Source organism: Pseudophryne corroboree, chromosome 4 (genome assembly GCF_028390025.1).
Source record: "Pseudophryne corroboree isolate aPseCor3 chromosome 4, aPseCor3.hap2, whole genome shotgun sequence".
Taxonomy (NCBI): Eukaryota; Metazoa; Chordata; class Amphibia; order Anura; family Myobatrachidae; genus Pseudophryne; species Pseudophryne corroboree.
In genome coordinates, this window is record NC_086447.1 from 904,100,463 (window position 1) to 904,172,551 (window position 72,089).

The window sequence follows — 72,089 nt, forward strand, 5'->3', positions numbered from 1 at the left end:
CGCACCGGAGACGCCCCCCCGGTTCGGGAGCGGTATCGGCCGATACCGCCCCGGTTGTACCAAGAAGTAAAGAGCATGTTGCGTCAGATGCTGGACAACCACGTGATCCAGGAGAGCAAGAGTCCATGGGCTGCACCCATTGTCCTAGTCCGGAAGAAGGACGGGACTATCCGTTTCTGTGTGGATTACCGGAAGTTGAATAGTTGCACCGTCCGGGACGCTTACCCTCTCCCTGGGATTGAGGAGTCCCTAGCTGCACTGGGCAGTGCAAAATTCTTTTCGACCCTGGACCTGGCCAGTGGGTACTGGCAAGTGCCGGTAGCTCCCCAGGATAGGGAGAAGACCGCATTCGTTACTCCCATGGGGTTGTTCGAATTTTGCCGCATGCCGTTCGGGTTGAACAATGCGCCCGCCACATTCCAGCGGATGATGGAGAGGTGCTTGGGAGACTTGAATTTTGAGGCCTTGCTGATTTACCTGGACGACATCATCGTGTTCGCCGCGACCTTGGAGGAACACTTTGCTCGACTCGACAGGGTTCTTCAACGGTTGGAGGAGTACGGCCTGAAGCTCAAGCCCCGGAAGTGCCACCTGTTGAAATCCAGTTTGGAGTACCTCGGGCACGTGGTGTCACGCGATGGGGTGTACCCAACCCCCAGCAAGGTGGCGGCCGTCCAGGAATGGAAGGTGCCCACCACTGTCACGGAATTGCGGGCATTCCTGGGTTTGGTGGGGTACTACCGACGCTTCATCAAGGATTTCGCCCGGATTGCGGAACCCCTACATGCCTTGCTTCGAGGGATTGCGACCACGAAGAGAGCTGCCCTGGAGACTTGGGGAGAAGCGCAGAACCTGGCCTTTGACCGACTGAAGGCAAGTCTCACTGAGGCTCCGGTGCTGGGGTACGCAGATTTTGAGAAGCCCTTCGTTCTATACACGGATGGAAGTCTGCAGGGGTTGGGCGCGGTCTTGGCTCAGGTTCAGGATGGGCAGGAGCGGGTGATTGCTTACGGCAGTCGTAGCCTGCGAGAGACCGAAAGGAACCCCGACAACTACAGTTCCTTCAATTTGGAATTGCTGGCGGTGGTGTGGGCTGTGACCGAGAAATTGACCGCCGCTCACGTGGATATTTTTACAGACAACAACCCCCTGGCGTACCTGGAGACCGCCAAGTTAGGCGCCTTGGAGCAACGGTGGGTGGCCAGGTTGGCCAAGTTCTCCTACAAGATTCGCTATCGATCGGGGAAGAGCAATACCAACACGGATGCCCTGTCTCGCTTTCCAGTGGAAACCCCCGAACCTGGTGGAGAAGAAGATGACTGCGGAGAAGAAATGCCGGATCTCACTCATGTGCATGGGCGGAGAGTTGTGTCGACAGGACGCCCAGACTGCCTTACTTAGGTACACGGAGACGGACTGGGCACAGGATCAGCAGGCCGACGAAGGTTTGGACCTCATTCGACAGTGGGTACAGAGGGGTCATATGCCATCTCGCCGGGAGCAGGATGGGCTGACCGGGTTCTGTAGGAAGGTGGTGCGTCGTTGGGACCAATTGCGGGTCTGCGCTGGTACCCTACGGAGACAATGCTACTTGGAACAGGAAATGCGTACTGTTGAGCAGGTGGTCGTGCCAGAAGCCCGGGTGCGGTCAGTGGTGGAAGAGGCGCACGAGCAGGGGGCCCATTTGGGACCCTATAAAACATACCATTGGTTGAGACGCCAATATTTCGCCCCCCGGCTGCAAGCGGTCGTGGACCAGGTATGTCGTGAGTGCAGGAGGTGTGCGGTAGTTAAGCCGCAGGAACAGCATGTGCCCATCCAGACGATCCGGACCAGTCGGCCGCTGGAAATGCTGATGATCGACTACGTGTTGATCGGGGAGTCAGTAAGTGGACACCAGTATGCCCTGGTAATGACTGACCACTTCACTAAATTCACGGTAGTGGTCCCCACCCGGAACCAGACTGCGGAGTCAGCAACACGAGCGATCGTCGAACATTTCATTCGGCAGTACGGTTGCCCCGAGCGGATCCATTCGGATCAAGGGGCCTGTTTCCAGGGGCAGCTGATGGAACGCCTCTGCCAGCTTTATGGCGTTCAAAAGTCCCGCACAACACCTTACCACCCGCAGGGGAATGGCGCCTGCGAGAGATTTAACCGGACTCTGCTGCAGATGCTCCGCGTGTTGGAACGAGCTGAGAAGCAGCGATTGCCCGAACATGTTCAGGAACTGGTCTGGACTTATAACAACAGAGTCCATCACACCACGGGATTTTCCCCTTTTTTTTTTGCTGTTCGGTCGACCAGGACGGGAGGCACACGATTTACAACTGTCCGGGACTGAGGAGGGAACGCCCCTCGCCCCTGCCGAATGGGTCGAGGACCACCGCCTGCGGCTGAAGGCGGCGCACGAGTTGGCTGGGAGGCTGATCGCAGACCACCAGCATCCACCTGTGAGGTCCCACGAGCCTGGGTCGCTGCCCGTGGGCCAGCGAGTGTTGGTGCGAGAGGTTCGCCCGGGGGGGAAACTGTCAGAACGGTGGGAAGTTACCCCGTACCTTGTGCGCCGTCGCTTGGCCCCAGGTGGGCCTGTGTATCAAGTGGAGTCTACTGATGGGACGGGACGCCTGCGCACGTTACATCGGAGTAAGCTGCGACCTTGTCCGTTCCTGGATCCGGTGAGCGGGGCTGAGTCCCCTGTAGCGGAGGACGGGGTGGGGGCCCCTGCCTGGGAAGCTCCGGCCCCTCTGTCAGACGAGGAATGGTGGTCGCCGGTCGAGGAGAATCGGCCGGAGGAGGCATCGGAGCCTCAACCCCCAGCTGATGTGGTTGCCTCCCCCCTGCCAAGACGCTCTCTGCGTTCAAATAGGGGCGTCCCGGGCCCTCGCTACGCGGACCCGAACTTTGTGTGGTCGGATTCTTGCTTTGTGGGGACCACAAAGGACAAAGGGGGGGGAAATGTGAAGGGGATTGCCCCCTTCTCCCCGGCGGCGCGACGGGCAGGTCCCAGTCTGGAGGGGCTTGCATCCGAAAGGATTCAAGCCCCTCCAATCACAGCGGCGCATTTCAAACGGCGCGCCAAGCGCGAGCCAATCAGGGCTCGCGCCTTGGCCACCAATTGGAGCTCGCCGCGGCGAGCCAATCGGAGCTCGCCGCGTCATAGCTCCGCCCGCTCCCAGCGCCATATAAGAGGCGCTGCGGAGCGGGAGCAGCCAGTCGAGCGGCGGACGGCGACGGGAGAAGAGCTCCAGCGGAAGACAGCGGGTCCGGCGGCGGCGGCAGAGCAGCGGAAGAAGACGTCGGCGGAGCAGAAGAAGACATCGGCGGTGCGGGAGAAGACGTCGGCGGAGCCAAGCAGGAAGGCAGAAGACGGCGACCAGCGACGGAAGTCCGGCGGAGAGTGCTGCAGCGTGTGGAGAGCAAAAGAGCTAACGAAGCTCCCCGCTGCAGCCTCTCCCTCCGCGACAAGTAGGCGGCCCTGGGCCACCTCCACTTATTTATAAACCCTCCCTAGAGCACCAGGGACAGGCACTAGGCCTGCGGGGAGAGTCAGGCCCTGTCGGCCTGTGCGCCCAGTAGGCAGGCTCCGGCCTGTGCCCACACCAGGCCTCCGGCCTGTGCCCACACCAGGCCTCCGGCCTGGGCCCCTCACCCAGGCCTCCGGCCTGCGCCCCTCACCCAGGCCTCCGGCCTGCGCCCCTCACCCAGGCCTCAGGCCTGCGCCCCTCACCCAGGCCTCCGGCCTGCGCCCCTCATTCAGGCTCCTGCCTGCGCCCCCTCCGGCTGGAAGTGGGCTGTGCAGCAGCTCTTGAGGGATCAGTGGCTGTTGTTTGAAGCCGACCGGCCTCACGCGGTGTATGGTCCAGGGGATTGGAAGTGTGGAGTAACGTTCCCGTCCCACACGTCGCCATCCCCCGGCCGTCGGGAGTGGGCCACCGTCTGCTCCAGACCCCCGTCCTTCATTGCGAGGTAGTGAACGTGATTAATTAGTCCGGTCTCTGTTTGATTGGGGTAGAACCAGTAGCCTCCAGTTTAAGTTAGTTTGTTTAGGCAGGCGTAGTTGGCTGTATCGTTGTTAGCCGTAGAGTAGCCTGCAGGTAGGGAGGCTGTTCTTCTTGCCCCAACAGGAGCGGAGAGGTGCGACAATCAAGGTGACCCGCAAGTTGGAAGTGAGTATCACCCTGTGCCTGTTTGTCTGTCATTCCCCCCCTGTATACCGGTCGGGAGGGTTTGCTCGCGGACGCGAGGACCCCCCTCTCACCACACAACGTGCGAGAGTGCGAGTACGTGAGAGTTGGGTAGCTGAGGCCTATTGGCCAGTGATGACCTTCCGCCCAGCCGGTGAAGGTCGCGGCTACCCCTGACGTGTCCCGCACTCTAGGCGGAGGTCGGGCGTACGTCTCAACCGGCATATCCCTCTCTTTCCAGACCCCCGTCGTCCGCGGTGAGGTGGTGTTCGCGCTGGTGCCTGGTCCGGAGAGCGGAGTCCCTACGCATCTGGATATCGTCTGTGACGGCGTTGCACAGGTGGGTGAAGTGACGACACCTGCACAGCGGCAGGCAGTACATCCTTGTTAGGCCGCTCACACTGACACTGATACCGACTCTGATACAGGGAACGGTGATGGGGATATGCAGGGGGGGGGGGGATGCATCCCTTGCTAAAGGGGTGCAACTAATGATTGAAGCTGTTAGGGATGTGTTGCATATTAATGAGAAGGTACCTGAGCAGGAAGAGGAGACTTATTTTACTGAAAATAAGAAATCCTTGCTTACATTCCCTGCTTCTAAGGAGTTAAACTCCTTGTTTGAAAAATCCTGGGAAACCCCAGAGAATAAATTCCAGATCCCTAAAAGAATTCCCATTGCTTACCCTTTCCCTGAAGAGGACAGAAAGAAGTGGGAAAATCCACCCATAGTGGACGCTTCTGTATCTAGGTTGTCCAAAAAGGTGGTTTTCCCTGTGCCTGGCTCAACCTCCTTAAAAGAGCCGGCTGACCTCAAAATTGAGACTACGCTCAAATCACTATACACTGCTACAGGTGTAGCCCTGAGACCCACTATTGCTTGTGCATGGATTTCTAGAGCCATAGTGAAGCGGTCAGGTGCATTGCTGGAGGAATTTGACACTATGGATAGGAGTGACATTGACTTGTTTTTACGTCACATACAGGATTCTGCTGACTTCATGGTGGAGGCCATGAAGGACATTGGTCTGCTTAATGCAAGGGATACATCCATGGCAGTCTCGGCACGCAGAGGTCTCTGGCTACGCCAATGGATGGCGGATGCAGAATCCAAGAAAAGTGTGGAGAACCTACCCTTCACAGGTCAGGCCCTGTTTGGGGACACACTGTATACGTGGATATCCACGACAACTGCGGGTAAGTCGACATTTCTTCCCTCCGCAGCTGCACCAGCTAGGAAATCTGGTCCTTTCGGACCGCAAAATTTAAAATATCCAAAGGTCCCACCACCTTCTTTAGAGGAGGTCGAGGAAAATCCAGAAAACCTGCACCAACAGGTTCCCAGGAACAGAAACCAGGTTCTGCTTCCTCAAAATTTTCAGCATGACGGTGGACCTCCCAGCCTGGAGTTCGGGCAGGTGGGAGCGAGATTAAAAGACTTCAGTCACATCTGGGCGTCATCATGCCTAGACTCCTGGGTAAAAGATATGGTTGCCCAGGGGTACAGACTGGAGTTCAGGAACTCTCGCTTCACAGATTCTTCAAATCAAGCTTACCAGCTTCGCTGACAAAAAGTGCTATCCTACAGGAAGCCATTCAAAAATTGGTACAAACCAATGTCATTGTTCCAGTTCCACCTCACCTAAAGAACAAAGGTTATTACTCAAACCTGTTTGTGGTACCGAAACCAGACGGTTCGGTAAGACCAATATTGAACCTAAAGTCATTAAACCCCTACTTGAAGGTGTTCAAGTTCAAGATGGAGTCTCTGAGAGCGGTGATCTCAGGTCTGGAGGAGGGGGAATTCCTAGTATCACTGGATATCAAGTATGCGTACCTTCACATTCTGATCTGGCTGCCTCACCAGGCCGATCTACGGTTTGCACTGCAGGACTGTCACTATCAGTTCCAGACATTGCCATTTGGCCTCTCCACAGCACCGAGGGTGTTCACCAAGGTTATGGCAGAGATGATGCTCCTCCTCCGCAAGCAGGGAGTGAACATAATTCCATACCTGGACTATCTACTGATAAAGGCATCTTCCATGGAGAGGCTGTTGCAGAGTATTGCTCTCTCAACTCAACTGCTCCAGGATCATGGGTGGATCTTGAACCTTCCAAAGTCACATTTGGAACCGACAGAAGCCAGCCTGGGTATCGGTTCATCAGTGCATTTGCCTTCTGGGAAAAATGGTAGCCTCCTACGAGGCTCTGCAGTACGGAAGATTCCATGCGAGGTTCTTCCAGCTGGATCTCCTAGACAAGTGGTCCGGATCACATGTTCACATGCACCAGTGTATACGCCTGTCGCCAAAAGCCAGAATTTCACTCCTTTGGTGTCTGCAAACTTCTCACCTACTCGAGGGACGCAGGTTCGGGATTCAGAATTGGATCCTTCTAACCACGGATGCAAGTCTCAGTGGTTGGGGAGCAGTCACTTGGGCGGAAAACTTCCAAGGAAAGTGGTCAAGTCAGGAAACCATCCTTCCAATAAACAGTCTGGAACTAAGGGCCATATACAATGCCCTTCTACAAGCGGCACATATTCTGCAAGATCAGGTTCAGTCGGACAATGTAACAGCAGTGTCCTACATAAACCGACAGGGCGGAACGAAGAGCAGAGCTGCAATGTCAGAGGTAACAAGAATCCTCCTCTGGGCAGAAAGACATGCGGTGACGCTGTCGGCGATCTTCATTCCGGGAGTGGACAACAGGGAAGCAGACTTCCTCAGCAGACACGATCTCCATCCAGGAGAATGAGGCCTCCACCCGGAGGTGTTCACAGAGGTAACAAGCCGATGGGGTGTACTTCCGATAGACATGATGGCCTCTCGTCTCAACAAGAAGCTTCGGAGGTACTGTTCCAGGTCCAAGGACCCACAAGCAGTGCCAGTGGACGCCCTGGTAACTCTGTGGGTGTTCCAGTCAGTGTATTTGTTCCCTTCACTTCCACTCATCCCAAGGATTCTCAAACTAATGAAAAGATAAGAGTTCTGGCGATCCTCATTGCTCCGGACTGGCCAAGAAGGGCTTGGTACGCGGATCTTCTGGAATTACTGCTGGAGGATCCGAGGCCTCTTCCTCTTCGTGAGGACCTTCTACAACAGGGGCCGTTCGCCTATCAAGACTTACCTTGGCTACGTTTGACGGCATAGAAGTTGAACGCTAGATCTTAGCTCGAAAGGGCATTCTGAATAAGGTCATTCCTACTCTGACCCAGGCTAGGAAGGGAGTAACGTCTAAGAATTACTATCAGATTTGGAAAAAGTATGTGTCTTGGTGTGAATCCAAGAAGTTTCCTATGGTGGAGATTCAACTTGGACGTTTTCTCCTCTTTCTGCAAGCTAGTGTGGATGTGGGCCTATGTTTGGGCTCCATAAAGGTCCAGATTTTGGCCTTGTCCATTTTCTTCCAGAAAATATTGGCTGCTCTCCCTGAGGTTTAGACATTCTTGAAGGGGTTCTGCACATCCAACCACCCTTTGTGCCTCCTACGGCACCTTGGGATCTTAATGTGGTGTTGCAGTTCCTACAATCGGATTGGTTTGAACCTTTACAGGAGGTGGACGTAAAGTTTCTTACTTGGAAGGCTGTCACACTGCTGGCATTGGCATCTGCAAGACATGTCAGAATTGGGGGCGTTGTCACACATGAGCCCCTACTTGATTTTCCATGAGGATAGAGCTGAGATTAGAACGCGTCAGCAATTTCTTCCTAAGGTTGTGTCGGCTTTTCATATCAACCAACCTATTGTGGTGCCAGTGGCTACTGAAACCTCGATTACCTCAAAGTCCTTGGATGTTGTGAGGGCTTTGAAGATATATGTGAAGAGAACTACTCGTCACAGGAAGTCTGACGCACTGTTTGTCCTTTATGGTCCCACCAAGATTGGGTGTCCTGCTTCTAAGCAGACGATTTCTCGCTGATTATCCAGCATGCTTAGTCTACGGCAGGTTTGCCGATTCCAAAATCCGTTCAGGCCCACTCTACCCGTAAAGTGGGTTCTTCCTGGGTGGCTGCCCAGGGTGTCTCGGCTCTACAACTTTGCCGAGCAACTACTTGGTCAGGATCGAACACGTTTGCTAAGTTCTACAAGTTCGATACTTTGGCCTCTGAGGACCTAAAGTTTGGTCAATCTGCTCTGCAGGAACCTCAGCACTCTCCCTCTCGTACTGGAAGCTTTGGTACATCCGCATGGTACTAAATGGAACCCCAGCATCCTCTAGGACGTAATAGAAAACAGGAATTTATATACCTACCGGTAAATCCTTTTCTCGTAGTCTGTAGAGGATGCTGGGCGCCCGCCCAGTGCTTTGTTACTTGGTTAAGTATTGTTGGTTCAGTTGTTGCTGAATCGTTTCAAGTTGGTTAGCTTGGCTTTCCTTTTTGCTATGTGTGAGCTGGTTTGAATCTCACCACTATCTGTGTATTTCCTTCTCTCGAAGTATGTCCGTCTCCTCTGGCACAGTTTCTAGACTGAGTCTGCTAGGAGGGGCATAGAGGGAGGAGCCAGCCCACACTCTTAAACTCTTAAAGTGCCAGTGGCTCCCAAAGGACCTGTCTATACCCCACGGTACTAAATGGAACCCCAGCATCCTCTACGGACTACGAGAAAAGGATTAACCGGTAGGTATATAAAATCCTATTATATATTCCGGATAGTGCACCAATGAGATCATTCCTGACAAACTTTAATATTTAGGTTTATTGGGGCCCCAGTAGTATGAATATTTTAAATGTGATTGTTTCGAACTTTGTAATTTAAGTGTATTAAAATTGTTAAATGTTAATATAAATGACTTCCGGTTCCGGCTTGATGCTGTGAGGAACGCTCTCAGCATCGCTCCGTGCAGCGGGACACTACATAGCTTTTAAAAGCCGTTTTTACGGCTTCCAAACAGAGACCCCCACACTGTGTCACCAGCGGGCACTATAATATGGAGAAATACTTAGCTCCCGGAGCCGCGCCGAAGTCCTCTGGCCTCCCGCAGCCGCCCAGACAGGAGAAGAAGCGCGCCAATCCCAATATGGCGCCGAGTAACAGCACCCCGCCGGCATCTCCCGCGGCTAAGAAGACGGCCACTGAATTATTTCAGAAGGACCCTCATCAGGTCAGTCGCCCACCAGACGCCCCTATCACACATTCTGATCTGGTCACAGCAATTACAAACGCGATGGGCCCCTTGCTGTCTAAAGCTGTAGCTGACATCACACAGCAGCTGCAGCACCTCACTCACAAGGTTGTCTGTACACGATAATCAGATTGGCGTTTTAAGCCATGATATGGCATCAGCTCAGTGCTCCATTCTTCGCTTACAGAAAGAGAACCACCAATTATGGAACCGTCTAGAGGACGCAGAAAATCGCTCGCGGCGGAACAATATTAGATTAGTGGGCCTGCCTGAGTCTATTAAAGGTGCTGATCTAGCTACATTTGTACAGACCACCCTGCCGTCCCTTTTAGATATCTCTGACACCTGCAAGGATCTCGTAATTGAGAGGGTACACAGAGTGGGCCCCCCCCCACGCACCCCCGACAGCCGTCCGCGGGTCACGCTATTTCGCTGTCTTAATTATCTGCACAAGACTGCTTTCTGGACAGCCTCCCGTAAGCAGAGGTCTGTGATGTGGGAAAACTCTCGTTTGTTTATATTCCAGGATTTCTCTGCTGAGCTGACCAGGGCTAGAAAAGCTTTTAATCCAGTGTGCTCTAAATTAGTTCAGGACAAACGTAAATTTTCATTGATGTACCCTGCAAAGCTCAGAATTTATGGGGGAGATAAACCAATGGATTTTACCTCTCCTGATGATGCCATGGCCTATCTTCATGATGAAGCCTCAGGAATTCAAGAGGACATCTCAGACACTCCTCCCCTAACTTCTTCTACATAAATCTACTTTCCCTGACGAAGTTCATGATAGATGGTCGATTTGAGATTTCCCAATTGCACGACTCACTGCAGGACAGATTTTCCACTGCGATGTGGCAAGCGCTAGTTGCCCACGACGCAGTTCTATTGTCACATTTTTCCTTTTTTTTTTTTTGTATTGCAGGACTATATCTAGAAGGAATCTGTCTGCCTTAATGATAATATAACATACCTGCATTTTGCCCCTATTATAGTTGGCTGCTGCTTTATGTTTATACACACAAGCCTGACATAAATGTTCTTTTATAATTTCGATGTTATGGCCACGGCCCTTTAATTATTGGTCTCTATTCATATAACTAATGATACATAGTGGTGTTGCCGGCAGGAGCACTATGTCGACACTCCACAGTACTAGTGATTAATGTTATTAACAATTTGTTTACCGGATTTCGGTCTGTATTATACAGACATCATTCATTGCCTGTTTTGGTTTGCCTTCATTTTGTTTTGTTTTACCTATGTCCCTCCCCCTCCTCTCCCCATTCCATGTAGATATGCATGTACTAGTTTTTCGATTACTGATTGCTCTCAACTACTCATTATTACTAAGTTTTATATCCTGAATGACTGAAATCACAATAGGCTCCCTTAATGTTGGGGGTATAAATTCTCCGCAGAAGAGACGTAAAATCCTTCACTATTTGAACAAACAAAATATAGATATTATCTTCCTACAAGAATCACATCTCACTCATATAGAAACGCTTAAACTTCAAATGCTTCAGTGGTCCCTGATTGCGGACGCACCATTTACCTCCAAAGCACGTGGAGTAGTCATACTTGCTAAACGCAATATACCAGTTGAGGTGACACGAGTTGATGCAGACCCTGATGGTAGATTTCTCCTTGTCGAACTCACTTTATATAATATCCCATACACCTTTTGCAATGTATACGCACCCAACGCTTACAGCAAAGCATTTTTCCAACAGTTGATTTCTAAACTCATTCCTCATGCCCATAATAACCTAGTAATGTGTGGGGATTTCAACTTGATCACTTCTCCCCATTTAGACCGCTCATATTCCTCTGGAGCCCCCCCTCACCCCCCCAAAATAGGTATCTCGCACCTATGTTCGTCTCTAACTTTAGTAGATATTTGGAGAGCCCTGCACCCGACGGATAAGAATTATACCTGCCTTTCCGCTGCACACGGTACTCTGTCACGTATTGATTACACTTTTATTTCCCACCAATTGTTCCCAAATGTCACGGACTCAGATATTGAATCAATAGCGATTTCTGACCATGCCCTGATTTGGTTCTCATTACTCATAAGACCTGCATACAGAACTCCCCCCCAATGGAGATTTCCATCTCACTTGATGACGTCCTCCAGGTTTGGTGATATGTTGGATGCTGCCTGGGATAATTACTCTCATAATAATGAGTCTCATGCAGAATCTGACCCGTCCCTCTTTTGGTTGGCCTCTAAGGCGGTGTTACGTGGGGAAATTCTCTCTTATACCTCAGCACTTAAAAGAAAATATGCACAGTCCTATATATCTGCTCAACAAGCCCTTACAAATGCATACCAGTCCTATACTCTGACTCCATCCCCTGCTAATAAACACGTTTATCTCACACAAAAATTGCACTTTAATGAACTATTAACATCTATGGGCGATAAATACAAATTTAAAATTGACTATAAATTCCACAAATTTGGCAATAAAACGGGCAAAATGCTCACGAATCTCTTAAAAGGCACTTTCACTCCCATGACAGTACACCCGCTATTGACGGCTGAAGGAACATTTACCACAGACCCTCAACAAATATCAGATATAATGAAAGTATACTATGAAAAACTGTATTCTCCCCATCCTACCTTAACCTCTTCTCCTTTCGCCACTCAATCCCTATCTTCGGCTTGGGAATTCCCAGATCTCCCACAATTTTCAACAGATGATTTTCCATCTTTGATGTCCCCGATTACTTGTGAAGAAGTTCAACAGGTGATTTCTAAATTAAAACCCTCCAAGGCCCCTGGTCCCGACGGATTGTCAGGAGAATTTTATAAACACCTAGCCCCAAGAATAGCCACATATCTGACTGCCTTCTACAATCATATAATAGCCACTAATACGATTCCTCTTCACTTTAATTCGGCCATCATCAAGGTACTCCCAAAACAAGGTAAAGACCTTTCTAGCCCCGCATCATACCGTCCCATTTCCCTCCTAAATTTAGATTACAAAATTTTAACAAAAATCCTGGCCGACAGATTGAAGTTCTCTCTACCACATGTCATACACCCTGATCAAACTGGTTTCATTTGTGGACGTCACTCTGTCCGGAATGTTAGACGGGTGTTGGCTACAATTCAACATTTGTTGGTTACTGACACTCGAGATTCCCCTCACAATGTAGTTTTAACACTAGATGCAGAAAAGGCCTTTGACCTTATAACATGGCCTCATCTATTTTTGACTCTAGAGAAATTTGGTTACCCTCCCTCATTTATCTTGCTACTAAAAACCTTATATACCTCCCCAAAATCCCAACTCATATGTAATGGTTACTCCTCTACTCCGTTCACCATACATAAAGGCACAAGGCAGGGATGTCCACTCTCTCCCTTGCTGTTTGCGCTGGCAATTGAACCCCTGGTGGTTTCTATCCGCAACTCTTCACTGATTGAAGGCGTTCGAATTGGTGATGTTGTTTTAAAGACGGCTCTTTTCGCCGATGATATGTTACTATTTCTGTCCCGACCTGAAACCACAATCCCCAACGTAATGTCTCTGATACATTCTTTTGGGAGTGTGGCGGGCTTCAGAATTAACATTGCCAAGTCTGAACTACTTACTTTATCTAGTCCCCGACTGACCAACCCTCCCTCTTTCTTAAAGCAATCCCATTTTACTAAAGTTGACAGTATTAAATACCTGGGTGTCCACATTCCCTCTGACCTCTCTTCCTTATATAAACTGAACTTTTCCCCAATCCTAACGAAGATATCGACCCTATATGAGTCCTGGATGAACCTTCCCCTTTCCCTCCTTGGCCGTCTAGCAATTGTTAAAAGTATTATTTTTCCGAAAATTTTCTATGCCCTGCAAATGCTCCCTATTGGACTCTCCAAATCAGACTTCTCTAAATTTGACAGTCTTACTTCTCGCTTCTTATGGAAGCAAAAACGCTCTAGAATTGCTCTAGACAAACTTCAATCTCCCCGCTCCAAAGGAGGAATGAATGCTCCCAATCTCCATAGATACTTTCTCTCGGTCCAATTCAGGGTTATTAATGATTGGTTATTGAATTCTTCCACTTACACTGACCTAGCATTGGATTGCGCCATCTTCTCTCCATTTGCTCCCAGTGCCTTACTTCACTCTAAACAAGGAGATATCCCACCCACCATCTTACAGAACATAATGTTTCACGATGTTTATTTGGCATGGAAGTCCATTAACAAAAAATTACTCAGAAATCACCTCTCATCTCCTTATGTCCCACTATGGGGAAACCCCTCATTCCCTCCCTCACTGACAAATGCTGAATATCTGAACTGGAAACAGAAAGGTCTATTTTTAACTTCACAAATCTTTGACCCAGGAGGCCTCCTGCTCCCCTATTCAGAACTAAAACTTACATACCAACTTTCTGATCGGAACTTCTTTATGTATTTACAATCTAGACACTATGCATTGTCCCTGACTCCCTCCACGCGCTTTGTTCTTTCTACGGATCCTCTAAACAGTTTATTTAAGGCTCTAAAATCTAGGCCTTACCATATTAAAATGCTTTATTCTCTTCTTTCCCCTGATTCTACATCATTGGCATGGTCTAAGCTTTTGAAAGCATGGCAATCTGATATAGGGACAATACACACTTCCGATGATATTGTAATTCATTTCGAAACCACGCTGAAGCATTTGAAATCCTCATATTTACAAGAAGTACATTTAAAAACTCTACACAGAGCATATGTTTCTCCGTTTCAGAGGGCTCGCATGTTCCCTGAAAATGATGGCTCCTGTCTTAAATGCTGCGCCTCTAAAGCAGATTTCTTCCATTGTATGTGGACTTGTGGGAAGATCAAACGCTTCTGGTGCAAATTAATTAATTACATAAACTCTCTGTTCAATCTCCACCTCCTACCAAATCCCTCTGCTTGTCTTTTAGCTGATTTTAGGGGTTGGACCCTAGGTACTCGTAAACCATTCATTTTGCCTTTACTATCGATTATAGTCACAGTAGCCAAGAAGATCATCTTGGTTCATTGGATATCCAAGACTGCTCCATCCATATTGGAAGTCAGACAAAAATTGCTTCAATTAATGTATTTTGATAGGAGAGATACCTTCCCAGATTTAAATAAGAATGTAGAGAAATTTCATTCGAAATGGGAATCTTTTATCTCTTCTTTAGATCTCTCCACTCAAAACACCATTATGGCAATTTTCGAAAACACAGAATGGCAACTCTTACGTAACCTCACTTAGATACAGCCACGTGACCTAATCCTTCAATCCCCCGACGGATGCTACCCAATATGATAATATGTTTGGTATCGGTCTAGGTTCAGGTCTAACAGAGAGCTCTCTTAAAGATAACTACCTGATGTCGCGAATATCTACTCCCCCCTACCCCCCTTCCAACCCCTCCCCATATCCTGGTTTGTAATTTTACTCTGATAATAATTTATCTGTTACTAGCTCTTACTCTTATTTTGCTTTATTTATTTTATTTTATTTTTATTTTACTTCTCTATGTGTTTTCTTTTTTTTGGGGCTGGGAACAGCGATGTGGGCTTTTATAACTAAGCTCAGTTAGACACGGTTATTTACAAAGGGATATGTTTCCAGACTTCTACACGTTCGTTAGTTTTACTACGAATGATGGGTCCATTCTGGTCAAATATCCCTTCCACATAGGAAAAGTTTTACCATATATTGATGGATATGTTTAGTTACTATACTTCCTCTGTCTTTTACCTTTGACTCCCTTAGGTGGGATCTACACTTCTTCCCTGTCAAAACTGATATATTGTTATACCTATTTACTTGCAATGTCTTCATCGGTGTACCCTTTGTACTTGTATACGCTGTCATGCCAATTTCTTAAAATAATAAAGAAATCGTTGTTTTTTAAAAAAAATGTTAATATAAATTCTTGAACTTTGTTGTTCTATGCAAGCATTTAATGTAAGTTGCCATTGAATATTCTCAAGCGCAGGAAAGTTTTACTGAAGCTTCAGTTAAATAAAATCTTACTTTACGTAGAATTGTGGAATTATTGTCTGTGTGTAATATACCTTGAATTGCATTGTATTGCGAGTTGTCGTTCAAACCTTTTCCTGTAAAATTGTGTGATACTTTCCTCAGAGTGTCATATATAAATTTATATAATGCTGCAAAGTAAGAATGCTTTCAAAAATAGAATAGTTTATTTTTTATAAATTAACAAATTGCAAAGTGAATGAACAGAAGAGAAATATAAATCAAAATTTGGTGTGACCGTCCTTTACCTTTAGAACAGCATCAATTTTTCTAGGTACAGTTGCGCACAGTTTTTGAAGGCCGTGAGGTTGTTCCAAACATCTTGGAGAACTAACCACAGATCTTCTGTGGATGTAGCCTTGCTCAAATCCAATAAGTACTTGCTGTAGAGATGCAGCATGGAGCACTGGCATCCAGGGCAAGCCCATGCAGTGTCGGACTGGCCCACAGGGGTACAGGCAGAGGCGGAACTACCGGCAGTGCAGGCAGTGCACTGCACTGGGGCCCGCCTCTGTCCAGGGGCCCAAGCATGTAATGAGTCAAACTGACTCATTACATGCCGCTGTGCGCTGCAGGCAACCGCTGCCCGCAGCGCACAGCCGCCCGGAGATAGGAGCTGAGCAGCGGTACAGACGGGGGAAGGAGGAGGGAGCCGGAGGACGGAGCCGCAGCAGCGCTTTGTTACTGGTGGAGGCGCTGCTGCTGCTGCTCCTCTGCTTCCCTATAGGCTGTCTTCCGAGAACAGCCTATAGGGAAGCAGAGGGGCAGCAGCAGCAGCGCCTCCACCAGTAACAAAGCGCTGCTGCGGCTCCGTCCTCCGGCTCCCTCCTCCTCATTCTCTACTGCCCGGGAATCGTCGTCTGACGCAGCTGCACCGAGGAGCCTGAGGGTAAGTATAATTCTTCTTTCTTTCTTTCTTTCTTTCTTTCTTTCTTTCTTTCTTTCTTTCTTTCTTTCTTTCTTTCTTTCTTTTTCTTTCCTTCTTTCTTTCTTGTGCCTGCCTGCCGCAATGTGTAAAAAGGTGGGACTACCTGCCGCAATGTGTAAAAAGGGGGGACTGCCTGCCGCACTGTGTAAAAAGGGGGGACTACCTGCCGCAATGTGTAAAAAGGGGGGACTGCCTGCCACTATGTGTAAAAAGGGGAATCTGCCTGCCGTAATGTGTAAAAATGGGGACGCTGTCTGCCGTAATGTGTAACAAGGGCACGCTGTCTGCCATAATGTGTAAAAAGGGCACGCTGTCTGCCGTAATGTGTAACAAGGGCACGCGGTCTGCCGTTATGTGTAAAAAGGGCATGCTGTCTGCCGTAATGTGTAACAAGGGCACGCGGTCTGCCGTTATGTGTAAAAAGGGGTAATCTGCCCGACGCTATGTGTAAAAATGGGGAATCTGCCTGCCGTAATGTGTAAAAAAGGGGGGCTGCCTGACGCTATGTGTAAAAATGGGGAATCTGCCTGCTGCTATGTGTAAAAAGGAGGAATCTGCCTGCCGTAATGTGTAAAAATGGGGACGCTGTCTGCCGTAATGTGTAACAAGGGCACGCTGTCTGCCGTAATGTGTAACAAGGGCACGCTGTCTACCGTAATGTGTAAAAAGGGCACGCTGTCTGCCGTAATGTGTAACAAGGGCACGCGGTCTGCCGTTATGTGTAAAAAGGGCACGCTGTCTGCCGTTATGTGTAAAAAGGGCACGCTGTCTGCTGTAATGTGTAAAAAGAGGAATCTGTTCGCTGTAAGGTGTAAAAGGGTCTCTACCTGGTGTAGTGGTGCTACTGTGCGGCGTAATTTGAATAATGGAGACTACTGTGTTGGTGTTATTTTGTGGCCACACCCCTTCCCCACGAAGCCACGCCACTATGTATTTTTGCGCGCGCCTACGGCGCGCACTGCCCCCGGGGTTGACTTGGATGGGGGGGGGGGCCCAAAGCATTTTGTCGCACCTGGGCCCACCGCTTGCTTGTTCCGCCACTGGGTACAGGGGTAACCACCGGTGGGCCCCACTGCCTGGGGGCCCACTCCTTCCTCTTGGGATCAGGTTCCAGACTGTGCACTTGTATTATACATGGTAGATATGTTGCATTACACTGCACAAGTCTATTGTGTATTTCAAGCCTCTGTGGTGGTTGACCACACCCCCTTTGTAGGCTGACCACACCCCTAAGTATGGGCCCCTATCACTGCATTCCCCTGGTGGGCCATTCATGCCCCAGTCCGACACTGAGCCCATGCTATGATGCCCCACCACAGTACTAACACATGTGCCTCATGCCTCTTAGGCCTGTTCACGTTCTATCAGACAAACAAACAAACAAACAAACAAACACACAAACATAACACAGAAAAAAAAGATACAAAATAAATATTAAATAAAATGTGACGTGAGATAAAGTAAAAAAAATGATTAAGGGGGTCATTCCGAGTTGATCGTAGCTGTGCTAAATTTAGCACAGCTACGATCATTCACACTGACATGCGGGGGGACGCCCAGCACAGGGCTAGTCCGCCCCGCATTTCAGTCCGGCCCCCCCCGCAGATGTGCAAAGGCATTGCACAGCGGCGATGCCTTTGCACTTCAGGAGTAACTCCCGGCCAGCGCAGCTTTAGCGTGCTGGCCGGGAGCTACTCATCGCTCCCTGGCCCGCAGCGGCTGCATATGATGCCACGCAGCCGCTGCGGCCCACCCCCCGTTTGGTCCGTCCACGCCTGCGTTGGCCGGACCGCACCTACGAAATGGCGGCTAAACGCCGCCGTTTCGCCCCCTCCCGCCCATTGATCGCCTCTGCCTGTCAATCAAATCGGCCGTCCCACATGCGCAGGCGCACTGCGGCGCCGGCGCATGCGCACTGCGGCGCCAGCGCATGCGCAGCAGGGACCCGTTTGCTCTGATGCGTGAAAACGCAGCGAGCGAACGGGTCGGAATGACCCCCTAAATACACAAATTGTGCTTACCTGCAATCTGTACGTTCAGTTTTGTGGTGTTGAAGATGGTCTTACCTCCATTAGTCCTTGCTAATTCTGATTGGCAGCCACCAGCCGTGAGGAGAGGAGTCCAAGTCACAGATGGGGGTGGTGGCATGGTCAGAGATAGGGAAGGTAGTGGGGTTAGAGGTACACAAGGGGACGGAGGGGTCAGAGGCATACCTTGTTCCCCGGTGTTTCTTGCTCCTCGTCGTATGTGTGACCAATTTGTTTTCTCTTTCTTTAATTGCACATAGCAGACCTTTGCCTGACTCCCCAACTGCGCATGATATGTGAAAATATATAATGACCTTGGTGAAGATCAAGATTATTTTTTTTTAATGATGATTCCCTGTGTTAAACAGAGACATGCTGGACCTGTATTGATCCAAAAGTTCAATATGGGAAACCCCTATCCTATGTACACAAGCAAACAGACAGCAGTATTATAAAATGTTACTATGCCCCCTTGTGGTTATTAGATGAACTGTCAAGTACAATGAGATGCACACAAAGGCCTTAGGTGTCCCAAGTTTCAGAGAATGACTAAGGGGGTAATTCCAAGTTGATCGTAGCAGGAATTTTGTTAGCAGTTGGACAAAACCAGGGCCCTCATTCCGAGTTGATCGGTCGCAAGGCGAATTTAGCAGAGTTACACACGCTAAGCCGCCGCCTACTGGGAGTGAATCTTAGCTTCTTAAAATTGCGACCGATGTATTCGCAATATTGCGATTACTAACTACTTAGCAGTTTCAGAGTAGCTCCAGACTTACTCTGCCTGTGCGATCAGTTCAGTGCTTGTCGTTCCTGGTTGACGTCACAAACACACCCAGCGTTCGCCCAGGCACTCCCACCGTTTCTCCGGCCACTCCTGCGTTTTTTCCGGAAACGGTAGCGTTTTCAGCCACACGCCCCTGAAACGCCGTGTTTCCGCCCAGTAACACCCATTTCCTGTCAATCACATTACGATCGCCGGAGCGAAGAAAAAGCCGTGAGTAAAAATACTTTCTTCATAGTAAAGTTACTTGGCGCAGTCGCAGTGCGAACTTTGCGCATGCGTACTAAGCGGATTTTCACTGCGATGCGATGAAAAAGAACGAGCGAACAACTCGGAATGAGGGCCCATGTGCACTGCAGGGGGGGGGGCAGATTTAACATGTGCACAGAGAGTTAGATTTGGGTGTGGTGAGTTCAATCTGCAATCTAATTTGCAGTGTAAAAATAAAGCAGACAGTATTTACCCTGCACAAAAATAATATAACCCACCCAAATCTAACTCTCTCTGCACATGTTACATCTGCCCCCCCCCTGCAGTGCACATGGTTTTGCCCAACTGCTAACAAAATTCCTGCTGCGATCAACTTGGAATTACCCCCTATGAACTGGTCAAGGAGCACTCTCAGATTATGGACCCCACAGTTGCTGAAAAGACTGCACTGTGTGTAATTTTACATGTGGTCATAAAAGACAATAACATAATAGGTACAGACTAACAATAATAATAATATTAATAATAATAAATTATTATTATTATTATTATTATTATTTCTCTGACGTCCTAAGTGGATGCTGGGACTCCGTAAGGACCATGGGGAATAGCGGCTCCGCAGGAGACTGGGCACAACTAAAAGAAAGCTTTAGACTACTGGTGTGCACTGGCTCCTCCCACTATGACCCTCCTCCAGACTTCAGTTAGAATCTTGTGCCCGGCTGAGCTGGATGCACACTAGGGGCTCTCCTGAGCTCCTAGAAAGAAAGTATATTTTAGTTTTTTTATTTTACAGTGAGATCTGCTGGCAACAGACTCACTGCAGCGAGGGACTAAGGGGAGAAGAAGCGAACCTACCTAACTGGTGGTAGCTTGGGCTTCTTAGGCTACTGGACACCATTAGCTCCAGAGGGATCGACCACAGGACCCGACCTCGCTGTTCGGTCCCGGAGCCGCGCCGCCGGCCCCCTTACAGAGCCAGAAGCAAGAAGTGTTCCTGAAAATCGGCGGCAGAAGACTTCTGTCTTCAACAAGGTAGCGCACAGCACTGCAGCTGTGCGCCATTGCTCCTCATGCACACCTCACACTCCGGTCACTGATGGGTGCAGGGCGCTGGGGGGGGGGGGGCCCTGAGGGCAATATAAGACACCTTGGCTGGCAAATCTACACCATATATAGTCAGGAAGGCTATATAGGTGTAAAAATACCCCTGCCAGAATTCCAGAAAAAGCTGGAGAAGTCCGCCGGAAAAGGGGCGGGGCCATCTCCCTCAACACACTGGCGCCATTTTTCCCTCACAGCTCCGCTGGAAGGACGCTCCCTGGCTCTCCCCTGCAGTGTCAAGCTACATAAGGGTAAAAAAGAGAGGGGGGGGCACTAAATTTAGGCGCAGTATATATATAATATAAGCAGCTATAAGGGAAAAACACTCATTTATATAGTGGGATCCCTGTGTTATATAGCGCTCTGGTGTGTGCTGGCATACTCTCTCTCTGTCTCCCCAAAGGGCTTTGTGGGGTCCTGTCCTCTGTCAGAGCATTCCCTGTGTGTATGCGGTGTGTCGGTACGGCTGTGTCGACATGTTTGATGAGGAGGCTTATGTGGAGGCGGAACAGATGCCGATAAATGTGATGTCACACCCTGCGGGGTCGACACCTGAGTGGATGGTGCTGTGGAAGGAATTATGCGACAGTGTCGACTCCTTGCATAAAAGGTTTGACGACATACCAAATGTGGGACAGCCGGCTTCTCAGCCTGTGCCTGCCCAGGTGTCTCAAAAGCCATCAGGGGCTCTAAAACGCCCGCTACCTCAGATGGCAGACACAGATGTCGACACGGATACTGACTCCAGTGTCGACGACGATGAGACTAATGTAACTTCCAATAGGGCCACACGTTACATGATTGAGGCAATGAAAAATGTGTTACACATTTCTGATGTTACCCCGGGTACCACAAAAAAGGGTATTATGTTTGGAGAGAAAAAAACTACCAGTGGTTTTTCCTCCATCTGAGGAGTGTGTGAAGAAGTGTGGGCTTCCCCTGATAAGAAACTGGTAATTTCTAAGAGGTTACTAATGGCGTACCCTTTCCCGCCAGAGGATAGGTCACGTTGGGAAACATCCCCTAGGGTGGATAAAGCGCTCACACGCTTGTCAAAGAAGGTGGCACTACCGTCTCCGGATACGGCCGCCCTGAAGGAATCTGCTGATAGAAAGCAGGAGGCTATCCTGAAGTCTATATATACACACACAGGTGTTATACTGAGACCTGCTATTGCTTCAGCATGGATGTGCAGTGCTGCAGCTGCGTGGTCAGATTCCCTGTCGGAAAATATTGATACCCTAGACAGGGACACTATATTGCTAACCGTAGAGCATATTAAAGACGCACTCTTCTACATGAGGGATGCACAGAGGGATATTTGCCGGCTGGCATCTAAAATAAGTGCAATGTCCATTTCTGCCAGGAGAGGGTTATGGACTCGGCAGTGGACAGGAGATGCAGATTCTAAAAGGCACATGGAAGTTTTGCCTTATAAGGGTGAGGAGTTGTTCGGGGATGGTCTCTTGGACCTCATTTCCACAGCAACGGCTGGGAAGTCTACATTTTTACCCCATGTTCCCTCACAGCCAAAGAAAGCACCGTATTATCAGGTACAGTCCTTTCGGCCCAATAAGGGCAAGCGGGTTAGGGGCACGCCCTTTCTGCCCAGAGGCAGAGGGAAAAAGCTGCAGCATACAGCCAGTTCCCAGCAGCAAAAGTCCTCCCCCGCTTCCTCTAAGTCCACAGCATGACGCTGGGGCTCCACAGGTGGAGCCAGGTACGGTGGGGGCCCGTCTCAAAAATTTCAGCAATCAGTGGGCTCGCTCACGGGTGGATCCCTGGATCTTTCAAGTAGTATCTCAGGGGTACAAGCTGGAATTCGAGACGTCTCCCCCCCCGCCGTTTCCTCAAATCTGCCTTACTAACAACTCCCTCAGGCAGGGAGGCAGTGTTACAGGCAATTCACAAGCTATATTCACAACAGGTGATAATAAAGGTGCCCCTACTTCAACAAGGACGGGGTTACTATTCCACAATGTTTGTGGTACCGAAACCGGACGGTTCGGTGAGACCCATTTTAAATTTGAAATCCTTGAACACGTATATAAAAAAATTCAAGTTCAAGATGGAATCGCTCAGGGCGGTTATTGCAAGCCTGGACGAGGGGGATTACATGGTATCACTGGACATCAAGGATGCTTACCTGCATGTCCCCATTTACCATCCTCACCAGGAGTACCTCAGATTTGTGGTACAGGATTGTCATTACCAATTCCAGACGTTGCCGTTCGGTCTATCCACGGCTCCGAGGGTCTTTACCAAGGTAATGGCTGAAATGATGATACTCCTTCAAAAGAAGGGAGTTTTAATTATCCCGTACTTGGACGATCTCCTGATAAAGGCGAGGTCCAGGGAGCAGTTGTTGGTCGGGGTAGCACTATCTCGGGAGGTGCTACAACAGCACGGCTGGATTCTAAACATTCCAAAGTCACAGCTGATCCCTACGACACGTCTACTGTTCCTGGGGATGTTTCTGGACACAGAAAAGAAAAAAGTGTTTCTCTGACGTCCTAGTGGATGCTGGGGACTCCGTAAGGACCATGGGGAATAGCGGCTCCGCAGGAGACTGGGCACAGCTAAGAAAGATGTAGGACTACCTGGTGTGCACTGGCTCCTCCCACTATGACCCTCCTCCAGACCTCTGTTAGAATCCTGTGCCCGGCTGAGCTGGATGCACACTAGGGGCTCTCCTGAGCTCCTAGAGAGAAAGTATATTTTAGGTTTTTTATTTTACAGTGAGATCTGCTGGCACCAGACTCACTGCAGCGAGGGACTAAGGGGAGAAGAAGCGAACCTACCTAACTGGTGGTAGCTTGGGCTTCTTAGGCTACTGGACACCATTAGCTCCAGAGAGATCGACCGCATGGAACTGGCCATTGATGTTCGGTCCCAGAGCCGCGCCGCCGGCCCCCTTACAGAGCCAGAAGCAAGAAGAGTCCGGAAAATCGGCGGCAGAAGACATCAGTCTTCACCAAGGTAGCGCACAGCACTGCAGCTGTGCTCCATTGCTCCTCATACACACTTCACACTCCGGTCACTGAGGGTGCAGGGCGCTGGGGGGGGGGGGCGCCCTGAGCAGCAATAAAAACACCTTGGCTGGCAAATATATCACAATGTATAGCCCCAGAGGCTATATATGTGATAAATACCCCTGCCAGAATCCATAAAAAAGCGGGAGAAAAGTCAGCGAAAAAGGGGCGGAGCTATCTCCCTCAGCACACTGGCGCCATTTTCTCTTCACAGTGCAGCTGGAAGACAGCTCCCCAGGCTCTCCCCTGTAGTTTTCAGGCTCAAAGGGTTAAAAAGAGAGGGGGGGGCACTAAATTTAGGCGCAATATTGTTTATACAAGCAGCTATTGGGGGAAAAATCACTCAGTTATAGTGTTAATCCCTGCATTATATAGCGCTCTGGTGTGTGTTGGCATACTCTCTCTCTGTCTCCCCAAAGGACTTTGTGGGGTCCTGTCCTCAGTCAGAGCATTCCCTGTGTGTGTGCTGTGTGTCGGTACGGCTGTGTCGACATGTGGGATGAGGAAGGTTACGTGGAGGTGGAGCAGAGGCCGATAAATGGGATGTCGTCCCCTGTGGGGCCGACACCAGAGTGGATGGATAGGTGGAAGGTATTAACCGACAATGTCAACTCCTTACAAGGCTGGATGACGAAAAACAGCTGTGGGACAGCCGGCTTCTCAGCCCGCGCCTGCCCAGGCGTCTCAAAGGCCATCAGGGGCTCAAAAAAGTGCCCGTTACCTCAGATGGCAGACACAGATGTCGACACGGAGTCTGACTCCAGTGGCGACGAGGTTGAGACATATACACAATCCACTAGGAACATCCGTTACATGATCTCGGCAATGAAAAATGTGTTACGCATTTCTGACATGAACCCAAGTACCACATAAAAGGGGTTTTATTTTTGGGGAGAAAAAGCAGCCAGTGTTTTGTTCCCCCATCAGATGAATGAATGAAGTGTGTAAAGTAGCGTGGGTTCCCCCAATAAGAAACTGGTAATTTCTAAAAAGTTACTGATGGCGTACCCTTTCCCGCCAGAGGATAGGTCACATTGGGAGATATCCCTTAGGGTGGATAAGGCGCTCACACGTTTGTCAAAAAAGGTGGCACTGCCGTCTTAGGATACGGCCACCTTGAAGGAGCCTGCTGATAAAAAGCAGGAGGCTATCCTGAAGTCTGTATATACACACTCAGGTTATATACTGAGACCTGCAATTGCCTCAGCATAAATAGTGCTGCTGCAGCGTGGTCTGATACCCTGTCAGATAATATTAATACTCTAAGACAGGGAAAATAGTTTGCTAACATAGAGCATATTAAAGACGTTGTCTTAAATATAAAGGATGCACAGGGGGATATTTGCCGGCTGGCATCCAGAATTAACGCAATGTCCATTCTGCCAGGAGGGTATTAGAAACCCGGCAGTGGACAGGTCATGCTGCCTATAAAAGGCACATGGAGATTCTGCCTTATAAGGGTGAGGAATTGTTTGGGGATGGTCTCTGGGACCTCGTATCCACAGCAACAGCTGGGAAGAAAACATTTTTACCTCAGGTTTCCTCACAGCCTAAGAAAGCACCGTATTTTCAGGTACAGTCCTTTCGGCTTCAGAAAAGCAAGCGGGTCAAAGGCGCTTCCTTTCTGCACAGAGACAAGGGAAGAAGGAAAAAGCTGCACCAGCAGCCAGTTCCCAGGATCAAAAATCTTCCCCCGCTTCCTCTGAGTCCACCGCTTGACGTTGGGGCTCCACAGGTGGAGACAGGTGCGGTAGGGGCGCGTCTCGGGAACTTCAGGGACCAGTGGGTTTGCCCACAGGTCGATCCCTAGGTTCTGCAAATAGTATCACAGGGATACAGGCTGGAGTTCGAGGCGACTCCCCTCGCCGTTACCTCACCTCAGCCTTGCCTGCTGCCCTCGGAGAAAGGTAGTACTAGCGGCAATTCACAAGCTGCACTTCCAGCAGGTGAAATCAAGGTACCCCTCCTTCAACAAGGCCGGGGTTACTATTCCAAAATGTTGTGGTACCGAAACCAGACGGTTCGGTGAGACCCATTCTAAAATTGAAAGCCTTGAACACTTATATACGAAGGTTCAAGTTCGAAATGGAATCGCTCAGGGCGATTATTGCAAGCCTGGAGAATTTCATGGTATCACTGGACATCAAGGATGCTTACCTGCATGTCCCTATTTACCCTCTTCACCAGGAGTACCTCAAAATTGTGGTACAGGATTGTCATTACCAATTCCAGACGTTGCCGTTGGTCTGTCCCCGGCACCGAGGTATTTACCAAGGTAATGGCCGAAATAATTATCCTGTACTTGGACGATCTCCTTATAAAGGCGAGGTCCAGGGAGCAGTTTTTCGGCGGAGTAGCACTATCTCGGGAAGTGCTACAACAGCACGGCTGAATTCTGAATATTCCAAAGTCACAGCTGGTTCCTACGACGCGTCTACTGTTCCTGAGTATGGTTCTGGACACAGAATAGGATAAAAATGGTTTCTCCCGGAGGAGAAGTCCAAGGAGTTGTCGTCTCTAGACAGAGACCGCCTAATACGTATACAGGTGTCGGTGCATCAATGCACGCGAGCCCTGGGAAGGATGGTAGCTTCTTACGAAGAAATTCCATTCACCAGGTCCCATACAAGGATTTTCCAGTGGGATCTGTTGGACATGTGGTCCGGGTCGCATCTTCAGATGCATCGGCGGATAACCCTGTCTCCAAGGGCCAGGGTGTCGCTGTTGTGGTGGCTGCAGAGTGCTCATCTTCTAGGGGGCCGCAGATTCGGCATACAGGACTGGGTCCTGGTGACCACGGATGCCAGCCTTCGAGGCTGGGGGGCAGTCACACAGGGAAGAAACTTCCAAGGCTATGGAAAAGTCAGGAGACTTCCCTACACATAAATATTCTGGAACTAAGGGCCATTTACAATGCCCTAAGTCAGGCTAGACCCCTGCTTCAACACCGGCCGGTGCTGATCCAGTCAGACAACATCACGGCGGTCGCTCATGTACACGACAGGGCGGCACAAGAAGCAGGATGGCGATGGCAGAAGCCACAAGGATTCTCCGATGGGCGGAAAATCATGTGTTAGCACTGTCAGCAGTGTTCATTCCCGGAGTGGACAACTGAGAAGCAGACTTTCTCAGAAGACACGACCTCCACCCGGGAGAGTGGGGACTTCATCCAGAAGTCTTCCAAATGATTGTACACCGTTGGGAAAGGCCACAGGTGGACATGATGGCGTCCCGCCTCAACTAAAAGTTACAAAGATATTGCGCCAGGTCAAGGACCCTCAGGCGATAGCTGTGGACGCTCTGGTAACACCGTGGGTGTACCAGTCGGTGTATGTGTTCCCTTCTCTGCCTCTCTTACCCAGGGTAATGAGAATAATAAGAAGGAGAGGAGTAAGAACTATACTCATTGTTCCGGGTGGGCCAAGAAGAGCTTGGTAACCAGAACTCCAAGAAATGATCTCAGAGGACCCATGGCCTCTGCCGCTCAGACAGGACCTGCTGCAGCAGGGGGCCTGTCTGTTCCAAGACGTACCGCGGCTGCGTTGGACGGCATGGCGGTTGAACGCCGGATCCTGAAGGAAAAGGGAATTCCGGAGGAAGTTATCCCTACGCTATTTAAAGCTAGGAAAGAAGTGAACGCTAACATTATCACCGCATATGGCGGAAATATGTTGCGTACTGTGAGGCCAGGAAGGCCCCAAAGGAGAAATTTCAGCTAGGTCGATTTCTGCACTTCCTACAGTCAGAGGTGACTATGGGCCTACAATTGGGTTCCATTAAGGTCCAGATTTCAGCTCTATCTATTTTCTTCCAAAATGGAACTGGCTTCACTGCCTGAAGTTCAGACTTTTGTTAAGGGAGGGCTGCATAGTCAGCCCCCGTTTGTGCCTCCAGTGGCACCGTGGGATCTCAACGTGGTGTTGGATTTCCTGAAGTCGCATTGGGTTGAGCCACTTAAATCCGTGGAGCTATAATACCTCACGTGGAAAGTGGTCATTCTGTGGGCCTTGGCGTCGGCCAGGCGTGTATCAGAATTGACAAAAGCCCTTATCTGTATTTTATATGGGAAAGGCGAAATTGAGGACTCGTTCCCAATTCCTTCCTAAGGTGGTATCAGTTTTTCATGTGAACCAACCTATTGTGGTGCCTGCGGCTACTTGGGACTTGGAGGATTCCAAGTTACTGGACGTAGTCAGGGCCCTGAAAAGTATATGTTTCCAGGACAGCTGGAGTCAGGAAGACTGACTCGCTATTTATCCTGTATGCACCCAACAAGCTGGGTGCTCCTGCTTCTAAGCAGACGATTGCTTGCTGGATCTGTAGCACGATTCAACTTGCACATTCTGCGGCTGGACTGCCGCACCCTAAATCTGTAAAAGCCCATTCCACGAGGAAAGTGGGCTCTTCTTTGGCGGCTGCCCGAGGGGTCTCGGCTTTACAACTTTGCCGAGCTGCTACTTGGTCAGGGGCAAACACGTTTGCAAAATTCTACAAATTTGATACCCTGGCTGAGGAGGACCTTGAGTTCTCTCATTCGGTGCTGCAGAGTCATCCGCACTCTCCCGCCCGTTTGGGAGCTTTGGTATAATCCCCATGGTCCTTACGGAGTCCCCAGCATCCACTAGGACGTCAGAGAAAATAAGATTTTACTCACCGGTAAATCTATTTCTCGTAGTCCGCAGTGGATGCTGGGCGCCCGTCCCAAGTGCGGACTGTCTGCATTACTTGTATATAGTTATCGTTAACTAAAAGGGTTATTGTTGAGCCATCTGTTGAGAGGCTCTGTTATGTTCATACTGTTAACTGGGTATCATATCACGAGTTATACGGTGTGATTGGTGTGGCTGGTATGAGTCTTACCCGGGATTCAAAATCCTTCCTTATTGTGTCAGCTCTTCCGGGCACAGTATCCTAACTGAGGTCTGGAGGAGGGTCATAGTGGGAGGAGCCAGTGCACACCAGGTAGTCCTAAAGCTTTCTTTAGTTGTGCCCAGTCTCCTGCGGAGCCGCTAATCCCCATGGTCCTTACGGAGTCCCCAGCATCCACTTAGGACGTTAGAGAAATAAGAATTTACTCACCGGTAATTCTATTTCTCGTAGTCCGTAGTGGATGCTGGGCGCCCATCCCAAGTGCGGATTGTCTGCAATACTTGTATATAGTTATTGTTTAACTAAAGGGTTATTGTTGAGCCATCTGTTGAGAGGCTCAGTTGTTATCATACTGTTAACTGGGTATTGTATCACGAGTTATACGGTGTGATTGGTGTGGCTGGTATGAGTCTTACCCGGGATTCAAAATCCTTCCTTATTGTGTCAGCTCTTCCGGGCACAGTATCCTAACTGAAGTCTGGAGGAGGGTCATAGTGGGAGGAGCCAGTGCACACCAGTAGTCTAAAGCTTTCTTTTAGTTGTGCCCAGTCTCCTGCGGAGCCGCTATTCCCCATGGTCCTTACGGAGTCCCAGCATCCACTACAGACTACGAGAAATAGAATTACCGGTGAGTAAATTCTTATTTATTATTGTATTGTCCAACATAATAGAGGAAATGGTAAGAAGTAATGACATTGCAGCAATATTTTGGGATGCGGTCAGAATCCCGTCAGTTTCAAAAGGTAAGTACTGTGATTGGGCACTAGGGTGAGGCTTAGGCTGCACGGGTGGAGGAGGTTAGGCTGCAGCTGTGGGAGGAGATGGTTAGTACTAGGCTGCAGGAGGAGACAGTTTGGGTTAAGTTGCGGGAGGGGTGGGTTAGAGGTAGGGTTAAAGCATTTACCGGGATCCGTTGGGATTTGGACCATCGGGGTGCCTCTGTCAGCATCATTAATCGCCTTATACTTTGTAAAGTTCCGTTCAGCTTGATAGAATTATGCTGGAGGTCTTACAAGGAGAACTAGGATAGGTCCTGATCCACTGCAGATGTGAAATATTCCACTTGTAGGGCCTACCCCGAATACACAATAGAGACCTATAGGTGGGGAAGGGGGATGGGAGAACTAGGACCGTATCGGGGTCAACCACAGAGCTGAAGAGGGGCCGTGGAAAGTGATTAATTTAAATTAAATTGGTTACAGTTGAGGGCTAGGGGCCATCAGCTTTCCTTTCATTACATTTGCTAATAATACAACTGACTGTTGGGATTTTATACCCATTACCCACCCCAATATTCTGACAGGTTCAAATGATACAATATGGAACAAAAAATATGACAAGTTTCATGATACAGAAAATGTTTCAGTGCTTAAAAAAACTGTCAAAAAAGACACTGCAATGTCACTAGATTTGTAAAGATAAATGACAATAATATAATTAAACATCTGTTAAATGCAGAGAGCAAAATATGACATTAAACAAAGGGGGGCAGCTCAGAATGTGAAATACTCCACCAATATTCCGGAGATATAACTCGCAAGGACAGTGGTTATCACTACAGCTGTCCCTGCGCTTTAACTTTCAGACCCTCAGGTTTGCAAAGAGCAAAAATGTTTTCATGAATAGGTTAAAATGTAAAAAATCTGCAAAATTCCTTCTGCATTATACACTCTCCCTGTGTAATGGAATAACTGGGCTCAAGCAAGAAAATGTTACTGTGCCCTCTGGTGGTTATAAGCAGAACTGTCAGGACTTCATTAATATTAGTTCAATGGAGAAACATATGGTTTAGGCAAGGGTGTAGCTACCATAGGTGCAGGGAGTGCAGCTGCTATGGGGCCCAAAGCTGAGAGGGGCCACCTTCCCTGTCACAGTTACATGTGTTATATACAGGGGTGTAGTTACCATAGGTGCAGGCAGGGCCCAGAGCTGAGAGGGGCCACCTTCCCTGTCACAGTTACATGTGTTATATACAGGGTGTAGCTACCATAGGTGCAGGCAGTGCAGCTGCTATGGGGCCAGAGCTGAGAGGAGCCACCTTCCCTGTCACAGTTACATGTGTTATATATAGGGTGTAGCTACCATAGGTGCAGGAAGTGCAGCTGCTATGGGGCCAGAGCTGAGAGGGGCCACCTTCCCTGTCACAGTTACATGTGTTATATAAAAGGGTGTAGCTACCATAGGTGCAGGGAGTGCAGCTGCTATGGGGCCCAGAGCTGAGAGAGGCCACCTTCCCTGTCACAGTTACATGTGTTATATATAGGGTGTAGCTACCATAGGTGCAGGCAGTGCAGCTGCTATGGGGCCCAGAGCTGAGAGGGGCCACCTTCCCTGTCACAGTTACATGTGTTATATATACAGGGTGTAGCTACCATAGGTGCAGGCAGTGCAGCTGCTATGGGGCCCAGAGATGAGAGGGGCCACCTTCCCTGTCACAGTTACATGTGTCATATAAAAGGGTGTAGCTACCATAGGTGCAGGGAGCGCAGCTGCTATGGGGCCCAGAGCTGAGAGAGGCCACCTTCCCTGTCACAGTTACATGTGTTATATATACAGGGTGTAGCTACCATAGGTGCAGGCAGTGCAGCTGCTATGGGGCCCAGAGCTGAGAGGGGCCACCTTTCCTGTCACAGTTACATGTGTTATATATAAGGGTGTAGCTACCATAGGTGCAGGCAGTGCAGCAGCTATGGGGACCAGAGCTGAGAGGGGCCACCTTCCCTGTCACAGTTACATGTGTTATATAAAAGGGTGTAGCTACCATAGGTGCAGGGAGTGCAGCTGCTATGGGGCCCAGAGCTGAGAGAGGCCACCTTCCCTGTCACAGTTACATGTGTTATATATACAGGGTGTAGCTACCATAGGTGCAGGCGGTGCAGCTGCTATGGGGCCCAGAGCTGAGAGGGGCCACCTTCCCTGTCACAGTTACATGTGTTATATATACAGGGTGTAGCTACCATAGGTGCAGGCAGTGCAGCTGCTATGGGGCCCAGAGATGAGAGGGGCCACCTTCCCTGTCAAAGTTACATGTGTTATATCCATTTTTGGCCAAAGTTAGGAGTCCTTTCAAACTTTTTCCTTGGGGCCCGCAGTATGTCTAGGTATGACCCTGGACTTGCTTTTTGTAGTGTGGTATAAAATGTACTGGAGGGCATTTTAATGTTATATAATATGAACTCGGGCATTGTAATGAGACACAATATGAACGGGGAGCACTATATATTATAATGTGAATTGGAGGTACTGTGTGGCATAATGTGTACTGGCAGCTCTGAAATGTGACATAGGGTAAACTTAAGAACTACTACGATTCATAAAACATACTAGGGGGGTCATTCCGAGTTGATCGCACGCTAGCTATTTTTTAGAGCGCTGCGATTAGGTCAAAACTCTGCAAAACTGCGCATGCATATGCACTGCAATGCGCAGGTGCATCGTACGGGTACAAAGCGGATCGGTGCTGGGCAAAGGATTTAACGAAGAATCCATTCGTACAGCCGATTGCAAGAAGATTGACAGGAAGAGGGCGTTTGTGGGTGTCAACTGACCGTTTTCAGGGAGTGGTTGGAAAAACGCAGGCGTTTCCAAGCGTTTGCAGGGCGGGTGTCTGACATCAATTCCGGGACCGGACAGGCTGAAGTGATCGCAGCGGCTGAGTAAGTCCAGAGCTACTCAGAAACTACACAAACTGTTTTTGTACCGCTCGGCTGCACATGCGTTCGCACACTAGAAAAGCGTATATAAACTCCCTTATAGGCGGCGACTATCTGATTGCAGCGCTGCAAAAAATAGCTACCGAGCGATCAACTCGGAATGACCCCCCAGGGGACCAATATGGGGCATAACATTAAATAAGGCTCTACTATGGTTCAGAAAATGAACTAGGGCACTATTATAGAGCATAACATTAACAACTGCTGCAGAGAAGTGTCTCTCTAGAAGCTTTGGGATGGGGGCCCCTTCAAAATGTTGCTATGGGGCCCACAAAGTTCTGGCTTTGCCCCTGGGTTTAGGGACTATTAGCTGGATGTGAAAGCTTGCCATTTAATGTCATCATCATCATCACCCACCACCATTATCATAGTTATTTTGTAAGATGCCACAAAACACTGAAGCACAGCACACATATAAAATACAAATCATATATAGAAACAGAAGAAGGGCTTACTACAGTTTAGGTCAGGGCCATCGTAACATATGAGCACTGAGCAGCTGCCCCCTGGGCCCCACGATTCTACAGGCCCTCGAGCAGGGAGCTTCTTGGGAGGCAGGTATAGATTGCTGCCCATCCACTTTGAATAACATACAATCAGAGCAGTGAGGCAGCGTTCTCTACCTGCCCCCATTCTGCAGCAAGACAGTGAATGGATGTCAGCATCCTAATTGGTGGATTGCTGGAACTGTCCACCAATCAGAGTGCTGACAGCCACTCACTGTATGGAAGCATGTGGAGAGACAGCTCCGGAGCGCAGGAGGTGTAAGTTATGATTTTTTTTTTTACATTTATGAATGAATGAGGGATTGGATGCATTGCTTTGCCCAGGGCCTACAATAAGACTGTCCTCTAGTCTCCAAACCTTCAAGCATTCCTGAAAAGTCACTTCTTCAGGCAAGCTTATCAATTGTGGAACTGCCCACATAACCTTCATAAACTTTCCTATCCAATTACATCCCCACTGTACAGTCCACACATGTCCTCACATGTTTTCTCTCTCTCTTCACTTTCCCATCCTCCTAACCCCAGGCCAGAGGGTAGGAGCCCTGCTTATGGGTGTAGTATGTAGAGATGAGCGCCGGAAATTTTTCGGGTTTTGTGTTTTGGTTTTGGGTTCGGTTCCGCGGCCGTGTTTTGGGTTCGACCGCGTTTTGGCAAAACCTCACCGAATTTTTTTTGTCGGATTCGGGTGTGTTTTGGATTCGGGTGTTTTTTTTTAAAAACACTAAAAAACAGCTTAAATCATAGAATTTGGGGGTCATTTTGATCCCAAAGTATTATTAACCTCAAAAACCATAATTTACACTCATTTTCAGTCTATTCTGAATACCTCACACCTCACAATATTATTTTTAGTCCTAAAATTTGCACCTAGGTCGCTGGATGACTAAGCTAAGCGACCCTAGTGGCCGACACAAACACCGGGCCCATCTAGGAGTGGCACTGCAGTGTCACGCAGGATGTCCCTTCCAAAAAACCCTCCCCAAACAGCACATGACGCAAAGAAAAAAAGAGGCGCAATGAGGTAGCTGTGTGAGTAAGATAAGCGACCCTAGTGGCCGACACAAACACCGGGCCCATCTAGGAGTGTCACTGCAGTGTCACGCAGGATGTCCCTTCCAAAAAACCCTCCCCAAACAGCACATGACGCAAAGAAAAAAAGAGGCGCAATGAGGTAGCTGTGTGAGTAAGATAAGCGACCCTAGTGGCCGACACAAACACCGGGCCCATCTAGGAGTGGCACTGCAGTGTCACGCAGGATGTCCCTTCCAAAAAACCCTCCCCAAACAGCACATGACGCAAAGAAAAAAAGAGGCGCAATGAGGTAGCTGTGTGAGTAAGATAAGCAACCCTAGTGGCCGACACAAACACCGGGCCCATCTAGGAGTGGCACTGCAGTGTCACGCAGGATGTCCCTTCCAAAAAACCCTCCCCAAACAGCACATGACGCAAAGAAAAAAAGAGGCGCAATGAGGTAGCTGTGTGAGTAAGATAAGCGACCCTAGTGGCCGACACAAACACCGGGCCCATCTAGGAGTGGCACTGCAGTGTCACGCAGGATGGCCCTTCCAAAAAACCCTCCCCAAACAGCACATGACGCAAAGAAAAATTAAAGAAAAAAGAGGTGCAAGATGGAATTGTCCTTGGGCCCTCCCACCCACCCTTATGTTGTATAAACAGGACATGCACACTTTAACCAACCCATCATTTCAGTGACAGGGTCTGCCACACGACTGTGACTGAAATGACGGGTTGGTTTGGACCCCCACCAAAAAAGAAGCAATTAATCTCTCCTTGCACAAACTGGCTCTACAGAGGCAAGATGTCCACCTCATCATCATCCTCCGATATATCACCGTGTACATCCCCCTCCTCACAGATTATCAATTCGTCCCCACTGGAATCCACCATCTCAGCTCCCTGTGTACTTTGTGGAGGCAATTGCTGCTGGTCAATGTCTCCACGGAGGAATTGATTATAATTCATTTTAATGAACATCATCTTCTCCACATTTTCTGGATGTAACCTCGTACGCCGATTGCTGACAAGGTGAGCGGCGGCACTAAACACTCTTTCGGAGTACACACTTGTATGAGGGCAACTTAGGTAGAATAAAGCCAGTTTGTGCAAGGGCCTCCAAATTGCCTCTTTTTCCTGCCAGTATAAGTACGGACTGTGTGACGTGCCTACTTGGATGCGGTCACTCATATAATCCTCCACCATTCTTTCAATGGTGAGAGAATCATATGCAGTGACAGTAGACGACATGTCCGTAATCGTTGTCAGGTCCTTCAGTCCGGACCAGATGTCAGCATCAGCAGTCGCTCCAGACTGCCCTGCATCACCGCCAGCGGGTGGGCTCGGAATTCTGAGCCTTTTCCTCGCACCCCCAGTTGCGGGAGAATGTGAAGGAGGAGATGTTGACAGGTCGCGTTCCGCTTGACTTGACAATTTTCTCACCAGCAGGTCTTTCAACCCCAGCAGACTTGTGTCTGCCGGAAAGAGAGATCCAAGGTAGGCTTTAAATCTAGGATCGAGCACGGTGGCCAAAATGTAGTGCTCTGATTTCAACAGATTGACCACCCGTGAATCCTTGTTAAGCGAATTAAGGGCTCCATCCACAAGTCCCACATGCCTAGCGGAATCGCTCCGTGTTAGCTCCTCCTTCAATGTCTCCAGCTTCTTCTGCAAAAGCCTGATGAGGGGAATGACCTGACTCAGGCTGGCAGTGTCTGAACTGACTTCACGTGTGGCAAGTTCAAAGGGCATCAGAACCTTGCACAACGTTGAAATCATTCTCCACTGCACTTGAGACAGGTGCATTCCACCTCCTATATCGTGCTCAATTGTATAGGCTTGAATGGCCTTTTGCTGCTCCTCCAACCTCTGAAGCATATAGAGGGTTGAATTCCACCTCGTTACCACTTCTTGCTTCAGATGATGGCAGGGCAGGTTCAGTAGTTTTTGGTGGTGCTCCAGTCTTCTGTACGTGGTGCCTGTACGCCGAAAGTGTCCCGCAATTCTTCTGGCCACCGACAGCATCTCTTGCACGCCCCTGTCGTTTTTTAAAAAATTCTGCACCACCAAATTCAAGGTATGTGCAAAACATGGGACGTGCTGGAATTTGCCCATATTTAATGCACACACAATATTGCTGGCGTTGTCCGATGCCACAAATCCACAGGAGAGTCCAATTGGGGTAAGCCATTCCGCGATGATCTTCCTCAGTTGCCGTAAGAGGTTTTCAGCTGTGTGCGTATTCTGGAAAGCGGTGATACAAAGCGTAGCCTGCCTAGGAAAGAGTTGGCGTTTGCGAGATGCTGCTACTGGTGCCGCCGCTGCTGTTCTTGCGGCGGGAGTCCATACATCTACCCAGTGGGCTGTCACAGTCATATAGTCCTGACCCTGCCCTGCTCCACTTGTCCACATGTCCGTGGTTAAGTGGACATTGGGTACAACTGCATTTTTTAGGACACTGGTGAGGCTTTTTCTGACGTCCGTGTACATTCTCGGTATCGCCTGCCTAGAGAAGTGGAACCTAGATGGTATTTGGTAACGGGGGCACACTGCCTCAATAAATTGTCTAGTTCCCTGTGAACTAACGGCGGATACCGGACGCACGTCTAACACCAACATAGTTGTCAAGGCCTCAGTTATCCGCTTTGCAGCAGGATGACTGCTGTGATATTTCATCTTCCTCGCAAAGGACTGTTGGACAGTCAATTGCTTACTGGAAGTAGTACAAGTGGGCTTACGACTTCCCCTCTGGGATGACCATCGACTCCCAGCAGCAACAACAGCAGCGCCAGCAGCAGTAGGCATTACACGCAAGGATGCATCGGAGGAATCCCAGGCAGGAGAGGACTCGTCAGAATTGCCAGTGACATGGCCTGCAGGACTATTGGCATTCCTGGGGAAGGAGGAAATTGACACTGAGGGAGTTGGTGGGGTGGTTTGCGTGAGCTTGGTTACAAGAGGAAGGGATTTACTGGTCAGTGGACTGCTTCCGCTGTCGCCCAAAGTTTTTGAACTTGTCACTGACTTATTATGAATGCGCTGCAGGTGACGTATAAGGGAGGATGTTCCGAGGTGGTTAACGTCCTTACCCCTACTTATTACAGCTTGACAAAGGCAACACACGGCTTGACACCTGTTGTCCGCTTTTCTGTTGAAATACCTCCACACTGAAGAGCTGATTTTTTTGGTATTTTCACCAGGCATGTCAACGGCCATATTCCTCCCACGGACAACAGGTGTCTCCCCGGGTGCCTGACTTAAACAAACCACCTCACCATCAGAATCCTTCTGGTCAATTTCCTCCCCAGCGCCAGCAACACCCATATCCTCCTCATCCTGGTGTACTTCAACACTGACATCTTCAATCTGACTATCAGGAACTGGACTGCGGGTGCTCCTTCCAGCACTTGCAGGGGGCGTGCAAATGGTGGAAGGCGCATGCTCTTCACGTCCAGTGTTGGGAAGGTCAGGCATCGCAACCGACACAATTGGACTCTCCTTGTGGATTTGGGATTTCGAAGAACGCACAGTTCTTTGCGGTGCTTTTGCCAGCTTGAGTCTTTTCAGTTTTCTAGCGAGAGGCTGAGTGCTTCCATCCTCATGTGAAGCTGAACCACTAGCCATGAACATAGGCCAGGGCCTCAGCCGTTCCTTGCCACTCCGTGTGGTAAATGGCATATTGGCAAGTTTACGCTTCTCCTCCGACAATTTTATTTTAGGTTTTGGAGTCCTTTTTTTACTGATATTTGGTGTTTTGGATTTGACATGCTCTGTACTATGACATTGGGCATCGGCCTTGGCAGACGACGTTGCTGGCATTTCATTGTCTCGGCCATGACTAGTGGCAGCAGCTTCAGCACAAGGTGGAAGTGGATCTTGATCTTTCCCTAATTTTGGAACCTCAACATTTTTGTTCTCCATATTTTAATAGGCACAACTAAAAGGCACCTCAGGTAAACAATGGAGATGGATGGATACTAGTATACTTATGGATGGACTGCCGAGTGCCGACACAGAGGTAGCTACAGCCGTGGACTACCGTACTGTACTGTGTCTGCTGCTAATATAGACTGGATGATAATGAGATGTAGTATGTATAAAGAAGAAAGAAAAAAAAATCCACGGGTAGGTGGTATACAATTATGGATGGACTGCCGAGTGCCGACACAGAGGTAGCTACAGCCGTGGACTACCGTACTGTACTGTGTCTGCTGCTAATATAGACTGGATGATAATGAGATGTAGTATGTATGTATAAAGAAGAAAGAAAAAAAAAACCACGGGTAGGTGGTATACAATTATGGATGGACTGCCGAGTGCCGACACAGAGGTAGCTACAGCCGTGAACTACCGTACTGTGTCTGCTGCTAATATAGACTGGTTGATAATGAGATGTAGTATGTATAAAGAAGAAAGAAAAAAAAAACCACGGGTAGGTGGTATACAATTATGGATGGACTGCCGAGTGCCGACACAGAGGTAGCTACAGCCATGGACTACCGTACTGTACTGTGTCTGCTGCTAATATAGACTGGATGATAATGAGATGTAGTATGTATAAAGAAGAAAGAAAAAAAAACCACGGGTAGGTGGTATACAATTATGGATGGACTGCCGAGTGCCGACACAGAGGTAGCTACAGCCGTGGACTACCGTACTGTACTGTGTCTGCTGCTAATATAGACTGGATGATAATGAGATGTAGTATGTATAAAGAAGAAAGAAAAAAAAAACCACGGGTAGGTGGTATACAATTATGGATGGACTGCCGAGTGCCGACACAGAGGTAGCTACAGCCGTGGACTACCGTACTGTACTGTGTCTGCTGCTAATATAGACTGGATGATAATGAGATGTAGTATGTATAAAGAAGAAAGAAAAAAAAAAACCACGGGTAGGTGGTATACAATTATGGATGGACTGCCGAGTGCCGACACAGAGGTAGCTACAGCCGTGGACTACCGTACTGTACTGTGTCTGCTGCTAATATAGACTGGTTGATAATGATATGTAGTATGTATAAAGAAGAAAGAAAAAAAAAACCACGGGTAGGTGGTATACAATTATGGATGGACTGCCGAGTGCCGAGTGCCGACACAGAGGTAGCTACAGCCGTGGACTACCGTACTGTACTGTGTCTGCTGCTAATATAGACTGGATGATAATGAGATGTAGTATGTATAAAGAAGAAAGAAAAAAAAAACCACGGGTAGGTGGTATACAATTATGGATGGACTGCCGAGTGCCGACACAGAGGTAGCTACAGCCGTGGACTACCGTACTGTACTGTGTCTGCTGCTAATATAGACTGGATGATAATGAGATGTAGTATGTATGTATAAAGAAGAAAGAAAAAAAAAACCACGGGTAGGTGGTATACAATTATGGATGGACTGCCGAGTGCCGACACAGAGGTAGCTACAGCCGTGAACTACCGTACTGTGTCTACTGCTAATATAGACTGGTTGATAATGAGATGTAGTATGTATAAAGAAGAAAGAAAAAAAAAACACGGGTAGGTGGTATACAATTATGGATGGACTGCCGAGTGCCGACACAGAGGTAGCTACAGCCGTGGACTACCGTACTGTACTGTGTCTGCTGCTAATATAGACTGGATGATAATGAGATGTAGTATGTATAAAGAAGAAAGAAAAAAAAAACCACGGGTAGGTGGTATACAATTATGGATGGACTGCCGAGTGCCGACACAGAGGTAGCTACAGCCGTGAACTACCGTACTGTGTCTGCTGCTAGTAGACTGGATGATAAATAATGATATAAAAAATATATATATATCACTACTGCAGCCGGACAGGTATATATTATATAATGACGGACCTGCTGGAGTGGACACTGTCTGTCAGCAGAATGAGTTTTTAAATTTTTATAGAATAAAAAAACACCACACAAGTCACACGACGAGTGTACTTTTTCAGGCAGACATTCAATCACAATATACTATACTGGTGGTCAGTGTGGTCAGGTCACTGGTCACAGTGGTCAGTGGTCAGTCACACTGGCAGTGGCACTCTGGCAGCAAAAGTGTGCACTGTTTAATATGTACTCCTGGCTCCTGCTATAACCTATAACTGCTCCCCAGTCTCCCCCACAATTAAGCTGTGTGAGCACAGTCAGATATTATACATAGATGATGCAGCACACTGGGCTGAGCACAGATATGGTATGTGAGTGTGACTGAGTCACTGTGTATCGTTTTTTTCAGGCAGAGAACAAGAACAGAACGGATTATTAAATAATAATAAATTATAAAACTGCACTGGTGGTCAGGTCACTGGTCATCAGTCACTAGTATAACTCCTCCTAAGCTCCAGTAAGTAAATGAAGTGTCTCACTCTCACTCTCCTATCTATTTTAATTTCTAAACGGAGAGGACGCCAGCCACGTCCTCTCCCTATCAATCTCAATGCACGTGTGAAAATGGCCGCGACGCGCGGCTCCTTATATAGAATCCGAGTCTCGCGATAGAATCCGAGCCTCGCGAGAATCCGACAGCGTGATGATGACGTTCGGGCGCGCTCGGGTTAACCGAGCAAGGCGGGAAGATCCGAGTCGCTCGGACCCGTGTAAAAAAACATGAAGTTCGGGCGGGTTCGGATTCAGAGAAACCGAACCCGCTCATCTCTAGTAGTATGGTATGTCGGCGGTCAGGCTCCCGGCGACCAGCATACCGGCGCCGGAAACCCGACCGCCGGCATACGACAGCGTGGCGAGTGCAAATGAGCCCCTTGCGAGGGAGAATACCTGTCGGTATGCCGGCTGTCGGGATTTCGGCGCCGGTATACTGTGCGCCAGGATCCCGACAGTCGGCAACCTGAAGACCACCCCTGCTTATGACATCTTAAACCCCACAGTGAGAGGACAATGCTGAGCAAATGGGAGCTAGTGGGTGGTGGGGCAGATTGAGTTGCATGCTAGAGGTAATGTGGAGCCGGTGTAGGGATTATGCAGAGCGGTGCAATAGATGTGGAGGTGCAAAAGAGGAAGATCAGTCTCACCAGGGAATTTAGGGCAGATTATAAAAGGGAAAGACACTAGAGGGACCAGACATGGGTGGTCATTCCGAGTTGTTCGCTTCGTTGTCGATTTTCGCTATGCTGGGATTTGTTGCTAAATGCGCATGGTACGCAGGACGCATGCGCTTAGTTATTTAACTAAAAACTTAATAGTTTTGCTGTTGTTCGTGCAGCGCTTTTCAGTCGCTCTGCTGATCGGTGAATGATTGACAGGAAATGGGCGTTTCTGGGTGGTAACTGAGCGTTTTCCGGGAGTGTGCTAAAAAACGCAGGCGTGCCAGGTAAAAACGCAGGAGTGTCTGGAGAAACGGGGGAGTGGCTGGCCGAACGCAGGGCGTGTTTGTGACATCAAACCAGGAACTGAACGGACCGAGCTGATCGCAATCTAGGAGTAGGCCTGGAGCTACTCAGAAACTGCAAGAAAATATTTAGTAGCAATTCTGCTACTCTTTCGTTCGCTATTCTACTAAACTAAGATACACTCCCAGAGGGCGGCGGCTTAGCGTTTGCAATGCTGCTAAAAGCAGCTAGCGAGCGAACAACTCGGAATGAGGGCCAAAGGTGGTCATTCCGAGTTGTTCGCTCAGCCGATTTTTGCTATGCTGTGATTTGTTGCTAAATGCGCATGCGCATGGTACGCAAAGCGCATGTGCTTAGTTATTTAACAAAAAACGTAGCAGTTTTGCTGTTGTTTGTATGGCGCTTTTCAGTCGCACTGCTGAACGGTGAGTGATTGACAGGAAAGGGGCGTTTCTGGGTGGTAACTGAGCGTTTTCCGGGAGTGTGCTAAAAAACGCAGGCGTGTCAGGGAAAACCGTGGGAGTGTCTGGAGAAACGGGGGAGTGGCTGGCCGAACGCAGGGCGTGTTTGTGACGTCAAACCAGGAACTAAACGGACCGAGCCGATCGCAATCTAGGCCTAGCGTTTGCAATGCTGCTAAAAGCAGCTAGCGAGCGAACAACTCGGAATGAGGGCCATAGAGCAGTAAGCTGCCGAGATCAGTAGAGATCATGGCCAAGATGTACTAAGCTTGGCATTGCCCAATAGAAACCGATGGGCATTTGAAAGGGATCAAATCGGATCTTTCCCAGTGTCCCCAGCGGCACACACGTCACACTTCACTCTGCACAGGACTAGACGGGCCAAGTGATTCTTATCTGCCGTCAAATTCTGTGACTCCCAGGTCATAAACACGGAAGTCCTGTGATTGCAACTGGCAGTTCTTATCAGGAGAGCTGTCCTTTGCTTTGTTAATTGAATTTCTAGGTAGATAAAGGCCTTATTAACACCGATATGTACCCGATAAGCATCGGGATGTGATTTGTAGTACATATCACCCAAAGAGACAAAAGCAGTGGAGTTAGGCCACCAGATAGAGGGAGTGTAGTGAAGGATATGCCAGACGTGGGCACACTGAAGGAGTACTGTATGCACAAGTGTTGGGGAGTGAAGGCTGGGCAGGAGAAGACAGTGGTCAACTTTTTTGAAGGTTGCAGAAAGGTCAAGGAGAATGAGTAGAGAGGAGTGACCCTTGACCCATGAGTAGATAACTGGTTAGTTTATCGAGGGCAGTCTTGGTGAAGTGTAGGGTGTAGATGGCAGATGCCCAACAATTTGAGGGACTCTCAGGGCTTTATCGTGCAGGGCACTAACACAGGAGAGGAGAAAGACTCTATGTTGGGGCACTCTTCATCAAATATTAGACATTTAAAACATAACTTTTAATAATTATATTAAAAATAAAGTGACACAGTTTGAAAAAATATATATTTACAAATAATCATGCATATAGGTTTTCTTGACAGTTTATTTTAACAAATGTAGTGAGAATAAACGCATTGGTGAAAATTATTTGCAATTAATACATTAACTGAGACAAAGTCTGTATATAATATATGACAGGTTATTAATTTTATTCCCAGGGATAGAATACCTTGGTTTAGTTATCTCTGTATTTGTAAATGCTTCTAATGAAGGGGAGGGTATATGTGATATAAAAAATAAAAATGAAATATGAAAAATGAAAAAGTGAAGAAATTGGATGTTGCCTATGTGGGTTCTTATACACCTTCTGCTCTATGTTTAGGCAGCCGTGTACCCGGGAAGGCTTTTGCTTAGAGAATATAGTATTATTCGACTTTCTGTTACGGACAGAAGTCTGAAAGTACGAATAAATACTGATAGGGTATGAGTGTATACTGATAGGCAATTTTTATAATGAAAAACATTAAATAGAGACAAAGAGAATATTTTAAATATAGCGTGTTTGATGATAACTGCTCGAGTTATAAGATACTAGAGAGGCAATTAAAGAAAAGAAAAGAAGGAAGTAATTGGAGGGGGTGTCTTACTTCTGCTGTTCAGCTGGGTTGTTTACTGCACCTGGTGTTCACTGTTGGTCCCCCACACAGTTACTGGCCAGGCCTACTACAGATTTGCTTCCAAGATCGAACGGGATCAGGCGTATCCTGTGGAGTATGGCCGTAATCTGCTGAATGAGAGAGTATGACTACCAAGATGCTTCTGCTGTCCAGAATGGTGGATGAGAGAGCATGAAACTTATGGGCTATCTATCAGAGAGAGGCTATAAAGATTTTTTGGCTGATATTGCTGATAAGGGACAGAGGAGGCCCTTATTTCTCGTCAATGTACTTAAGCTATACAAATATCATGACATCTTGAATTACAATTAGTATAATTGAGAATACAAATTCAGAGCACTCTGCTGTTTTCTTTGTAGGGTAAAGACTGATATAATGCACTAGGTGCTTCATCGCACCCTACGGGCGCTCTTCACACCGTCGCAAGGGGCTACGCCCCCTTAACCCTTGCATGCCTTTCTGGGGTTCAATATTTGTGTTATATGGAGTATCACCTGCATTCCTTTGTTAGTGGTTAAATATTGCACAATGAAAGGGTGTGCGATGGTGAAGGAGGCGCAGCCCCTTGCGACGGCGTCAACAGCACCTGCAGGCCACAATGTACAGAATGTAGCGGGTGCGGGGGGTACTGCGGATGGTGTCTGTAGATGCTGCGGATGGAGGGGGGCGGAAGTGGGGGTGGGGCCCGGATGGGGAAGGGTTGGGAGGTGCTGCGGGTGGGGGAGGGACAGAGGAGTGGGGGATGCAGATGGGGGAGGGGTCCGGAGGCACTGCAGGTGGGGGAGGGGCAGGGGTGCCATGGGTGGGGGAGGGGCTGGTGTGGGGATGTTGCAGATGGGTGAAGGGTTCCGGAGGTGCTGTGGGATGGGAAGGGGCGGGAGTGCCACTGGTGGGGTAGGGGTCCGTAGGCGCCATGGGTAGGGGAGGGGCAAGTACGGGTGTTGCGGCAGATGGGGAAGGAGGTCCGGAGGTGCTGCAGGTGGTGGTGGGGCAGGTGCGGGGGTGCCATTGGTGGGGGAGGGGTGGGTGAGGGGGGGACCGCGGATGGAGGAGGGTGTCTGCAGATGCTGCGGGTGGAGGGGGGCAGGTGTGGGGGAGACATATAAGGGGGGTGAATGGTGGAGGGGGCCTGGAGATTGCTGGGGGTGGTGAAGGGGCGGAGGAGTGGGAGCCGCGGGTGGTGTAGGGGGTCTGGAGGCACAGCATGTGGGGGAGGGGTGGAGTGCCGCATGTGGTGGAGGGGAAGGTGCGGAGGTGTGGTGCATTGGGGAGAGGTCTGGAGGTGCTGCGGGTACTGTACCTGCCAAAAAGGTAGTTGGAGGGTATGCAGTAACAGGGCCAGGACAGGGGTGACAGGGTCAGAACAGGGTTGACTGGGCCAGGACAGGGGTGACAGGGTCAGGACAGGGGTGACAGGGTCAGAACAGGGGTGACGGGGCCAGGACAGGGGTGACGGGGCCAGGACATGGGCGACGGGGCCAGGACAGAAATGACAGGGACAGGATAGGGGTGACAGGGTCAGTGTAGGGGCGGCAGGACCAGGACAGGGGTGTCAGGGCCAGTATAGGGTTGACAGGGCAAGCACAGGGGTGACAGGGCCAGGATAGGGGTAGCAGGGCCAGCATAAGGGTGACAGGGCCAGGATAAGGGTGAAAGGGCCAGGATAAGGGTGAAAGGGCCAGGATAAGGGTGAAAGGGCCAGGATAAGGGTGGCAGGTCAAGGCCAGGGGTTACAGGGACATGACAGAACACAGGGCACGGGAGAGATTGGTATTAGGGACAGAACAGTGGTGACAGACAGATGTGTCTTACCGGAGTCACTGCTGCTGGCTGCTGCTGTTCCACTCCAACCTGTTGGCATCTGCTGCTGGTGGAGACTTGGCATGGCTGACTCTCTTAGGCTGTATTCCTGCTTCCTCTGCCCGTCCGCATCACTCCCCACCTCCTCAGTCACACACCGCAGACCTCGCGCAGCTGCCGGGCACTGTGGTAAGGTGAGACTGGGAGTGACTGGTTAGCCCCCAGGAGATGCTGCGGCTGGAGGGAGGAGGGGGTCATAGCATGCACGTGGCGCGGACCTCACGGCTGCTGGGCACTATGGTAAGGGGAGACTGGGAGTGACTGGTTAGCTCCCAGGAGACGCTGATGCTGGAGGGAGGAGGGGGTCAGAGCCTGCAAGCAGCGCGGACTTCTGCAGCGCTACCCGCCGGCTAAAGTGTGTGAAGGAGCTGGGCGCAACTCACTGCGGGTGGCAGCGCTGCAGCTAGCGGTGGGGTCGCAGGGGCTGGAGATAACAGAGGCAGTACGGAAAGTGCACAGCGGCTGGTGACCCACAAAACTTCAGCTAAGAAGCGTGGAGTGTGCCAGAATGTGACGCTCCTCCCTGCCAGAGAGACCCTGCTGAGTATGCTGATGTGGGGGTCAAGTATGGCATACCCCCTCACACACCCCCATACCTCCCAAATGTCCCAATTTTTGCGGGACAGTCCCATTTTTTGGGGTCTGTCCCGCTGTCCCACCCGCGGGTCGCAGTGTCCTGCGGTGGGGGGGGGGGGAGCAGTTGGAAAGCTCCTGTACTCGCTGTTCTGCTTAGCAGAACAGCGGTGAATAGTGGAGACAGAGGGAGAGGGGGCATCAGGGGGTACGGATTAAGGGGGGGTTCCAGCAGCAGAGCTGGATTAAGGGGGGGGCAGGCGGTACGTACCGTTGGCCCCACAGTTTTAGGGGGCCCCCTGGCTGGAGTAGCTCTGTCCCAGCTCAGAAGCTCCCCCGTCCTGCCAGCAACAGCGGCAGCATTGTGCTACAGTCAGCACACGCTGCTGCGTATTGGCAGGTCTGTGGTGTTACAGGGAGGCAGAAGTCTCCCTGCTTTCTTCTGCCTGTGCGGGTGTGTAGGGGGGAGCGACCACCTCCTCTGGATTTACCTCTAGCTGAGGGGCCAAAATACCATAAAAAAATAAAAATAAAAAAAAATCCCGGAATTTGCATAATGGGGCGTGGCCTCGCGTCCCGCGATTAGGTCACGCCCCCAACCCACAGCAGGCACAGCAATGAGATAGGGCTCCCCTGTCTCAAGTACCCTGTGCCCCCCGGACTCATAATCAGCCCCTGGGGGCATGCCAGCAGCTCACAGAGCGCTGGGCATGCCCCCTCACTGACGAAAACGGGGCCCTCCCGCGAAGCCACGCCCCCTTTTCGCTGTGTGTGTGTGTGTGTGTGTGTGTGTGTGTGTGTGTGTGAAAGCTGGGAGGTATGCACCCCTGCCTGTGCCATGTCCATACTATCTGCTTCTGCAGCTGCTCCTAGTGTCCTATAGATTTGGCCAGATCTGTGACTCATTTGACTAACTCCGCCCACTGTTGTGACTCCGCCCAGCGTTAGCAAATGAATCACAAGATCACAGAATAGGGCTATTATATAGGAGATGGATTTGTTAATTTGGCTAATATTAAATTTAAATCACATAAGTATGTTCATGATAATTTAAAGTCCACATGATGAGATTAGTAGTGTGCAAAGGGAAACATATTCAGCTTTGAGAAAAAATGATGAAAAATCAAAAGAAAGCCTTTGATACACCTTGCAACAATGATATTTTGCTGAAAATGGCGTTTTTAAATCCCTAGTACAGAGCAAACATCCGTGCACCGCTGTTAATGATTGAATAACAGATTAAATCACAATTTATACACAGGAAAAATAGCAAAAATTCAGAACACACTGGTTTTGTATTCGTGAAGGCTGATATAATACATTAATTACTGCTTTAAAAAAAGCTAGTAATATGTTTGGATCACATGGATATGTTCATAACTGGTAAATATCTGCAGGCTAGGATAGTTAGTGTTCAGAACCAGACATCTTAAACTAATTAAAGAGAAAAAAATATATATATATATATAGAAAAAAATGAAAAATAAATGAAAATGAAAATAACCTCCCTCTACCTTTCAGAAGAATTATTAACCAAAGGTAACGTATTTAAACTCCTTGGTGCAGAACATCCATAAATACACTTTTTGTTATAAGATTGTTATACTCATATTTCATATGAATACATATGAGTAAAATGGAGTGTAATGTAGGAAGTATTCTGATGAGTATAGAGCAGTTACAAGGAGGTCACTGCATAAATACAAAGTACAGAGAGATGATAAATAGAATCTTCTTGCCCTAAAAGGGTGCTTACTGAACCCTTGTATTCCTTATCTGGGAGTGGGCTGCGCAGTCCCACTGGATCCCGCTAAACCAAACGGACCGTTTCACCGCAGTGTCGGCTTGCTCACTCATTTTTTTCTATATATATATATATATTTTTTTTTTTCTCTTTAATTAGTTTAAGATGTCTGGTTCTGAACACTAACTATCCTAGCCTGCAGATATTTACCAGTTATGAACATATCCATGTGATCCAAACATATTACTAGCTTTTTTTAAAGCAGTAATTAATGTATTATATCAGCCTTCACGAATACAAAACCAGTGTGTTCTGAATTTTTGCTATTTTTCCTGTGTATAAATTGTGATTTAGGCCCTCATTCCGAGTTGATCGCTCGCAAGGCGATTTTAGCAGAGTTACACACGCTAAGCCGCCGCCTACTGGGAGTGAATCTTAGCTTCTTAAAATTGCGACCGATGTATTCGCAATATTGCGATTACAAACTACTTAGCAGTTTCAGAGTAGCTTCAGACTTACTCGGCATCTGCGATCAGTTCAGTGCTTGTCGTTCCTGGTTTGACGTCATAAACACACCCAGCGTTCGCCCAGACACTCCTCCGTTTCTCCGGCCACTCCTGCGTTTTTTCCGGAAACGGTAGCGTTTTTAACCACACGCCCCTGAAACGCCGTGTTTCCGCCCAGTAACACCCATTTCCTGTCAATCACATTACGATCGCCGGAGCGAAGAAAAAGCCGTGAGTAAAAATACTATCTTCATTGTTAAATTATTTGGCGCAGTCGCAGTGCGAATATTGCGCATGCGTACTAAGCGGAATTTCACTGCGATGCGATGAAATATACCGAGCGACCGACTCGGAATGAGGGCCTTAATCTGTTATTCAATCATTAACAGCGGTGCACGGATGTTTGCTCTGTACTAGGGATTTAAAAACGCCATTTTCAGCAAAATATCATTGTTGCAAGGTGTATCAAAGGCTTTCTTTTGATTTTTCATCATTTTTTCTCAAAGCTGAATATGTTTCCCTTTGCACACTACTAATCTCATCATGTGGACTTTAAATTATCATGAACATACTTATGTGATTTAAATTTAATATTAGCCAAATTAACAAATCCATGCATTATATCAGTCTTTACCCTACAAAGAAAACAGCAGAGTGCTCTGAATTTGTATTCTCAATTATACTAATTGTAATTCAAGATGTCATGATATTTGTATAGCTTAAGTACATTGACGAGAAATAAGGGCCTCCTCTGTCCCTTATCAGCAATATCAGCCAAAAAATCTTTATAGCCTCTCTCTGATAGATAGCCCATAAGTTTCATGCTCTCTCATCCACCATTCTGGACAGCAGAAGCATCTTGGTAGTCATACTCTCTCATTCAGCAGATTACGGCCATACTCCACAGGATACGCCTGATCCCGTTCGATCTTGGAAGCAAATCTGTGGTAGGCCTGGCCAGTAACTGTGTGGGGGACCAACAGTGAACACCAGGTGCAGTAAACAACCCAGCTGAACAGCAGAAGTAAGACACCCCCTCCAATTACTTCCTTCTTTTCTTTTCTTTAATTGCCTCTCTAGTATCTTATAACTCGAGCAGTTATCATCAAACACGCTATATTTAAAATATTCTCTTTGTCTCTATTTAATGTTTTTCATTATAAAAATTGCCTATCAGTATACACTCATACCCTATCAGTATTTATTCGTACTTTCAGACTTCTGTCCGTAACAGAAAGTCGAATAATACTATATTCTCTAAGCAAAAGCCTTCCCGGGTACACGGCTGCCTAAACATAGAGCAGAAGGTGTATAAGAACCCACATAGGCAACATCCAATTTCTCTAACGTCCTAAGTGGATGCTGGGGACTCCGTAAGGACCATGGGGAATAGCGGCTCCGCAGGAGACTGGGCACATCTAAAGAAAGCTTTAGGACTATCTGGTGTGCACTGGCTCCTCCCCCTATGACCCTCCTCCAAGCCTCAGTTAGATCTCTGTGCCCGAACGAGAAGGGTGCACACTAGGGGCTCTCCTGAGCTTCTTAGTGAAAGTTTTAGTTTAGGTTTTTTATTTTCAGTGAGACTTGCTGGCAACAGGCTCACTGCTTCGAGGGACTAAGGGGAGAAGAAGCGAACTCACCTGCGTGCAGAGTGGATTGGGCTTCTTAGGCTACTGGACATTAGCTCCAGAGGGACGATCACAGGCCCAGCTTGGATGGGTCCCAGAGCCGCGCCGCCGGCCCCCTTACAGAGCCAGAAGGCAGAAGAGGTCCGGAAAATCGGCGGCAGAAGACGTCCTGTCTTCAACAAGGTAGCGCACAGCACTGCAGCTGTGCGCCATTGCTCTCAGCACACTTCACACTTCGGTCACTGAGGGTGCAGGGCGCTGGGTGGGGGCGCCCTGAAACGCAATAAAAACACCTTGGATGGCAAAAAAAAAATGCATCACATATAGCTCCTGGGCTATATGGATGCATTTAACCCCTGCCAAAATACATAGAAAAACGGGGGATAAGGCCGCCGATAAGGGGGCGGAGCCTATCTCCTCAGCACACTGGCGCCATTTTCCCTCACAGCTCCGTTGGAGGGAAGCTCCCTGTCTCTCCCCTGCAGTCACTACACTACAGAAAGGGTTAAAAAAGAGAGGGGGGCACTAATTAGGCGCAGTATTAACTATACAGCAGCTATAAGGGGAAAAACACTTATATAAGGTTATCCCTGTATATATATAGCGCTCTGGTGTGTGCTGGCAAACTCTCCCTCTGTCTCCCCAAAGGGCTAGTGGGGTCCTGTCCTCTATCAGAGCATTCCCTGTGTGTGTGCTGTATGTCGGTACTTTTGTGTCGACATGTATGAGGAGAAAAATTATGTGGAGACGGAGCAGATTGCCTGTAATAGTGATGTCACCCCCTAGGGGGTCGACACCTGTGTGGATGAACTGTTGGAAGGAATTACGTGACAGTGTCAGCTCTGTATAAAAGACAGTGGTTGACATGAGACAGCCGGCTACTCAGCTTGTGCCTGTCCAGACGTCTCATAGGCCGTCAGGGGCTCTAAAGCGCCCGTTACCTCAGATGGCAGATATAGACGCCGACACGGATACTGACTCCAGTGTCGACGGTGAAGAGACGAATGTGACTTCCAGTAGGGCCACACGTTACATGATTGAGGCAATGAAAAATGTTTTACACATTTCTGATAATACGAGTACCACCAAAAAAAAGGGGTATTATGTTCGGTGAGGAAAAACTACCTGTAGTTTTCCTGAATCTGAGAAATTAAATGAGGTGTGTGATGATGCGTGGGTTTCCCCCGATAACAACTGATAATTTCTAAATGTTATTGGCATTATATCCTTTCCCGCCAGAGGTTAGGGTGCGTTGGGAAACACCCCCTAGGGTGGATAAAGCGCTCACACGCTTGTAAGGGCTCTACCTTCGCCTGAGACGGCCGCCCTTAAGGATCCTGCTGATAGAAAGCAGGAGGGTATCCTAAAAGGTATTTACACACATACTGGTGTTATACTGCGACCAGCAATCGCCTCAGCCTGGATGTGCAGTGCTGGGTTGGCGTGGTCGGATTCCCTGACTGAAAATATTGATACCCTAGATAGGGACAGTATATTTTTGCCTATAGAGCATTTAAAAGATGCATTTCTATATATGCGTGATGCACAGCGGAATAATTGCCGACTGGCATCAAGTCTAAACGCGTTGTCCATTTCTACCAGTAGAGGGTTATGGACACGTCAGTGGTCAGGTGATGCGTATTCCAAACGGCATTTGGAAGTATTGCTTTATTAAGAGGAGTTATTTGGGGTCGGTCTTTCGGACCTGGTGGCCACGGCAACAGCTGGGAATTCCACGTTTGTACCCCAGGTCGCCTCTCAACATGAGAAGACGCCGTATTATCAGGCGCAGTCTTTTCGTGGACAAGCGGGCAAAAGGTTCCTCATTTCTGCCCCGTGACAGAGGGAGAGGAAAAAGGCTGCAGAAATCAGCCAGTTCCCAGGAACAGAAACCCTCTCCCGCCTCTGCCAAGCCCTCAGTATACGCTGGGGCTTTACAAGCAGAATCAGGCACGGCGGGGGGCCCGTCTCAATGAATTTCAGCGCGCAGTGGGCTCACTCGCAAGTAGACCCCTGGATCCTTCAGGTGATATCTCAGGGGTACAAATTAGAATTCGAGACGTCTCCCCCTCGCCGTTTCCTAAAGTCGGCTTTACCGATGTCTCCTTCTGACAGGGAGACAGTTTTGGAAGCCATTCACAAGCTGTATTCCCAGCAGGTGATAATCAAGATACCCCTCCTGCAACAGGGAACGGGGTATTATTCCACACTGTTGTGGTACCGAAGCCAGACGGCTCGGTGAGACCGATTCTAAATCTAAAATCTTTGAACACTTACATACAGAGGTTCAAATTCAAGATTGAGTCACTCAGAGCAGTGATTGCGAACCTGGAAGAAGGGGACTACATGATATCTCGGGATATCAAGGATGCTTACCTTCATGTCAATAATTTACCCTTCTCACCAAGGGTACCTCAGGTTTATGGTACAGAACTGTCACTATCAGTTCAGACGCTGCCGTATGGATGGTCCACGGCACCCCGGGTCTTTACCAAGGTAATGGCCGAAATAATGATATTCCTTCGAAGGAAGTGAATTTTAGTTATCCCTTACTTGGACAATTCCCTGATAAGGGTAAGATCCAGGGAACAGTTGGAGGTCGGTGTAGCACTATCTCAGGTAGTGTTGCGGCAGCACGATTGGATTCTTAATATTCCAAAATCGCACCTGGTTCCGACGACGTGTCTTCTGTTCCTAGGGATGATCCTGGACACAGTCCAGAAAAAGGTGTTTCTCCCGGAGGAGAAAGCCAGGGAGTTATCCGAGCTAGTCAGGAACCTCCTAAAACCGAGCCAAGTCTCAGTGCATCAATGCACAAGGGTTCTGAGTAAAATGGTGGCTTCCTACGAAGCAATCCCATTCGGCAGATTCCACGCAAGAACTTTCCAGTGGGACCTGCTGGACAATTGGTCCGGGTCGCATATTCAGATGCATCAGCGGATAATCCTGTCACCAAGGACAAGGGTGTCCCTCCTGTGGTGGTTGCAGAGTGCTCATCTTCTAGAGGGCCGCAGATTAGGCATTCAGGACTGGGTCCTGGTGACCACGGATGCCAGCCTGCGAGGCTGGGGAGCAGTCACACAGGGAAGGAATATCCAGGGCTTATGGTCAAGCCTGGAGACATCACTTCACATAAATATCCTGAAGCTAAGGGACATTTACAATGCTCTAAGCTTAGCAAGACCTCTGCTTCAAGGTCAGCCGGTGTTGATCCAGTCGGACAACATCACGGCAGTCACCCACGTAAACAGACAGGGTGGCACAAGAAGCAGGAGGGCAATGGCAGAAGCTGCAAGGATTCTTCGCTGGGCGGAAAATCATGTGATAGCACTGTCAGCAGTATTCATTCCGGGAGTGGACAACTGGGAAGCAGACTTCCTCAGCACGACCTCCACCCGGGAGAGTGGGGACTTCACCCAGAAGTCTTCCACATGATTAAAAACTCGACAGGTATTGCGCCAGGTCCAGGGACCCTCAGGCAATAAGCTGTAGACGCTCTGGTAACACCGTGGGTGTACCAGTCAGGGTATGTGTTCCCTCCTCTGCCTCTCATACCCAAGGTACTGAGATTGATAAGATGGAGAGGAGTAAACACTATATTCGTGGTTCCGGATTGGCCAAGAAGGACTTGGTAACCGGAACTTCAAGAGATGCTCACGGAGGATCCGTGGCCTCTACCTCTAAGAAGGGACCTGCTCCAGCAAGGACCCTGTCTGTTCCAAGACTTACCGCGGCTGCGTTTGACGGCATGGCGGTTGAACGCCGGATCCTGAAGGAAAAAAGGCATTCCGGATGAAGTCATCCCTATCCTGATCAAAGCCAGGAAGGATGTAACCGCAAAAACATTATCACCGCAATTGGCGAAAATATGTTGCGTGGTGCGAGGCCAGTAAGGCCCGACGGAGGAAATTCAACTGGGTCGATTCCTACATTTCCTGCAAACAGGAGTGTCTATGGGCCTGAAATTGGGGTCCATTAAGGTTCAAATTTCGGCCCTGTCAATTTTCTTCCAAAAAAGAACTAGCTTCAGTCCCTGAAGTTCAGACGTTTGTAAAAGGGGTACTGCATATACAGCCTCCTTTTGTGCCTCCAGTGGCACTTTGGGATCTCAATGTAGTTTTGGGTTCCAAAAGTCACATTGGTTTGAACCACTTAAATCTGTGGAGTTAAAATATCTCACATGAAAAGTGGTCATGCTGTTGGCCCTGGCCTGGGCCAGGCGCGTGTCAGAATTGGCGGCTTTATCCTGAAAAAGCCCTTATCTGATTTTCGATTCGGACAGGGCGGAATTGAGGACTCGTCCTCAGTTTCTCCCCAAGGTGGTTTCAGCGTTTCACCTGAACCAACCTATTTGTGGTGCCTGCGGCTACTAGGGACTTGGAGGCCTCCAAGTTGCTAGACGTTGTCAGTGCCCTGAAAATATATGTTTCCAGGACGGCTGGAGTCAGGAAATCTGCCTCGCTGTTTATCCTGTATGCACCCAACAAGCTGGGTGCTCCTGCTTCTAAGCAGACTATTGCCCGTTGGATTTGTAGTACAATTCAGCTTGCACATTCTGTGGCAGGCCTGCCACAGCCAAAAATCTGTAAATGCCCACTCCACAAGGAAGGTGGGCTCATCTTGGGCGGCTGCCCGAGGGGTCTCGGCTTTACAACTTTGCCGAGCAGCTACTTGGTCAGGAGCAAATACGTTTGTAAAATTCTACAAAATTGATATCCTGGCTGAGGAGGACCTGGAGTTCTCTCATTTGGTGCTGCAGAGTCATCCGCACTCTCCCGCCCGTTTGGGAGCTTTGGTATAATACCCATGGTCCTTACGGAGTCCCCAGCATCCACTTAGGACGTTAGAGGAAATAAGAATTTACTTACCGATAATTCTATTTCTCATAGTCCGTAGTGGATGCTGGGCGCCCATCCCAAGTGCGGATTGTCTGCAATACTTGTACATAGTTATTGTTACAAAAATCGGGTTATTATTGTTGTGAGCCATCTTTCAGAGGCTCCTCTGTTATCATGCTGTTAACTGGGTTCAGATCACAGGTTATACGGTGTGATTGGTGTGGCTGGTATGAGTCTTACCCGGGATTCAAAATCCTTCCTTATTGTGTACACTCGTCCGGGCACAGTATCCTAACTGAGGCTTGGAGGAGGGTCATAGGGGGAGGAGCCAGTGCACACCAGATAGTCCTAAAGCTTTCTTTAGATGTGCCCAGTCTCCTGCGGAGCCGCTATTCCCCATGGTCCTTACGGAGTCCCCAGCATCCACTACAGACTATGAGAAATAGAATTATCGGTAAGTAAATTCTTATTTTCTTCACTTTTTCATTTTTCATATTTCATTTTTATTTTTTATATCACATATACCCTCCCCTTCATTAGAAGCATTTACAAATACAGAGATAACTAAACCAAGGTATTCTATCCCTGGGAATAAAATTAATAACCTGTCATATATTATATACAGACTTTGTCTCAGTTAATGTATTAATTGCAAATAATTTTCACCAATGCGTTTATTCTCACTACATTTGTTAAAATAAACTGTCAAGAAAACCTATATGCATGATTATTTGTAAATATATATTTTTTCAAACTGTGTCACTTTATTTTTAATATAATTATTAAAAGTTATGTTTTAAATGTCTAATATTTGATGAAGAGTGCCCCAACATAGAGTCTTTCTCCTCTCCTGTGTTAGTGCTTTAAACTTACTGACTCTGGGAGCACCACCGAGTAGTAATGGGTACACTTTGTGTACATTATTAGTTTAAAGTCGGTCACAGACCAAGAACCTATATTGGTCCATGTCTGTATCAATAACCAGTTGCGGAACTATCCCTATAAGATTTATCTTTATCGTGCAGGGACAATTGGGAAGTATGGCCTTCATACTTTTCTAAAGGTGGAGCTGTGTGCACAGTGGCGCAACTAGAAATTTTTCTCCCCCAAGCCAAAAAATTCGTTGGCGCCCCCCCCCCCCCCACCCCCACCCCCACCCGCCGCATAATTGGGAGCAAGAAAGGGATAAATATGTGCGCGCCAAAGGCGCGCGCTGCAAAAAAAGGGGCGTGGTTTTGTTGGAATGGGCGTGGTTTCTCATAAAGGGGCGTGGTATTGCAGGAAAAGACTACCTTATACCCCAGTTTTGCAACCTGCACGCCCAGACGTTGGCCACCACAGGAAAGAAAAAAAATCCTGATTCATGCCCCTTACATTATTTGTCATTTTTCCTCCTTATAGTAATGCCCAGTATACATTATGCCACATACTGCAATGGCCCTTAGACATTATTCCACACACAATAATGCACATGACACATTATGCCACACACCATAATGCCCCCGACACATTATGCCACACACCGTAATGCCTGTGACACATTATGCCACACACCGTAATTCCCCCGACACATTATGACAGGAATCGCAATGCCCGTTATACATTATGCTACACACTGCAATGCCCCTGATACATTATAGCACATACAATGCCTGTGACACATTATGACACACACCGCAATGACCTTGAGACATTATACCACAATGCCCGTGATATAGTATACCATACACCGTAATGCCTGTGACACATACCGCAATGCCCTGCCCGTTATACCCTATGCCACACACCGCAATGCCCGTTATGTATTATGCCACACTGCAATGACCCTGAGACATTATACCACATACCACAATGCCCGTGATATAGTATACCACACACCGTAATGCCTGACACATTATGACACACACCGCAATGTCCGTGATACATTATGCCACACACTGCAATGACCCTGAGACATTATACCACATATCACAATGCCCGCGATATAGTATACCATACACCGTAATGCCTGTGACACATTATGACACACACCGCAATGTCCGTGATACATTATGCCACACACCGTAATGCCCATTACACATTAAGTCCTACAGTAAGGCTTCTAATTACTTTTCAATTACCTTCTCGTTGTCAGGGGTTTCATGCACTGGGTGTCATGCTCGTTGCCAGGTGTTTCATGCACTGGGTGTCATGCTCGTTGTCAGGTGTTTCATGCACTGGGTGTCATGCTCGTTGCTAGGAGGTAGTCCTTGTTGCTAGGGCTGTGCTCCCAGTGCCACATATGACCCCAGTGCCAGATATTCCCCCGCGGTGCCAGGTACTCACATGCCCCCGGTGCCAAATATAGCCCCCCCCATGTGCCAGGTACACATATACCCCCCCCCAGTGCCACATATGCCCCCAGTGCCAGATATTCCCCCCCAGTGCCACATATGCCCCCAGTGCCAGATATTCCCCCCGTGCCAGATATGCCGCCAGTGCCATATATTCCCCCCCAGTGCCACATATGCCCCCAGTGCCAGATATTCCCCCAGTGCCAGATATCCCCCCTAGTGCCAGACATCCCCCCCCAGTGCCAGACATCCCCCCCCCCAGTGCCACATATGCCCCCAGTGCCAGATATTCCCCCCGTGCCAGATATGCCGCCAGTGCCATATATTCCCCCCCAGTGCCAGACATCCCCCCCCAGCGCCAGATATCCCCCCTAGTGCCAGACATCCCCCCCCAGTGCCAGACATCCCCCCCCCAGTGCCATATATGCCCCAGTGCCAGATATCCCCCCCAGTGCCAGACATATATGCCCCAGTGCCAGACATCCCCCCCCCAGCGCCAGATATCCCCCCCAGTGCCAGACATCCCCCCCCAGTGCCATATATGCCCCAGTGCCAGATCTCCCCCCCAGTGCCATATATGCCCCAGTGCCAGACATCCCCCCCCCCCCAGTGCCAGATAATCCCCCTAGTGCCGCCGCCGCCGCTTATTGGAGGGACACGGAGGGCACAGATCGCCTCTCCTGTGTCCCTCCTGCTGCATCATCTCCGGCGGCCGCGGGTCTAATAGGGGGAAGTGCCGTCCGTGAGCCAATTAGAGCTCACGGACGGCACTTCCCCCTATTAGACCCGCGGCCGCCGGAGATGATGCAGGAGGGACACAGGAGAGGCACACGCTGTGCCGTCCGTGTCCCTCCAACAAGCGGCGGCGGGAAGGAGAAAGCAGACTGACATGCGGGCGCTCGTCCGCATGTCAGTCTGCTGTAATCAGTGGCGCCCCCGCAGCCCCTCGCCCCCAAGCCACCGCGAGGACTGCGGGGGCAGTAGTTACGCCACTGTGTGTGCAACGAAACAGTGGCGTACGCAAGTTTGCTGATGTAGGTGATGGTAAGGGGTTGGAAGCCTAGCACTATGGTGACATTGTGGCATCACCCCACATAGTACAGCCTCCTGGAGAGGTGGCCGATGGCGGTTTGTGGACTCCAGTACCGCCTAGGAGCGCCTGTTCCAGTATTCTCCCGGTGGATAATTTATGGAATCATGTGGTAACCAACCCACACTGGTTACCAGCTGGTACGAGCAAAATTGTACTATTTGTTCTTATTGAAGCGCCCCCTATATATGCTTTTTTTAACATATATATGTGTGTGTGTGTGTGTGTGTGTGTGTGTGTGTGTGTGTGTGTGTGTGTGTGTGTGTTCCTCTCACCACCACCTATTTTCTATCTTCTTTATTTTTATAGTCTAAAGTAATTTATTACTCAATAACTTGGTATCATATCCAGATAACCTGGTTTTAACAGAGGTTTATAAATTTCATCAAATTTTCTTCACATCATTGTTTGAGCATTTTGGTATGTATGGTTCCACATATGTTGTAAAGAATCATATATATTTGGAAATTGGTACTGTTCATATATTCAGTTGTTCTATTTTATTGTTTAGATAAAGTACCGCTGATGAAGTCCCGATAGGGACGAAACGCGCTGGGTCGATCTATTGTTCTACTTCTGTATCGTATATGTTTCAACAAAGAAATACACTAAAAACTGAATGTAACACCGGATATATCCAAAGACGTCCTCTGTAAAATCACAAAAACGTGCTATGTTTTATTCCGTACTTTTATGAATAAATTTTATTCTATGTAATTGTTGTTTTAAACTGATGTACTAATATTATTGAAACAGTACCATACATGTAAGTGCCCTCAGAGCTGTTTGTTTGAGAGATATATATATATATATATCTATCAATTAGTGATGAGCGGGTTCGGTTCGTCGGGATCCGACCCCCCCCCGAACGTCACCTTTTTTTACACGGTTACGAGCAGACTCGGATCCTCCCGCCTTGCTCGGTTAACCCGAGCCTGCCCGAACGTCATCATCCCGCGGTCGGATTCTCGCGAGATTCGTATTCTATATAAGGAGCCGCGCGTCACCGCCATTTTTCACTCGTGCATTGGAGATGATCGTGAGAGGACGTGGCTGGCGTCCTCTCAGTTCTATGTTCAGTGTGCTGCAAATTGTGCTGCAAATATCTGTGCTCAGTGTGCTGCAAGTATCTGTGCTCAGTGTGCTGCAAATATCTGTGCTCAGTGTGCTGCAAGTGCAAATATCTACGTTCTCTGCCTGAATAACGCTCCATATCTGTGCTCAGTGTGCTACTTGCTTTATTGTGGGGACTGGGGACCAGCAGTATTATATAGTAGGAGGACAGTGCAGAGTTTTGCTGACCAGTGACCACCAGTATTATACGTTCTCTGCCTGAAAAACGCTCCGTATCTGTGCTGCATTGTAGTATATAGTAGGAGGACAGTGCAGAATTTTGCTGACCACCAGTATAACTATATATATAGCAGTACGGTACAGTAGTCCACTGCTCTACCTCTGTGTCGTCAAGTATACTATCCATCCATACCTGTGGTGCATTTAAGTTTTGCACACTTTGCTGACCACCAGTATATAATATATAGCAGTACGGTACAGTAGGCCACTGCTCTACCTACCTCTGTGTCGTCAAGTATACTATCCATCCATACCTGTGGTGCATTTAAGTTTTGCACAGTTTGCTGACCACCAGTATATAATATATAGCAGTATGGTACAGTAGGCCACTGCTCTACCTACCTCTGTGCCGTCAAGTATACTATCCATCCATACCTGTGGTGCATTTAAGTTTTGCACAGTTTGCTGACCACCAGTATATAATATATAGCAGTACGGTACAGTAGGCCACTGCTCTACCTACCTCTGTGTCGTCAAGTATACTATCCATCCATACCTGTGGTGCATTTAAGTTTTGCACAGTTTGCTGACCACCAGTATATAATATATAGCAGTACGGTACAGTAGGCCACTGCTCTACCTACCTCTGTGTCGTCAAGTATACTATCCATCCATACCTGTGGTGCATTTAAGTTTTGCACAGTTTGCTGACCACCAGTATATAATATATAGCAGTACGGTGTCACAACTGAGGGTCTGAGCTGACGGGAGGCAGCCTCAGTTGTAGGGGCTGAGATGTAACGGAACCTGGGAGGTTGTATCAGACCCCTAGACATGTAAGTAACATGTAGAATAACTGCCCGAAGGCGTGACCACGACAACCAGGATAAAAGTCAATGATGTTTATTATGACAAACTCCGTAACACAGCAGCAGTAAAAGGAAACATAAAAGTCAACAGAGGATAAATACAATTCCTGGGTACTACAGGGTGGCAAGGGCCACAGGCACTGGTAGTGTGAGACAGTTCTTATAATCTTCTAGTTGGAAAGTCCTTACCAGGCCTGACTGTAGCAATGGAGAGAACCCAGGATCGTACCAGCTGGTGTTCCAGGAAAGGCTGGGTTGCTGAAGATAAAACGGCTGCTGTGGATACTGGCTGGAACCAGACTGTTGTTGGTACGGAGTGGATACTGGCTGGAACCAGTTAAATAATAAACGAACTTGAGAGCGATGAAATAATAATGAAGTTTGGAGTTTGAGAGAGGTGAAATAATAATACCGGTGGAGAGTGGTAAACTGCAGAAAGGACACCGGCCCTTTAAGAGAAGCTGTACACTGCTGGAAGCTGGGCTGGAAGCAGGTGATTGATGAAGTTTGGAGTTTGAGAGCGGTGAAATAATAATACCGGTGGAGAGTGGTAAACTGCAGAAAGGACACCGGCCCTTTAAGAGAAGCTGTACACTGCTGGAAGCTGGGCTGGAAGCAGGTGATTGTTGTAACTGGAAACAGGTGAGTCCAGAATGGATCGGAGAGTCAGGCTACACCGCAGATGGAATGCTGGTGCGGGTCTCTATAGCAGAAGTCTGGAGACAGGAGCTGGAACCTGGAAGACAACCACAGGAGAGAGACAAACTGGAACTAGGTTAGACAACCAAAGCACTGACGCCTTCCTTGCTCAGGCACAGCATATTTATACCTGCAGCAAGGAAGGGGTTGGCTAGGCAATTATGCAAATCAACAATACAGACAGCAGATTGGTGGAAATGATCAGATGACAAAATCCAAGATGGCTGCGCCCATGCAGACACTTGGAGGGAAGTTTGGTTTGTAATCCATGTGAGAATTGAAACAGTAATGGCGACGCCGGCCACAGGAGACGCCAGACTGACAAGCGCACATTTAACCACGCGGGCACAGCGGAGGCCGCGGCTGATGAAATCACCACTCTGACATTCTGCATGTGGAAACTCAGAAACAGCGGGATCCGGTCCTGGAACGCTGAGCCAGCCTTAGGAGGCATCTGAAGGGTAAGTAATGGCGTCCAGATACCCGGATCGTGACAGCACCCCCCCCTTTAGGAGTGGCCCCAGGACACTTCTTAGGCTTTAAAGGAAACTTTGCGTGGAAATTTCGGACCAAGGCAGGGGCATGGACGTCTGAGGCATTGGTCCAAGAGCGTTCTTCAGGACCATAGCCCTTCCAGTCAATGAGGTATTGTAACTGACCGTAACGGAAACGTGAGTCCAAAATCTTGGCCACCTCGTACTCGACTCCCCGTTGAGTCTGAACTTTGGGAGCTGGAGGAAGTGCGGAATGAAACCGATTCAGGATCAGCGGTTTCAACAAAGAAACATGAAATGTCCTGGGTATTTTCAAGAAGGATGGTAACTGTAACCTGTAGGCAAAAGGATTGATGACTTGCTCAATCTTGAAGGGTCCGATGTAGCGAGGTGCAAATTTCATGCTGGGAACTCTCAACCTCAAATTCTTCGTGGACAGCCACACACGATCACCCACCTTGAGAGCAGGAACCGCTCTACGCTTCCTATCGGCAAACTTCTTATACCTGAATGAGGCTTTAAGCAGGGCTGCGCGGACGTTCCTCCAGTTATTTGAAAACTGACGCAAGGTGACATCCACTGCTGGAACAGAAGTTGCGGGAAGCGGTTGGAATTCTGGGACTTTAGGGTGGAATCCATAATTAATGAAGAATGGTGTAGAAGAAGATGAGGAATGGTATTGATTGTTGTGGCTGAACTCGGCCCAAGGAAGGAGTTGAACCCAGTCATCTTGAGAGGAAGACACATATATACGGAGGAAGGCCTCCAAGTCCTGATTCACCCTCTCGGTTTGACCATTGGTCTGAGGATGGTAAGCCGTGGAAAACTTTAACTTGACTTGGAGGGCTTGACACAAACTTCGCCAAAATTTGGCTACAAATTGTACTCCACGATCCGAGATGATCTCTTCAGGAAGACCGTGAAGTCGGAAGATCTCTTGTATAAACACTTGAGCCAACTTGGAAGCTGACGGAAGACCGGTGAGAGGGATGAAATGTGCCATCTTGGTGAACCGGTCAACTACCACCCAGATGGTATTAAACTTGTTGCAGATAGGTAGATCGGAAACAAAGTCCATCGACAAATGGGTCCAAGGTCGACGGGGAACAGATAATGGAACCAGTTGCCCCGCAGGCGACTGGCGGGAGACTTTGTGTTGGGCACACTTTGGGCAGGAGGCAATAGATTCCATAACGTCCTTCTTCAGAGTTGGCCACCAGTAGGACCTAGAAATAAATTCAAGGGTTTTCTGAATGCCTGTATGTCCAGCAAAACGGGAAGCATGGGCCCAATGCATGATCTTCTTCCTTAGAACTGGCTTAACAAAACTTTTCCCTGGTGGAGGCGTAGAGTCCATCCCTACCGTGGAGAAGGCCAACGGATTAATAATAGGATGCTTGTCTGCAGACTCGGACTCATTTTCTTGCTCCCATGAGCGGGAAAGGGCATCGGCCTTACGATTCTGAGAACCCGGACAGAACTGGAGTTTAAAGTCAAACCTAGAGAAGAAAAGTGCCCATCTGGCCTGACGAGGATTCAGACATTGTGCGCCTTTGAGATAATAAGAATTTACTTACCGATAATTCTATTTCTCGTAGTCCGTAGTGGATGCTGGGGACTCCGTCAGGACCATGGGGAATAGCGGCTCCGCAGGAGACAGGGCACAAAAATAAAGCTTTAGGATTAGGTGGTGTGTACTGGCTCCTCCCCCTATGACCCTCCTCCAAGCCTCAGTTAGGATACTGTGCCCGGACGAGCGTACACAATAAGGAAGGATATTGAATCCCGGGTAAGACTCATACCAGCCACACCAATCACACCGTATAACTTGTGATCTGAACCCAGTTAACAGTATGACAAACGTAGGAGCCTCTGAACAGACGGCTCACAACAATAACAACCCGAATTTGTTTGTAACAATAACTATGTACAAGTATTGCAGACAATCCGCACTTGGGACGGGCGCCCAGCATCCACTACGGACTACGAGAAATAGAATTATCGGTAAGTAAATTCTTATTTTCTCTAACGTCCTAAGTGGATGCTGGGGACTCCGTCAGGACCATGGGGATTATACCAAAGCTCCCAAACGGGCGGGAGAGTGCGGATGACTCTGCAGCACCGAATGAGAGAACTCAAGGTCCTCCTCAGCCAGGGTATCAAATTTGTAGAATTTTGCAAACGTGTTTGCCCCTGACCAAGTAGCAGCTCGGCAGAGTTGTAATGCCGAGACCCCCCGGGCAGCCGCCCAGGATGAGCCCACTTTCCTTGTGGAATGGGCCATGACAGATTTAGGTTGTGGCAAGCCTGCCACAGAATGTGCAAGTTGAATTGTGCTACAAATCCTGAAGCCAATTCTTTTTGGAAGAAAATCGACAGGGCCGAAATTTGAACCTTAATGGACCCCAATTTGAGGCCCATAGACAATCCTGTTTGCAGGAAATGTAGGAATCGACCCAGTTGAAATTCCTCCGTGGGGGCCTTCCTGGCCTCACACCACGCAACATATTTTCTCCAAATGCGGTGATAATGTTGTGCAGTCACCTCCTTCCTGGCTTTTACCAGTGTAGGAATGACCTCTTCCGGAATGCCTTTTTCCCTTAGAATTCGGCGTTCAACCGCCATGCCGTCAAACGCAGCCGCGGTAAGTCTTGGAATAGACACGGTCCCTGCTGAAGCAGGTCCCGTCTTAGAGGTAGAGGCCACGGATCCTCCGTGAGCATCTCTTGAAGTTCCGGGTACCAAGTTCTTCTTGGCCAATCCGGAGCCACTAGTATCGTTCTTACTCCCTTTTGCCGTATAATTCTCAGTACTTTTGGTATGAGAGGCAGAGGAGGGAACACATACACTGACTGGAACACCCACGGTGTTACCAGAGCGTCCACAGCTATTGCCTGAGGGTCTCTTGACCTGGCGCAATACCTGTCCAGTTTTTTGTTGAGGCGGGACGCCATCATATCCACCATTGGTTTTTCCCAACGGTTCACAATCATGTGGAAGACTTCTGGATGAAGTCCCCACTCTCCCGGGTGTAGATCGTGTCTGCTGAGGAAGTCTGCTTCCCAGTTGTCCACTCCCGGAATGAATACTGCTGACAGTGCTATCACATGATCTTCCGCCCAGCGAAGAATCCTTGCAGCTTCTGCCATTGCTGTCCTGCTTCTTGTGCCGCCCTGTCTGTTTACGTGGGCGACTGCCGTGATGTTGTCCGACTGGATCAACACCGGCTGACCCTGAAGCAGGGGTTTTGCCAGACTTAGAGCATTGTAAATCGCTCTTAGCTCCAGTATATTTATGTGAAGAGACATCTCCAGGCTTGACCATACTCCCTGGAAGTTTCTTCCCTGTGTGACCGCTCCCCAGCCTCTCAGACTGGCATCCGTGGTCACCAGGACCCAGTCCTGTATGCCGAATCTGCGGCCCTCTAACAGATGAGCACTCTGCAACCACCACAGAAGAGACACCCTTGTCCGTGGCGATAAGGTTATCCGCTGATGCATCTGCAGATGCGATCCGGACCATTTGTCCAGCAGATCCCACTGAAAAGTTCGTGCGTGGAATCTGCCGAATGGAATCGCTTCGTAAGAAGCCACCATCTTTCCCAGGACTCTTGTGCATTGATGCACAGACACTTTCCCTGGTTTTAGGAGGTTCCTGACAAGTTCGGATAACTCCCTGGCTTTCTCCTCCGGAAGAAACACCTTTTTCTGAACCGTGTCCAGAATCATTCCCAGGAACAGCAGACGTGTCGTCGGGGTCAACTGAGATTTTGGAAAATTCAGAATCCACCCGTGTTGTTGCAGCACTAGTCGGGTTAGTGCTACTCCGTCCTCCAGCTGTTCTCTGGACCTTGCCCTTATCAGGAGATCGTCCAAGTAAGGGATAATTAATACGCCTCTTCTTCGCAGAAGAATCATCATTTCGGCCATTACCTTGGTAAAGACCCGAGGTGCCGTGGACAATCCAAACGGCAGCGTCTGAAACTGATAATGACAGTTTTGCACCACGAACCTGAGGTACCCTTGATGTGAAGGGCAAATTGGGACATGCAGGTAAGCATCCTTTATGTCCAGGGACACCATAAAGTCCCCTTCTTCCAGATTCGCTATCACTGCTCTGAGTGACTCCATCTTGAACTTGAATTTTTGTATGTACAGGTTCAAAGATTTCAGATTTAGAATAGGTCTTACCGAGCCGTCCGGCTTCGGTACCACAAATAGCGTGGAGTAATACCCCTTTCCCTGTTGTAGGAGGGGTACCTTGACTATCACCTGCTGAGAAAACAGCTTGTGAATGGCTTCCAATACCGTCGCCCTGTCTGAGGGAGACGTTGGCAAAGCAGACTTTAGGAACCTGCGAGGGGGAGACTTCTCGAATTCCAACCTGTAACCCTGAGATACTACCTGCAGGATCCAGGGGTCCACCTGTGAGCAAGCCCACTGTGCGCTGAAATTCTTGAGTCGACCCCCCACCGCTCCTGAGTCCGCTTGTAAGGCCCCAGCGTCATGCTGAGGGCTTTGCAGAACCCTGAGAGGGCTTCTGTTCCTGGGCAGGGGCTGCTTGCTGCCCTCTCTTACCCCTTCCTCTGCCCCGAGGCAGATATGACTGTCCTTTTGTCCGCTTGTTCTTATAGGACCGAAAGGACTGCGGCTGAAAAGACGGTGTCTTATTCTGTTGGGAGGGGGTCTGAGGTAAAAAGGTGGATTTTCCGGCAGTTGCCGTGGCCACCAGATCCGATAGACCGACGCCAAATAATTCCTCCCCTTTATACGGCAATACTTCCATATGTCGTTTGGAATCCGCATCACCTGACCACTGTCGCGTCCATAAACTCCTTCTGGCAGATATGGACATCGCATTTACTCTCGATGCCAGAGTGCAAATATCTCTCTGAGCATCTCGCATATAAAGGAAAGCATCCTTTAATTGCTCTATAGTCAATAAAATACTGTCCCTATCCAGGGTATCAATATTTTCAGTCAGGGAATCCAACCAGACGACCCCAGCACTGCACATCCAGGCTGAGGCGATGGCTGGTCGCAGTATAACACCAGTATGTGTGTATATACTTTTTAGGGTAGTTTCCAGTCTCCTATCAGCTGGATCCCTGAGGGCGGCCGTATCAGGAGACGGTAACGCCACTTGTTTTGATAAGCGTGTGAGCGCCTTATCCACCCTAGGGGGTGTTTCCCAGCGCGCCCTAACCTCTGGCGGGAAAGGGTATAATGCTAATAACTTTTTTGAAATTAGCACTTTTCTATCTGGGTTAACCCACGCTTCATCACATACATCATTTAATTCCTCTGATTCAGGAAAAACTACAGGTAGTTTTTTCACCCCCCACATAATACCCCTTTTTGTGGTACTTGCAGTATCAGAGATATGCAAAGCCTCCTTCATTGCCGTGATCATATAACGTGTGGCCCTACTTGAAAATACGTTTGTTTCATCACCGTCGACACTAGATTCAGTGTCTGGGTCTGTGTCGACCGACTGAGGTAAAGGGCGCTTTACAGCCCCTGACGGTGTCTGAGACGCCTGGGCAGGTACTAACTGGTTTGCCGGCCGTCTCATGTCGTCAACTGATTTTTGTAATGTGCTGACATTATCACGTAATTCCATAAACAAAGCCATCCATTCCGGTGTCGACTCCCTGGGGGGTGACATCACCATTATCGGCAATTGCTCTGCCTCCACACCAACATCGTCCTCATACATGTCGACACACACGTACCGACACACAGCAGACACACAGGGAATGCTCTTATCGAAGACAGGACCCCACTAGCCCTTTGGGGAGACAGAGGGAGAGTTTGCCAGCACACACCCAAGCGCTATAATATATATGGGAACAACCTTATATAAGTGTTGTTCCTTATAGCAGCTTAAATATATCAAAATATCGCCAAAAAATGCCCCCCCCTCTCTGTTTTACCCTGTTTCTGTAGTGCAGTGCAGGGGAGAGTCCTGGGAGCCTTCCTCACAGCGGAGCTGAGCAGGAAAATGGCGCTGTGTGCTGAGGAGAATAAGCCCCGCCCCCTATTTCGGCGGGCTTTTCTCCCAGAGCTTTAAATATCTGGCATGGGTTAAATACATACATATAGCCTCAATGGCTATATGTGATGTATTCTTTTGCCATAAAGGTATTAAATATTGCTGCCCAGGGCGCCCCCAGCAGCGCCCTGCACCCTCCGTGACCGCTTGGTGTGAAGTGTGTGACAACAATGGCGCACAGCTGCAGTGCTGTGCGCTACCTTCATGAAGACTGAAGAGCCTTCTGCCGCCTGTTTCCGGACCTTCAATCTTCAGCATCTGTAAGGGGGGTCGGCGGCGCGGCTCCGGGACGAACCCCAGGGTGAGACCTGTGTTCCGACTCCCTCTGGAGCTAATGGTGTCCAGTAGCCTAAGAATCCAATCCATCCTGCACGCAAGTGAGTTGAAATTCTCTCCCCTAAGTCCCTCGATGCAGTGAGCCTGTTGCCAGCAGGACTCACTGAAAATAAAAAACCTAAAAACTTTTTCTAAGCAGCTCTTTAGGAGAGCCACCTAGATTGCACCCTGCTCGGACGGGCACAAAAACCTAACTGGGGCTTGGAGGAGGGTCATAGGGGGAGGAGCCAGTACACACCACCTAATCCTAAAGCTTTATTTTTGTGCCCTGTCTCCTGCGGAGCCGCTATTCCCCATGGTCCTGACGGAGTCCCCAGCATCCACTTAGGACGTTAGAGAAATAAAAGATTTTTGTGGTCGGTAAGTATGGTGATTGAGTGGGAAGCTCCCTCCAACAGGTATCTCCACTCCTCCAGAGCGAGCTTGATGGCTAGCAACTCCTGATCGCCAATGGCATAGTTGCGCTCAGCTGGGGAGAACTTCCGGGAGAAGAAACTGCAAGGATGTAGATGTCCATCTTTGGCCCTCTGGGATAACACTGCTCCTACTCCAACGGAGGAGGCATCTACCTCTAAGATAAAAGGAGAGTCGGCGTCGGGCTGTTTCAGAACTGGTGCAGAGATGAACCGTTGCTTCAGAAGGTGAAAGGCCTGTGTAGCTTCCTAGGACCACTTGGACGGATTAGCACCTTTCTTGGTTAATGCAGTGATAGGCGCCACAATGGTGGAAAAGTCTCGTATAAATTTTCTATAATAATTGGCGAACCCTAAGAACCTCTGGACCCCTTTGAGGCTTAAGGGTATAGGCCAATTCTGGATTGCTTGGAGTTTCTCAGGATCCATCTCTAGTCCGGAACCGGACACAATGTAACCTAGAAACGGAATGGTTTTAACTTCAAACACACACTTCTCCAATTTACAATAGAGGTGATTGACACGGAGACGGGAAAGAACCTCTTTTACCCAGAAACGATGATCTTCGAGATTATTAGCAAAGATGAGGATGTCGTCTAGATAAACCACGACATGGCGGTACAAGATGTCCCTGAAAATCTCATTCACGAAGTGCTGGAAGACTGCTGGAGCGTTGCTCAATCCGAAGGGCATGACGAGGTACTCATAATGTCCGTCACGGGTGTTAAAGGCGGTCTTCCACTCGTCACCCTCACGGATTCGGATGAGATTGTAGGCACCCCTCAAGTCCAGCTTTGTGAAAATAGTTGCACCACTAACTCTATCAAAGAGCTCGGTAATCAGGGGTAAAGGGTATCGGTTCTTGACGGTAATGTCGTTCAGACCTCTGTAGTCGATGCACGGACGCCGACCACCGTCTTTCTTCTTAACGAAGAAGAAGCCTGCGCCGGCTGGAGAAGAAGATGGTCGGATGAAACCCTTCGCCAGGTTCTCTTTGATGTACTCTTCCATGGAGTGTGTCTCAGGCAGAGACAACGGATAAGTTCGGCCTCGCGGTGGAACCTTCCCTGGAATGAGGTCGATTGGGCAGTCCCATTCTCTATGAGGAGGAAGGATATCAGCAGAGGCTTTACTGAACACGTCCGTGAAGTCTTGATATGGAGGAGGCGGAACATCAGATGACCTGGGGAAGGAAGAACAAACAGGAAGAACTTTGGCTAAACAAGTCTCAGCACAGAAGGGGCCCCATGCCAGTATTTGCGTAGTCGTCCAGTCAATTGATGGGTTGTGGAGACGGAGCCATGGAAGGCCTAAAACCACTGGATGTGTGGCTCTTGGAATCACTAAAAAAGAAATATACTCAGAATGAAGAACTCCCACTCTCAGACGAACTGGAAGAGTCCTTAAGGAAATGACTGCGTCAAAAATCTTGCTGCCATCCACGGCAGTCAAAGAGATGGACGAGGACAGTCTCTCGGTGGGTAGGGACCACCGTTTAACATAAGCTTCGGTTATGAAATTCCCAGCTGCTCCGGAATCAAGGAGGGCAATGACGTTCCTGTAACGTTGAGCAATTTGGAGCGACACTGGGAGGTTACAGTCATGAGGAGATGGAGAGGAGATCATTACTCCTAGCCGGCCCTCTCCTTGGCGAGCTAGGATCTGGAGTTTCCCGGACGTTTGGGACAGGCATTGATAGTGTGCGACGGAGCTGCACAGTAGAGACAGAGAGACTCAGAGAGACGTCTTCGGCGCTCAGCGGGAGATAGACGGGAACGACTAATTTGCATAGGCTCATCCTTGGATGGAGATGGTTGACGAGGAGGAGGAGCAGAAGATTTAGGAGTAGATGATCTTCCTCGCTCGGTTGCTCTCTCTCTGAAACGTAGATCAACCTTCGTGCAAAGAGAAATTAGCTCATCCAACTTAGAGGGCAAGTCTCTGGTAGCTAACTCATCCTTGATGCGTTCTGATAAGCCATGCCAGAATGCAGCATACAGGGCCTCGTCGTTCCATGCCAGTTCGGATGCCAGGATTTTAAACTGTATAAGATACTGTCCCACAGTACGTGTTCCCTGGCGTAAACGGAGAATCTCAGATGAAGCAGATGTTATCCGGCCTGGCTCGTCGAAGAAGCGCCTGAATGTAGCTACAAAGTCAGTATAGGAGGATAGCAGGGGATCAGACTTCTCCCATAAAGGTGATGCCCAGTCAAGGGCTGAGCCACTGAGAAGGGAGATGATATAGGCAATTTTGGTACGGTCACTGAAGAAATTGCCAGGTAGAAGCTCAAAGTGGATTTCACATTGATTGAGAAATCCCCTGCAGAACCTTGGAGATCCATCAAATTTTGCTGGCGTTGGAAGATGAAGATGTGGACTGGAAATGGGTAAGGTGGGTGGGGTTACAGCTGGTGTCACTGTAGTGGACGCACCGGACGTGCCAGGTCCACGGAGGGTCGTTTGAATCCCATCCAGCCGTGTAGAGAGATCCTGGAGACAGCGGATGATGTGGCCCTGTGCAGCCTCCTGATGTTCAAGTCGGGCTGCCAGTTCTTGCATCGGCCTGGCCGCTTGATCCTGGTCTCCGGCTGGATTCATTAGGTCAGTGCTTACTGTCACAACTGAGGGTCTTAGCTGACGGGAGGCAGCCTCAGTTGTAGGGGCTGAGATGTAACGGAACCTGGGAGGTTGTATCAGACCCCTAGACATGTAAGTAACATGTAGAATAACTGCCCGAAGGCGTGACCACGACAACCAGGATAAAAGTCAATGATGTTTATTATGACAAACTCCGTAACACAGCAGCAGTAAAAGGAAACATAAAAGTCAACAGAGGATAAATACAATTCCTGGGTACTACAGGGTGGCAAGGGCCACAGGCACTGGTAGTGTGAGACAGTTCTTATAATCTTCTAGTTGGAAAGTCCTTACCAGGCCTGACTGTAGCAATGGAGAGAACCCAGGATCGTACCAGCTGGTGTTCCAGGAAAGGCTGGGTTGCTGAAGATAAAACGGCTGCTGTGGATACTGGCTGGAACCAGACTGTTGTTGGTACGGAGTGGATACTGGCTGGAACCAGTTAAATAATAAACGAACTTGAGAGCGATGAAATAATAATGAAGTTTGGAGTTTGAGAGCGGTGAAATAATAATACCGGTGGAGAGTGGTAAACTGCAGAAAGGACACCGGCCCTTTAAGAGAAGCTGTACACTGCTGGAAGCTGGGCTGGAAGCAGGTGATTGATGAAGTTTGGAGTTTGAGAGCGGTGAAATAATAATACCGGTGGAGAGTGGTAAACTGCAGAAAGGACACCGGCCCTTTAAGAGAAGCTGTACACTGCTGGAAGCTGGGCTGGAAGCAGGTGATTGTTGTAACTGGAAACAGGTGAGTCCAGAATGGATCGGAGAGTCAGGCTACACCGCAGATGGAATGCTGGTGCGGGTCTCTATAGCAGAAGTCTGGAGACAGGAGCTGGAACCTGGAAGACAACCACAGGAGAGAGACAAACTGGAACTAGGTTAGACAACCAAAGCACTGACGCCTTCCTTGCTCAGGCACAGCATATTTATACCTGCAGCAAGGAAGGGGTTGGCTAGGCAATTATGCAAATCAACAATACAGACAGCAGATTGGTGGAAATGATCAGATGACAAAATCCAAGATGGCTGCGCCCATGCAGACACTTGGAGGGAAGTTTGGTTTGTAATCCATGTGAGAATTGAAACAGTAATGGCGACGCCGGCCACAGGAGACAGGATACGCCAGACTGACAAGCGCACATTTAACCACGCGGGCACAGCGGAGGCCGCGGCTGATGAAATCACCACTCTGACATTCTGCATGTGGAAACTCAGAAACAGCGGGATCCGGTCCTGGAACGCTGAGCCAGCCTTAGGAGGCATCTGAAGGGTAAGTAATGGCGTCCAGATACCCGGATCGTGACATACGGTACAGTAGGCCACTGCTCTACCTCTGTGTCGTCAAGTATATGATCCATCCATACCTGTGGTGCATTTCAGTTGTGCGCAGTATATATAGTAGTAGGCCATTGCTATTGATATATTACTGGCATATAATTCCACACATTAAAAAATAGTGAACAGAAATGTGGAGGGTAAAATAGGGAAAGATCAACATCCACTTCCACCTTGTGCTGAAGCTGCTGCCACTAGTCATGGCCGAGACGATGAAATGCCATCAACGTCGTCTGCCAAGGCCGATGCCCAATGTCATAGTAGAGAGCATGTAAAATAAAAAAAAATAAAGCTCAGTAAAATGACCCAAAAATCTAAATCAAAATCGTCTGAGGAGAAGCGTAAACTTGCCAATGTGCCATTTACGACACGGAGTGGCAAGGAACGGCTGAGGGCCTGGCCTATGTTCATGGCTAGTGGTTCAGCTTCACATGA